Source organism: Ceratotherium simum, chromosome 4 (genome assembly GCF_057802395.1).
Source record: "Ceratotherium simum simum isolate JZ-2026a chromosome 4, ASM5780239v1, whole genome shotgun sequence".
Taxonomy (NCBI): domain Eukaryota; kingdom Metazoa; phylum Chordata; class Mammalia; order Perissodactyla; family Rhinocerotidae; genus Ceratotherium; species Ceratotherium simum.
The window spans coordinates 42,683,732-42,755,212 of record NC_141903.1 but is presented as its reverse complement, the minus strand read 5'-3'; the positions used below and the strand labels follow the sequence as shown (position 1 = coordinate 42,755,212).

General features: G+C 44.6%; 2 protein-coding genes across 4 annotated transcripts in view; both read left to right on the top strand.

Annotated features, from left to right (window-relative positions):
- Positions 1-748, top strand: part of PDLIM4 (PDZ and LIM domain 4) — a 15,103-nt gene extending 14,355 nt beyond the window's left edge. The window contains exons 6-7 of one of the 2 annotated variants that reach the window (XM_004420221.3): positions 172-289; positions 432-748. In XM_004420221.3, the coding sequence (XP_004420278.1) occupies positions 172-289; positions 432-636 (323 nt within the window). In that variant the 3' untranslated portion in view covers positions 637-748. The remainder of the gene's footprint in view (positions 1-171; positions 290-431) is intronic. The other variant, XM_004420222.3, reaches the window with a different exon arrangement.
- A 13,866-nt stretch (positions 749-14,614) lies between these two features.
- On the top strand, positions 14,615-71,217 carry SLC22A4 (solute carrier family 22 member 4). Of its 2 annotated transcripts, XM_004420220.3 has the most exons (10): positions 14,615-15,867; positions 30,885-30,988; positions 32,540-32,694; positions 44,034-44,205; positions 48,604-48,730; positions 52,026-52,126; positions 53,764-53,978; positions 54,878-55,060; positions 63,862-63,997; positions 66,182-71,217. In XM_004420220.3, exons 1-10 carry the CDS (start codon positions 15,475-15,477, stop codon positions 66,255-66,257), a joined length of 1,662 nt encoding a protein of 553 aa, XP_004420277.1. In that variant the 5' UTR covers positions 14,615-15,474; the 3' UTR covers positions 66,258-71,217. The 2 variants fall into 2 exon arrangements, with proteins under 2 accessions (XP_004420277.1, XP_087285957.1); XM_087429831.1 differs by lacking the exons at positions 32,540-32,694; positions 44,034-44,205 and having other exon boundaries at positions 14,751-15,867.
- The last annotated feature ends 264 nt before the right edge of the window (positions 71,218-71,481 follow it).

Here is a 71,481-nt window from a genome sequence, read left to right as displayed (position 1 = left end):
TCCCACTCCACCCCTGTTGCAGCCCCTTGCCTCATGTCCTCTAAAGCCCCTCCCTAGTCTCTGTACCAGTAGCCCGGGAAGCAGGGCCCAGCCCCACACTCCGCAGAAGTGAAGTTTTTCCCTTTTCTGACCTCCGCACCCGGCTCATGCCACCCGCGCTCCGGCTTACAGGGGAGCGGCCCGGGCCTGGCGGCCCCCGGAACCTCAAGCCCACGCCCAGCAAGCTGGGCGCTCCACTGAGCGGCCTGCAGGGGCTGCCCGAGTGCACGCGCTGCGGCCACGGCATCGTGTGAGTACCCTCCCCTGCCTTCCCCACCCTGACCCCAGCTCTCCCCTGACCTCGCCCGAGGCCCCCATCGAGGCCCAGGATGGGGGCGCGCTCGAGAATCTGTCAGTCTCCCGACGCTGTCCTCTCCTGGTCTCCCCATCAGGGGCACTATCGTCAAGGCACGGGACAAGCTCTACCATCCCGAGTGCTTCATGTGCAGCGACTGCGGCCTGAACCTGAAGCAGCGCGGTTACTTCTTTCTGGACGAGCGGCTCTATTGCGAGAGCCATGCCAAGGCGCGCGTCAAGCCGCCCGAGGGCTACGACGTGGTGGCAGTGTACCCCAATGCCAAGGTGGAACTCGTCTGAGCCACCCCCGGAACCTCCAGTCCTCTCCTCTGCTTTTCATGTGCCTGCGCGGCCTGTGTAAATATGTGTTTGTCCCCTGCCTCTCTAATAAACTCCCTGTGCTCTGCCTTGACTTTGTCAGCGCCCTGGTCTGCCTTTCTCCAGCGCAGGCTGTGGCTCCTGAGTGCTACATCTGTTCAGGTGCCAAGCATGTCCTAGGCACTGAGTGCAATGGTGAGCAAGACAGGTGCTGTGCTGTCCTCAAAGAGGCCACAGCTGGGGTGGATGGCAGACATGAATCACAAGGGCAGTTCTATTAATAGGCAAGGTCTGGGGTGCTCTAAAGCGACGTCTCGCCAATGGATCTGACCTAGGTGGAGTCAGGGAAGGTGTCAGCTGAGAACTAAGGGATGAGGAGGGAAGAACTCTACAAGGTGAGGCATTGTGTGTGCAAAGGTGTGGCAAAGGTGAGCACAGACAGGAAGGTGAGCACGAGTTCAGGTGGCCCCTAGCAGCCGCATGAGGGACTGCCCCGCAGGGGAATAGGACTAAGGGAGACCGCTGGACGCTGTGGGGGGTATACGCCTCTTGGCATTCTTGGCATTTTCTCTTCGGGTTTCTTCCTCTCTCTCCCCGCCCTTTCTCACCTGCCCACTTTATTCTTTCCACAACCGTATTTTCTTTCCCCTTCCCCTCTCTCCCCACCAAGGGGCGCACTGCATGCGTGTGTGAGAGGGAGAAGGGGAGAGGAGAGGGGGGAGAGAGATAGCTGGAGAGAGAAGGAAGATTTTAGAAAGAACACTTGCCTAGGGCCCCACCCTCCACGATGCTGCTATCTCCAAAGCCGAGGAGTAAACTCCACTCCTCAGAGGCCCCGTGGTCACAGCGTGATGGGGCTGCCTGGAGCCTTTCACCGATAGGTTGCACACGCCTGTACAGACTCACACTTTTTAAAAATATGGGTGGTATCAGAGTTGGTGAATTGTGGCTGTTCACACCGGACGACACGTCCTTGAACTCCGGGTCACGTGGATCTACCCTCTCGTTAGCTTGCTCTGGACAGGAAGCAGCTTCGTTTATTTAGTGAGCCCCGAGTAATGTACGTTTGTGCTATTTTCAGTTTTGTGCTATCAAAACCCACGAAAGACTTACTAATTAACACTCGCACCATCAGCACACGACAGTACCCATTTCCTTGAGCTCTTGCCAACACAAGGTATTGTCAATTTTCATTTTGCCAATCTGAGAAGTAAAATGCGATATGGAGTTGCTTTAATTTGCATTTTTGTGGTTACCGCTGATGAGCATTCATCCAACGGGTATTTATTGTGTTTGCTGATGGGCACTGAGTGAATGGCCTTCTCCCTCCAAGAGTTCCTGTGTGAATTGCCCTAAACCCTTAACTCATTTTTTGGTATATTTAACTTCTTAATGATAGGTAGAAACTTTTCGTATTTTTATAAGAATCTTTGTTACTGGACTCTATTCCACTGATCTATTTTCCTATTCTCGTGACAAATCACATTTATTTAATTAGTACCCTTTTAGAGTTTAATATCCCTGTCTCTCCAGCTTGTTCTTCCTTAACAAACCTGTCAAGGCTATCCTCCTACATCTCCAATTGTCAGAGGTTTAGACTGCATATGTAAGGCTCTGGAAAAACAGAAAATCTTTGTGAACCCTCACTTGGGTTGCCCTGAATCTACAGACTCGCTTGAGAGCTGGGGTAGAGTCCTTTCCTCCCAGAGAACACTGTGATCTGTGCTTACTCTGCGTTTATTCAGGTGTTTGTTGCGAATTCTTGTGCGTTTTTATTTCCATGTTCTTCTCCTGATCTTGTGTTCCTGCTTTAATTTGTTCCTAGGGATTCCTTCCTGCCGCCCCCTCCCCTCCCCTCCCTGAGGGAACACAGGCCAGGGCAGCGGGCAGGTGCCCCCTGAGAAGTGAGGCGAGAAGAGGGGGCTGGAGTCCTGGGCCCTGGTTCTGCGGGTGACCCCGGGCCCCGCCGGGCCCTTGTCCCCTTCTGTTCGGCGAGGGGTCAGACGGTGAGCAGCAAGGCCTGGAGCGGACGGAGTGCACCCGCCGCGGGGCCGCACGGGCACACACACACACACACACACACACACACACTCCCTCTCTCTCTCTCCCTCTCCCTCTCTCCCTCTCTCCCTCTCTCCCTCTCTCCCTCTCTCTCACGCCCCCAGCGGCCGCACCCACCTCAGTGGAAGAGTCTGCCCTGCCTTCCCCACCCAGCCTCGCCGGCAGACAAGGTTCTGGCCCCACCCGGTCATAGGCGGGAGCAGAGAGGATGACGGGCAGCCAGGGAAGCCACTAGGCGCAGGAGCGGGTGGAAAAATACCAGAACCACCGGCAAAAGCCCCCACCCCTCTCCCGTACTCATACCGGCAGAGACTCGGCTCCCCCACTCCCACCCGCCGCTGCAGATCCGCCAGCTGCGGGTGCTCGCTTTAATCCCGGGACACACCATCACCCCCTCCCCCCACAAGGACTACCCACGCAAACTGAGGGGTCTTTGAGCCGCCTTGGCACCATCGGCTCCCCCAAGACCAACAGCTCCACCCTTGTAGGGCTGTGGCAACCACAGCAGTGCCTGCCTAGGTAGGCATCCTAGTGGGGTTAGGAGGGACAGGAGCTAAGAGGAGTGGTGCCCAGAGCTGCCAGGCTGATTTGTCCTCTCCTTACTTCAAGGCCCAGTCTCTGCCCAGTCCCCCAGCCGCCTTCTCTGCCCAAGGGCCCTGACTGAGCCCAAATGTGAGGGATCATGAAAGTCTAAGACAGGGTCCCCATGGACAAGGTCTCTGTGGCCCAGGGTCCCAGTCCTGAGATAGCGGACAGCGGAGTCTCTCTCCAAGAGGAGGTACCAGATTCAGAATCCCCAATTCAGAGTCTCCTAGCCTGCCTAGCCCAGACCAAACTCATTATCATCCCCAAACCTGCCCCTCTCTCAGGTCCTCACTTCAGGGGCCTTCAAACCAGAGACTTGGACAGCATCCTCTACACCCTCACCCCAACCATCCCATCCTACCCATCACTGTGTCTGGGGTTCCGCCTGCTAAGCATTTCTGGGACCCATTTCAGTCAGCTGGAAGATTCTCTCACTCCCTTGCTTCATCGACCCCTCCATGGCCCCCAGGACCCTCAAGATGGAGTTCCTGATCTATCAACTGTAGGCCTAGCATTTAAAGCTTCTCTGACCTCAGGTTGCTGACTACTTGGTATCACTTCCTCTGCTACACTAGACAGTTCCCCATTCTCTGAGCCATTTTGCCTTTTCATACCCCTCAGATCTCTCAAGCTCAAAATGCTTTTATTCTTTCTTCTCCACCCAGCAAACTCCTACTCACTCTTCAAGCCCCAGCTCCACTGTCCCCTCCCCTAGAGCAAAGCTTTGCCTGCCCATCCCCAAGCAGAGTCAGTAGTTCCCATCCACATGCCCTCCACCCTACCGCTTCAATTCCTGCCCGGTGCTTCTGGCACAACCTGGTATCTCCTTTGTCAGAACCTAGCCCAGACCTGCCTCCATCCTGCCCAGACCCCAGGCCAGGCACAGAGAGGTGCAGGAGCCCTAGGGCCAGCACCCACCCTCACACACACACATATACACACACACACTGGGCCTCCCTGCCTCCCCACTTTCCTCCTCACATTGCTCTCCTGGTTTCTGTTGGCAAATGCCTAAGTCCTCAAGGGGAGTAGAGCCTGGAAGGCAACTGCCTCCCTCCTGCATCCTCAGCCTCAACTCATTCATTCAACTAATTATTGACTAAGAATCTAGTATGTTCCATGCATGGTACTCCATACCAGGAAAACATTTTGAGCAAACATATAAAATAGTACAGATTACAAGCAGTGCCCTAAAGGAAATAAATAGGATATTACAGTAGAGAATAGATGATCCCTTCATGTGAGGAATTTAGAAAGACCTCACAGGTAAGGAAAGAAAGACCTCACATTTGAGCAGAGACCTGAGGGTAAGGGAGCATCTGTGTGGGTATCTGGGGAAATTGCCTTCCAGGCAGAGGGAGCAGGAATCACAAAAGCCCTGGACGGGGCAGGAAGAGGAGGCATGTGCCTGCTAAGCTCTAAGAACAGTGAAGAAATGGCTGGAGTAGTGTAAGTGATGTGGCTCTGAGCGGTAGATGAGGTCAGAGAGATGTGGGGGCAGGAAGGCTGACCATGCTGACCTCGTAAGCCACAGGAAGGACTTTGGCTTTTACTCTGAGATGAGAAGCCAGAGGAGTGGTGTGACCTGGACTTTAATGTGTTAACCAGGATCACTCTGGCTGCTGTATAGAGAATAGACTGCAAGGGGCGAAGGTGGAAGCAGGGAGACCAGTTAGTAGGCATGACTGCATTCATCCCTAACTAGTCCCTAACTAGCCCACTTCCCCCTGCCTCCACAGCTCCAGCCCCAGTCCAGACCCCCGCTTTCTTCTGCCTGGCCTTCCTGCCTCTGTCTGGCCCTCAATCCTTTCTCCACACAACAGCAAAGGGAGCTTTTTAAAATGCAATTCTGATTATGTCAGTCCTGTCTATTAAAGCCTCTGTGGCTCTCCACTGCTCTTGGGACAAAGTCTAAACTCCCAATCTCATCCCACAAGGCCCCCTGAGGTGTAGCTGACCTCTGCTGACAGCCCTGATCTGTAAGTTCAGCTTCATCATGCTCTCCTCCAGACTCTTGCAGCCTTCCTTGACCCTCTAAGGAGCTTGAAATGAAAACTGAGTCCTTCCTTCTAGTTCTCTGGGTGACAAGCTTTGTTCCCCCACCTTCCTCCTTGAGAACCAAGGAAAGGGGTGAGGGTAGGAGAAATCGGATTCTGCTTCAGGCCAGCCCTCCCTTCCTAGCAAGGACCTAGCCCCTCTAGGGGGCACAGCAGCCCGGCTCTGGGCTCACAGCCCATGAACAGCTGAGTTGGGGGGGGGGTGTTGTGACCCGCACTGATGACCAGGCTATGGGCCTAAAGAGTCCCCCTGCCCACCTAGGGAGTGCCCTGCCCCCTCCTCCACTCTGGGTCTCCCTGCCCACCTTATCTGCACTCCAGCTCCATCCTGGACAGCTCATACTTACCCAGGGTAACAGCTTCTTGTCCTCAGGCCAACCTCTGACTTGCTCTTCTCAACTCTGGGTAATTTCCTGGTTGATTATTTTCCCACACAATATTCCTCAGCACCTCTGAAAGGAGGTAGAAGTCTGAAAAGGATTGAAGGTAGTAAAGGGATCTCTCTAAAAAGCAAGGACTGTCCTCCTGTGCCCCCTCTACCACGAGAGGCAAACTCTATTTGGGTCCCCAATGAAGCCAAATTTCGTCTTTGCTCCTGTCTGACATGGACCATTTGTGGTTGAAGGCAGAGGCTGGAAATCACAGGAGAGGCCGTCAGAGGCCTCACTTGTCCCTGCAGGGTCTGGGGTTGGCCCTAGCCAAGCGGGCTCATAAACCCAACTGACCAGCCCTGTGAGTGGGTCTGTCTCCCCAGTCAGACCCAGTTACCCAAGCTCAGAGACTGAAGCACCGCACCACACACCAGCTTCCTCACCGACAGAGGGAGCAGTAGGACACTCGGCCGCTCTTCAGGGCATTCTTGGCCTAAAGCCACATCTTCACGGGAAGCCAGAGCACAGCCACAGACTCAGAGGAAGGGGTGCAAGTTAATAATAACTATAACAGGAGCTAATGTGTTCCAAGCCTTCATCTCCAAGTCCTTAGTGAACTGATATTAGTCTTCTTTAATCCTCACGTCAACCCGAAAGAAAGAACAGTTATTATCCCCATTTCATGAATGAGCTCAGAAAGGTTGAGAAACTTGCCAAAGTCACATGCTGCCTAGCTAATCTTGACGGCAAGGGCACCCAGGACAACTGCAAGTACTCATCTTCCCTGGAGAACATCGCCTGCCCCGCCAATGGTCTGGTGACTCTGACCAGTCCTCTTCTGAAGAGAGCTAACCTGTCTCTGCTTGGCAAGGTCCCCAGAACAGCCCAGAGTGCAGGCTACAGACTCACCAACTCCTCACACAGGACTAGGCTCCCAACCCTCCATGGGGCATGAAATGGTGGAAGCTGGGCTCAGTCAAGGTGACCCTTGAAGCTTTGGATCTGAGTGTAGACAAGGCTGGTGCCCACAGCACCTGATCATAAACTCTGGCATGCATGAACCCACCCTTAGGTCTGCTTGACTTGTTTCTGAGGTCAGGTCATGATCCCTGCTAAATGGCTGTCCTGGCTTCTCACCAGCTTCTCAGTGGTTCCTGGAGCTGCTGAGAGAGCCTGGGATGGCCCCCTTTCAGCCCCCAGGGCTCTCTCTGATTGCTGGAGCTTGCCTCATCTCTCAGAGATTCCTGGGTGGGGGCAGTCTCTTACCCCTCAGCACTGTGTTTTCTCATGCTGTGCTTTCTCAGCCTGTGTTTCTGTCCCCTCTGCTACCTGTCCCCGAGGCAGAAGCGTCCTCAAGGCTCTGGCTCAGCTTTGGCTTTCCTCTCCAAACACTCATTCTCTAAAGTGGCTGAGGTTGTTTGGGCTATTTAATGGTTAGATCCCTTCCAAACTGTCTCTGCCCTCCTTTTGTAGTCTCACCCAGTCCCACTGGATGTGTCTGGGAGGACAGAGATCAGAGGCCCCTCTAGCCCATCCAAAGGGTGGTTCTTCCTCTACAGGCTCGATTTTAAGCAAACTGTCCTGCTAGGACTCCACTTTGGTTTGCCTACTTCTCAGCACCCAGAGCTACCTCCAAAGCAGATTTCTGCTTATCCCTGCTGGCTGTCCAGCTTTCCTATCAATTCTCTGAGCCTGCTTGCCACCAGGAACCCTGACTGGCTCTGCTTCCTGGTGACCTTGTCTATGTGCAAGGCCTCAAGAACTCTGCAGTCATGACTCCCAAATATATATCTCCAGCTCAGACCTCTGACTGACTGAACATCTCTCCCTGGATGTGCCAAAGACACTTCAAACCCACCTCATCATCTTCTCTCCAACCTACTCTTTTTCCTATGCTTTCATCTCAGACAAAGACACCATCATCCACCCATCCATTCAGTCCCCCAAATTAGGCATCTTCCCTGCCCCCTTCCCTTCCATCATACCCTCATCCAGTTGGTCTTCAAGACCTGTCCTTGCCACCTCCTAAACAGCTCTAGAATTCATCTCTTTCTTGGCCACCACCACCATCACCCTCTTGGATGCCTACAACAGTCTCCTCCCTGGTGTTGCTGCTTCCACCCTAGCTCCCTTCCTTGCATTCTCAACTTGGCCACCAGAGGGATCTTTCTAAAACACAAATCTCATCAGGTTTTGCTCTGACTCCTATTGGCCTCAGAATTAAATCTAAAGCCATGTAACAATTAAGAATTTTTAAGGTCAAGCATGGTCTAGCCTCTACCAACCTTTCCAACCTCATCCCTCTGCCTTCCCCCACCACTGGTTTAGTGCTCACATTGGCAAGTATCTGGGCTGGATCAGATTATTTGGGTGCCAGGAGATGGCTGACCGGCCTGCATTTGTTGACTAAGCCCTCGTGGCCAGAAAGAGCAGAGGTAGGAGTTCAACATAAAAATGAAGTTGCCAGAATCCTGCCTTCATCATGCTACTGGGCAGCACCCAGTGAGGGGCAGCACAGGCTGTAACCTCCCCAGTCCTACGAGCAGGATGATTGAGTATGACTCCTTGTGCTCATGGCTTCAGATCCTCCGGGCCTACTGTTTACTCCAGCCACTGATGTGGCAACCAGCTTCTCCGAGGTGTCCCAGTATCAATGGCACTGCTTACTTCTCACTTTCTGCTCCAGGAATCCTCTGACACTGAGGCATGGAACACATACAGAAATCTGCTCAACACACACATGTACCTCTGGAAGTGTAGGAGAGTTAACAACCAATGTGGCATGCTTGAACCAGTGAGGGATAGAAACCTATGGATAAATGTTGTCTACCTCTGAACCTTAGACAGACATTTCTGAGACACATTCCCCCAGTTTCCTACAACTGTAAGCAACCCTATGCTGTACCCTTTTATTTGCTTTTCTTCTCTGTTTCACTCTCCACAGTCTTTACTCCTGTTCGCTTAGATCCACTCCCAAATAGAAGACAGTCTAGAAGGCAGACTTGCAAGGAAGGGATTCTAGAAGTTGAACATTCACCTTTCAAACAGAGCTAAGGACTCCATTACTGTTAGTGAGTAGGATGGTAATAATCCCTGGAATGCAGTAGCATCATTTACCAGAGCTCTTACCCATGGTAGATTATAATGAGATGCAAGGAGAAAGTGAAACATTGGCTTGTATCAGTGTTTTTTAACAAGGGGCAATTTTACGCCCCGCTACCAGGGGACATTTAGCAATGTTTGGAGACATTTTTTATCACAACTAAGGGGAAGTGCTACTGGCATCTAGTAGGCAGAGGCCAGAGATTATGCTAAACATCCTAAAATGCATAGCATAGCCCCCCACAACAAAGAATTATCTGGCCCAAAACTTCAAGACTGCCAAGATTGAGAAACCTTCAGTTATGGTACTCAGAGTGTATGAAGACAGTGGTGATTGTAATGATCATGGAGTTGACTGGCTTTTGTTAAGTGCTTTAGAGGCCTTGAAAAAAGCAAATGATAGGCCCAGGTCAGCCAACTATAAACTCAAGGCACACTGTATAAGCCAGAAGCCCTCCATGGAAGCTTTTAAAGAGACCCTCATCTCCTACAGCCACAGAGTTATAATGGGTTGTGCTGGAAATCAAGCCTCGGATTTAATTGATTTAATTGTAAGGGTAGGAGAGCCACACACACAAAAAAGGCTGCATGCACAGCTTTGTTGGTTCTCCTATGACAACGTCATGGCCCTGATAGGAAATGTGTAGAACCCTGGAACACAGAATAGTGACATTTGGGTAGATTAATGTGAAAATTCCCCTAAACCTTCAACGCCAGCAGCAGCAGCTCTCCTCCCCTTGCTATAAGAGAGCAGCCTCTCCTTGCCTGGAGTCCCTGCCAAGACTCCTCCTGAGGCAAGTGGCTCCAAAGATGATGCTGATTCTCCTTAAGGTCCTCCCCTACCTCGCCTCATGGCCTCCAGACCAATAACTAGAGTTAGTTCTCAGCACAGCCTAAGTGGGGAAATTCAGTCCCTGATCCACAAGAAAATAGCATGCACATTGGAAAAATGACAGGCCTATGTTCTGGTAGGAACGGGGTAACGTGGGAATTTATTAACCTGAGAGCACTCTCTCATTATTCTGGGTTTAATATCCAAGCAAAGGTACATAAAACCATCTTCATATGCTTCTGGGATAGCTCTTTGAAGCTTGGATACAATTATGGTCTACAGAAATGAGGTGGAGATGCCAGAACTTTCTTGACAGAGTATCAAAGGAGTCAGAAGGCTCAGGAGATTGAGAATGTTAGGTGGTATTTATCATGCAAGACCAGAGAATCTATCACCAGATTACATTCCCAAGGCAAGTCCAGAAGACACTCCCTTCACTAAGGCAATACAAAATGCACAGGTGAGGATCCCTAGTGTCAATGAGGATGCTAGGATTCTAGAATAGCAGAGGCTGGATGGTGGTACTTAATCGACAGAGGCAGGGTAGATGTAATTACAAGACTAACATGGCAGCCAGAGTGCTTCCACTCATGGAGTCTGTGGTGATGGCTAATAGACCATGGTGTTCCTAGGAGTTAAATAAATGAGCGGATGACCAGGTGTTACTTAACTTGTATAATAACCTCATCTCCCAAATCAGGATCTGGTTAGCAGAAGGCTGTGACAGTTGCCACAATGGAAAATAGTATTTCCTCATAAATTTCCCAGATCCAGGCCAGTTCACAGGCTTGGAGCCTATTGATTGAAAAGGAGACCAAGTCTCCTTAAGGAAAAATCCTCCTATACTGCTGAAAGTATATATGATAATTATTTCCCCAATCTTTCCCCACAAGGGATCTGTGGCCAGTCTGCTCAGGCTACTATAACAAAATACCACACACTGGGTGGATTAAACAACAGAAATTTATTTCTCACAATTCTGGAGGCTGGGAAGTCCAAGATCAAAATGCTGGCCAATTCAGTTCCAGGTGAGAATCTTCTTCGTGGCTTGTAGATGGCCACCTTCTTGTGAGCTCTTTGATGTCCCTTTTAATAAGGGCACTAATCCCATCATGAGGGCCCCACCCTTATGATTTTATCTAAAACTATTTCCCAAAGGCCCCATCTCCAAGTACCATGACATTGAGGATATGGCTTCAGCATACGAATTTGGAAGAGACACAATTCAGTCCATAGCAGTGGCCTTTTACCAGAGTAAGTCCAGTCATGGGAAAGGGAACTACCCAGACCTTTCAAGGGCTGTTGGATTCAGAGTATGAGCTGGCATTGATGCCAAAGGATGGGAAACACCATCATGGTCCTCCAGTTAGATTGGAGGCTCAAGAAAGGCAGGTAGTAAAGGGAGTTCTCATGCAAGCAGGTCTAATGAGTCTAAAGATCCACACTCTAATTCCCTGGTCCTTAAATGCGTAACTGGGATAGATACACCTAAGCAGCAGGCAAGACCCTAACATTTACTCCCTGTACCCTACTTCCTGTCCTATTAAATAGAGCCATTATGGTAGGAAGAGCCAAATGGAAGCCTCTAACACTCCCACATTTTTGACCAATTTATGTAAAACCACATCCTGGGAGGAATTGCAGAGATTATCACCAACATCAAAGATTTTTCTTCTCAATTTCCTTCAGTAAGGAGGATCAAAAGCTGTTTGTTTTTATGTGGGATGAACAGCAGTACATTTTCACCTTCTTGCCCCTGGGCTACGTTAATTCTGCTTTCTGTAACACTATAGTATTTAATGACTTTGTTTTTGATATTTCATAGAATATCATGATGGTCCACTATGGTACAGTATTGATGACATAATGCTAATTTGACCTAGTGAGCAAGAATAAACAAGTACTCTAGACGTCATAGTAAGACATATGCATGCCAGAAGATGGGAGATAAAAGGTCTGAAGATTCAGGGGTCAGCCCGGTGGCGCAGCAGTTAAGTGCGCGCACTCTGCTTCGGCAGCCCGGGGTTCACAAGTTCAGATCCCGGGCGCGCACCAACGCACCGCTTGTCAAGCCACGATGTGGCACCGTCCCATATAAAGTAGAGGAAGATGGGCATGGATGTTAGCCCAGAGCCAATTTTCCTCAGCAAAAAGAGGAGGATTGGCATCAAATGTTAGTTCAGGGCTAGTCTTCCTCACACACACACAAAAAAAGTATGAAGATTCAGGGGCTGGCCGGGTGGTGTAGTGGTTAAGTTAGCATGCTCCGTTTCGGCGGCCCAGGGTTCACAGGTTCAGATCCTGGGTGCAGACACACCATTCGTCAAGCCATGCTGTGGTGCCATCCCACATACCAAATAGAGGAAGACTGGCACAGATGTTAGCTCAGGGACAATCTTCCTCAGCAAAACAAAAACAAAAACAAAAAGTATGAAGATTCAGGGCCTTCCATACTGGTGAAGCCTTTTTCTTACCTTTTTGTTGTGGAATGAGTTAAATGTATATAAAAGGAGATAAACTAGTAAAATGAACCTCTAGAACTACTATCATGGCCAATCTTTTTCCATTTATATCCTCACTTACTTCTTCTATCCCATATTATTTCAAGGCACATTGGTGAAGTTATTAGGGATCCAGTAGTCTGGAGCATACCAGTTCATCCTCTGTATAGTAAAGGTAAGTTGTTATACCCTGTACCCTCCACCGCTAATAAAAAGACATAGTGCTTGGTGGAAATACTACTCTGATCTGAAATGCTACTCTATTTATTGGATGCTTGGAAGGCTCCCAGTTTTGAGTGAAGCCCAGAGCAAAAGAGTGTCCAATGTGTCCAATTATAGTACTACAATGTGTCCAATTATAGTACAAGGTTCCCTGTGATATTATCCATATGACCCAGCAGAATCAATGGTGCTAGAGTTGTTCGTGGTGATAAGGATGCTGGGTAGTATCTCTGATAAGCCCTAATAAAACAGTTTCAGTACAGATCTCTAGAGTTCCAGAGCAAGGTCATGTCTTCTTCAGCAGAGAGCTGTTTGCCTTTTGAAAAGCAGCTATTTGGCCACAGTAAAAACTGAATGCCTGGCAAGGTTCTGTGCAACCAGAGATGTCTAGTATGAGCTGGGAATTGTCAGATTCTATCAAGTCATAAGATTAAGCCAGCACATCAGCAATCCATCATATAATAGAAATGGTAGAGGCAGGATCAGGACTGAGCAGGTCCATAGGACTCATGTAAGTTAATGAATAGGTGGCTCAGAGTCCTATGACGCCTACCTCAGCTATCCCGACACTTCTCCCTCAACTCAAACCTTTGGTCTTATGGGGGTGGTTTTCTATAACCAACTGATAGAGGGAGAAAAAAATATTCAGTCCTGACTCACAGATGACTTAGCTTGATAGTAGCCAAAAAATGGATTATTACTGCAACACAGCCCCACTTAGGCGTGGCCCTAAAGGACAATAGTGAAAGGAAATTCTCCCAATGGGTCTAACTATGAGCAGTGCACTTGGGCATTCATTTTGTATGGAGGGCAAAATAGTTTGAGCTGTGGAATTACATACACTCATAGGCAATGGCAAACAGTTTACTTGAGTGGCACCTGTTTGGCTGTCACACATGTGCAACCTGGAAGTGCAGGGCAGTTGACCAATGGAGCCAGAACTAGGAAACAAATGGCTCCTCAGTCTATATGGCTTTTTTAGAAGGTCCCAGTGGGATCAAATCCCAGTCACCTATAGCAACGAGGGCTGGGAAAAGGCTGAGGCAAGTGAAACAAGTGAGGCCCTTGCCTCAGGTGCAGAATTTAAGGGGGTGCCAAAAATTCAATAATCAAGATAAATAATATTTTAAAAAATCAAAATCGATATAAAAATCCACGATGAACAAAACATCAAAATTTTAAGTAAAGACAGGATCAGTATTACTAACTTTTTCCTTTGGCCTCAGGCTCCAATATGTCTCAGCACAGCACCATCATTGATCCTGGTCACTGTCAAAGACCAGCTCAATTATGCCATCTTGGTCAGCCTTACCTCCTTCCCTGTTCACTCTTCCTAATCCTTCACTCCTTTCCCTGGGATCACTCCTCAAAATAAACTATCTCCACATAAATTCTTATCTCAGGCTTTGCTTTTTTATTGGGGGAGGGGAGAAGGATCAAATCCATGCTAAGTAAGACAATGACCACATAAAATACTGTTCAAAGAAGGATACTTCCGAAAGTAAAGGGAAGTGCTATTAATAATTTCACTGGACTAGTCGGCTTAAATCAGACCTGTCCCAGCACATCAGGACATATGATCTTATTACAGACAAGGAAACTGAGGTTCCAAGGCGGTGGGAAGCCAGCCTAAGAAGAGGAGTCAGACCGGAGGCTACAAAAAATGGGGCAGAAATGTCCCTCAGCCTCTTACCAGGGCCTAGAGAAGCAAACACACTTGTACCAAATCTCCAGAGGTGGATCCTTCAGCCTCCCAGTCTCATCTGGCTCCCTCCTGAACCCCAGGACTCAGACAGCACCCCGGGCTAGCTCACACAGCGGCAGAGGGGACTTAGGCCTTGGCACTGAGCAGAATGTGGTCCCTGCTCTGGTTACCCTGACAGATCTGGGTGCCAGAATGGACCTTCTCCTCCTCCCTCCCTCGGTTCTTGGACTGGAGGCGGTTCCTTCTGCAACCCCGAGGCCCTCCTGTCCCAGAAGGCTCTGGCAGCCAGAAGAGCGTGGGGAGACTGACGAGATCAAAACCAGAACCCAGGAGTGGTAACAGCAGAGCCTCCATTACAGTGCCTTCACAAAGGACAGGGCTCCGTGTTGTAGTCTCCTCTAGAGGCCCCAGCAGGATTCTGGGACCACCCGGTAGCCCCTGCCTCCCACCTCCCTCCGTCTGAGCCTGTCTCTGACGCAGTGTGACCTTGCTTATCCCTTCCGGGCTCTGGGCTTGTTTCCCCCTTTTCAAGGTGAGGCTCCTGGCTGTCCCGAAGACGCTTCTCTGGGCGCCGCCCGCTGGAAACTGAATCCAGCCAGCCCTCCTAGGACCGCTGGGGAGGGAACGCCCTGTCAGCTGGTGCCGGCCACGTGCGCGCCGTGCGTGCCAGAGGAGAGGGCGCGCTCCGGTTACCCTGCGCGCGCAGAGGCTTCCCGGACCACCAACTCCACTGACGCGCTGCGCCCCGCCCGAGGCCACCCGAACTCAGACTCGGTTTGGAAGGGACAGCGGAGAGACCCCTGCCCCGGGCGAGACCTGGAGCGACACCAACAAAGAGGGCCAGGGCCAGCCTCTCAAAGACCTTGCTCTTCGGCCTCGGCTCCTCCCTTTTGCCGGCTCCCCCTCGTGGGGCCCAACACGGCGGCCCGGGTCTGGGAGCTCAGCGCTTCGGGGGCGCGGGAGACGCGGGCTGCGCGGGAGCGGAGCTTCCTCCCCCGCACGCAGGCTGCACTGCCCAGCTCCAAGCTCCTGCCCTGTCTACAGCCAGGTAGCAGGGGGCAGCAGGAGCGGAGCAAGAGGCCGAGCCGGCCAGGGAGCCCCACCCCGGCCCGCCCGGCCGCTTTCCCTTCCCCTGCCCCAGGAGGGATGGAGGTGTGGTCCCGAGTTTCTACGGTGGCTTCCAGCTTTGCGTCCACGGGAAAGTTCCAACCCCTGCAGCCTGTTTCCCGGGAACAGTCCCCGGCCGTGCAACCCAATTGCCCGTAGCCTGCCTGGTCTCCGAGAACATTCTGACACTCTCGGGAGGACGCCCTCAACCGCGCGACACTGTCCGAGGAACGCTCTTGTCATCGCTTGTTGCAAGCTAAGAGCAGTGGCGGGAAGCATGCGGGACTACGACGAGGTGACTGCCTTCCTGGGCGAGTGGGGGCTCTTCCAGCGCCTCATTTTTTTCATGCTCAGCGCCAGCATCATCCCCAACGGCTTCAATGGTATGTCAATCGTGTTCCTGGCAGGCACCCCGGAGCACCGCTGCCGGGTGCCGGACACCGCGAACCTGAGCAGCGCGTGGCGCAACCACAGTATCCCGCTGCGGCTGCAGGACGGCCTCGAGGTGCCGCACAGCTGCCACCGCTACCGGCTCGAGACGATCGCCAACTTCTCGGCGCTCGGGCTGGAGCCGGGGCGCGACGTGGACCTGGAGCAGCTGGAGCAGGAGAGCTGCCTGGATGGCTGGGAGTTCAGCCAGGACATCTACCTGTCCACCATCGTGACCGAGGTAGGTGTGTGAGCGATACTCCATCTGTGTCAGTCCCCCTCGAGACTTCCTGGCAGTGCCTGGGTCTGTGTCCCCCACTCTCGGTCAAACCTGGCTGGCACGCAACTAACTGGGTTACGCTTCCAACACAAGTGTGCAGCCCAAGAGAGCAGGACTCACTCCTGATGATTTCTGTCCAGTATGGAGGGGATGCGGAAGGGAGCGCTGTTACCAACTGTCTTTTCCTTTGCCAGTTTCACAACAAATGAAATTGTTTCCCAAGAGCCTAGATGCTGCCCAGATGTACAGCCTGAGTCATGTTCCTGCCACAGGCATGAGAAGGGGTCTGGTAGTCACTGGTGAGCCTAAGTGCGGACACAGAGAAGAGCCTTGCTGCTGGGCAGGGCATGGGCAGGTCTGGTCTGTTCCCTAGCCACAGACTTCTGGAAGCATCAGGGGGTTTCCTGCTCTGCCGTACACCTATGGTGATGCTTGGGGTCCTGTCCTGAGGCTCCAATTTCTCTGAAAAGGAGCAGAAGCCTCTTGATGCTGGCTGAGTGCAGGGAACCAGGCGAGGCATAACCCCAGCCTCAGGTACTCAAGAAGAGACAGACTCACAGAGATGCCTCTGAGCACAGGGCCCAGTGGTAGATAGGGGCTCCAGCTTATGCTATTAGCCCCTTAGCATCCTAAGTGGTTTCAGTAGCAAATTTTCCAAGTTTCAAGAGTCAGGCCGCGCACATACTACTTCACCCCCTGCATTTCCTGCTTCGCATCTGGTAAGGGCCAGGAGATGGTGGGTCAGGGCCTACCTCCTTCTGAGGGGGGTATCCTCACAGACTGGTTTCCTACTGTTGATCAGGCAGGTAGGATTTCCCAGCTTCTAGCTCTTCCTCTGCTCTCTGTTCCTCCCAAGAAAAACTTGAGGGTGGGCCTCTGCTGGTCCTTACTTCCCTTCCCTCAGCACAATGTGGTAGTCATCACACACCATGTCTGGCCTTATGCTGGGCACTAAGCTGTAGACATCTGGGGTGTGGGGCCTGCCCTCAAAGCTCAGATGCCCATTAGGCATACTGGCAGTGTTCCAGAGAGGGCTAACATCAACCTTAGTTAGTAATAGGGTTCTGGAGCCTGAATTCAAATCCTGGCTGGCTTGCTGTGTGACCTGGGGCAAATATATTACCCTCTCTGTGGGCATAACAGGGTGAGGAAATACTCTAAGAAGAGGTGATAAAATTTGAGCTGAGTCTGGAAATATGAGTAGGGTTTATCCAAGCAAAGAACATGGCAGCTTCTGTGGATGGAATTCCTGTAGATCAGGGTGACTGGAGCTCAGGGGATGGCAGGTGAGGCTAGAAATGCCTACAGGGCCAGTTCACAGTGGGCATTGTAGGCATGTTAAGAAGCTGACTTTATTGTGAAGACAGCGAGGAAATAGTAAGTGTTCTAAGCAAGGAGTCACATGGCCAGATTTGTGTTTTTAGAGCTCACTCTAGCTGCTATGAGAAGTGAGAAGACCAGTGAGGAAGCTGTGGGAGTTGCCTTGGCAAGAGACTGGTGGCAGCCAGGAGTGGTGGCTGCAGAATCTATAGGACCTGTGGAAAGTGGGCTCAGCTTATGGACCACCTCTGGATCCCACCAGCATTACCGCTATGTCTACCCTGGGCCCTGACTGTGCTTCTCTGGCTTTGATCCCTTAGCAGGGGCTCCTAGTGCTTGCCTACCTCCTGCCCACAGCCTGGTCCTGGGGCATCTAAGACTGGGAGTCAGCTCACCCCACCTCAATTCCTGGAAGAGCTGGCCCCACTAGCTGCAGCCCTCCCTGACAGCTGGGTTGACCTGTCTCTTTCTTCTTCCTCACTGGTTTCATTCACCTCAGGGTGTGAGGGGTGGGTAGCTGCTGGCCTCCAAGTCCACAGCTACCCCTTTGGGCCCTGCTCACAGGGGCCTGAGGGCACCTCTGGGGATGCACATCATCACACACTCATATGCATGCACCAGGATTTGCCTTTTTCAGCAGCCTTTCCCTTCTTTGCTTCCTTTTTGGGTAGTGGGAGTAAAATAAAAGGCAAGTGGGCATTGGTGGTTGGGAGGAAGGAGGGGAGAAGCACCGGAGTGAGTAGGGTGGGGTGGCTGTCCCCAGAGAAGTGGTGGCACATGGAGGAGTTCTGAAGTCAGACTGGAGGGCCAGTTCTGTCCCCAACCCTAACCACTTGGCTGACTTCAGCAGGTTACATCACTGCTCAAGGCCTCAGTTTCCTTATCTTTAAAAGGGGATACAAGCACATGAAAAGGTGCTCGACATCACTTATCATTAAGGAAATGTGAATCAAAACCATGATGAGATACCACCTCATACCCACTAGAATTGCCACTATCAAATATGCAGAAAATATCAAGTGTTGGCAAGGAAGTGAAGAAATTAGAATCCTTGTGCACTGTTGCTAGGAATGTAAATTGGTGCAGCCACTATGGAAAACAGTGTGGCATTTCCTCAAAAAGTTAAAAATAGAACTACTGTGTGATCCAGCAATATCACTTCTGAGTATGCATCCAAAAGAATTCAAAGCAGGGTCTCAAAGAAATATTTGTGCACCCCTGTTCAGAGCAGCATTATTCATAATAGCCAAAAAGTGAAAGCAACCCAAATGTCCGTCAACAAAATGAATGAATAAAGAAAATGTGATTTATACATACAATGGAATATTATTCAGCCTTGAAAAGGAAAGGAATTCTGACACATACTACAACACAGATGAACCTTGAGGACGTGGTGCTAAGTGAAATAAGCCAGTCACAAAAAGACAAAAACTGTATGATTTCATTTATATGAGATATGAAGAGTAGTCAAACTCATGGAAACAGAAAGCAGAATGGTAGTTGCCAGGGGCTGGCCGTGGGGTGGGAGATGGGGAGGGTAGGGAGAGGAATGGGGAGATGTTCAATGGGTCTAGAGTTTAGCTTTGCAAGATGAAAAGAGTTCTAGAGATTGTTTTTACAACAATGTGAATATATTTGACTCTACTGAATTGTACACTTAAAAATCGTTAAGACAGTAAATTTTAGGTTATTTATATTTTATTACAGTTTTTAAAAATGAGAATCATGGGGCTGGCCTGGTGGCGCAGCAGTTAAGTTCATGCATTCTGCTTCTGCGGCCCGGGATTCGCCCATTCAGATCCTGGGCGAGGACCTACTCACTGCTCATCAAGCCAAGCTGAGGTGGTGTCCCACATAGAGGAACTAGAAGGACCTACAACTAGGATATACAACTATGTATTGGGGCTTTGGGGAGAAAAAAGAAAAAAAAAAGAGGAAGATTGGCAACAGATGTTAGCTCAGGGCCAATCTTCCTCAGAAAAAAAAAATGAGGATGATAAGAGTGCCCAGCTTATCTGAGTTGTTGGGAGGACTCAGTGAGATCGTGAGCCTGTGCTACATCCCCTAGCACCAAATGGGCATCATAGATGGGTGGTGAGGAGAGGTAAGGGCAGGACTTCATCACCTCTAGCTTGGCACTGTGGGCATTGTGGGAGCTGTCCTAAGGTCTAGGTTGAAGCCAGTATAGTGAGTGATGAGACTTGCTGGAGGCTGAGCCCCTTTCCCCAAGGTGGAAGTTCCAGGGCCCAGAGAAAAGGGTAGAGGTCCAAACCCACACTGACTTGGCCAGTGCCAGTAGGAGAAATGGCCCCAGCTTTCCCACAGGGTCAAGCCCAGTGGCCCTGAGCAGGTTCTCTGCATCCTGGCTGGCACAATACAGGTAGAGGCACTGTCCTCAGGTTGTCTCTGCCTTACACCTCTGTGTGGGATCTCCCAGTGGGCATACCCTCTGGGACACCTGAACCAACACACTGACACCTCCACAAGGACAACAGGTCAGCCAGGAATCCAAAGATGGTGTGTTCTGCTGTGGAAATGCCTTTCATAGAATCCCAGGAGGCAGGAATCTGGTGTCTAAGTTGGGACTTGCATGAGTGCATCTGTCTGTGTATACATGTATAAGGTAGTTTCCTTCCTCAGGGGCTGTTTGTGAAGTCCAATTTTTTCAACCTGGGCAGTTACTAAGAATCACATTCTTTAAAGTTGTGAAAATAGTACAGAGATTTCACATATACCCTTCACCCAGCTTCCCCTAATGTTAATAATTTACATAACCATAATTCATTTGTCAAAGCCGGGAAATTAACGTTGCTTACAATATTATTAACTAAACTACAGACCTTGTTTGAATTTTGCCAGTTTTGCCACTAATGTCCTTTTTCTGTTTTCGGATCCAATCCAGAATCCCACATTTTATTTAGTTATCACGTCTCCTTAGTCTCCTCCCATCTGCAACAGTTCCTCAGTCTTTCCTTATCTTTCATGACGTTGACACTTTTTATGAGTCTATCAGTTATTTTGATGAATCCTTAAATTTGGGTTTGTGTGATTTCACTTGTGCTAAGATTGAGTTTGTGCACTCATTAGTAAGAATCCTTGTAGAAGCGATGTGTCCTCAGGGCATCATACCAGTGGTACATGATGTCAATATGGCTTATTATGGTGAAGTTAACCTTGATCTCTTGGTTAGGCTGATGTCTGCTGGGTTTCTCCACTGTAAAGTTACTATTCTTTTCCCTTCATAATTAATAAATATCTTGGGGAAGATACTTTGAGACTCTACAAATATCCCGTTTTTCCTCTGATTTTTACCCGTGATTGTAGCATCCATCACCAGACCCTGAGTGGAACAGCCATCACTGTGGTGTTTGCCTAGTGGTGACTTTGCATTTCCCACATTCCTTCTACATTCCTTTCAATTTATTAATTGGAATTCTTCTATAAAGAAGAGCTTCCCCTTCACTCCCATTTATTTATGTATGCAGTTATTACTTTACATAAGTATAGATTCATCCATATTTATTTTATTCCCTGAGTTATAATCGAATACTATCCTTATTTATTTTGTTGCTCCAGTTGTTCCAGTTTGAACCAAGTTGTTTTTCACTTTAAGGATAAAGAATGTAAAAATCCAGGGTAAGGTCCTTCATTTGTCTCTACAGTCAGGGCTGGAGGAGCCTGTGTTTGCCCCTAGGGATGCCAGGCTTGCCAGTCACTTCTCAGCTAGTTATCCATTGGTGGCAGCACAAGAACAGGAGCAGGGAGTGGTGGGATCTGGCCCAGTGGGTTGGGACTGAAGCTTCTGTTGGGGAAGGAAGGGACCCCAAGCATCCCAGACAGTCTGTCTGATGATAGAGTTCTTGTCACTGAGACCTACTGCAGTGGTGAGACCAGTCTCCATGGGCATGGCCCTCCATATAGCCCTTCAGAGCCATGGACCCCCACAGATCAAAGGCTCCATGTATGAGCAAGCTCAGAGGCCTCCTGCCCTGAGACTGCAGGAGCAAGAAGGGCAGCAAATGCCCTGCTCTCCACGGGGCCTGGATTTATCAGCAGGGCAAGCAGTAGGGGAGAGCCTGGCTCCTGGCCAGAGTCTAAGCATGGGCTGGCCTTGGCCTCAAACACGTCCTCTTTTCCCATGGAACATCATTAGGTAGACTTGACCCCCTTTAGTCCATGGGCTGGGAAAACTAGGCAGTCACCTCTGAGCTGAACACTGCTTCTCCTAGGACCCATGCTCCAGAGGCCCTGAGAGAGCCTTGTTTGGTAAGGACCAGCTTTCTGTGGCAGGCCTCTAGTGGCCTGAGGCAGGACTTCTATCCTCTCCTGCAGCTGGCTGCATCCTCTAGGAACCTGTGGGTGGAGTTGCTGGTGGCTATGCCCTTAAGCATGACAGAGCCTCCAGCAAAGGTCCTGGACCTCTGGAGGCACTAGCCTTGTGCTGTCTTTCCTGGAACTTGGGGTCAAGACATGGACAGCAGGACACACTGATTCTCTACTCACAGCCCAAAGATATGAGGTAGGAACACGGGGGCCTCAACTTCTGCTCACAGGGCGCTTATGGGAGGCATTGGGAGCAGCAAAGGAGGGAACGATGAGACAGAGCCTGGATCTGGCCGGCTACTACATGGGACTCCATGCAGCAGCTCATAGGGATGTGCCTCCTCTGGGGCCTGGGTGGGCTCTGGCAAAGGTGAAGACTTGGAGCAGTAGGCAGGTTTAGGCTGTTTTCTTTCCATCAAGCCTGCAAGCTGCCCTGGGATACTGCTGGCTAGTGTGGGGACTGGCAGCTTGGCTATCAGGACAGCCTGAATATTAACCAAATTCATACTCAGACCTGCCCTCTGGCAGATTCCAAAGGGAATAAGGTGTGGGGACCTCTGCCTCCAGCCAACACCAGTGAGACTTTTATTTCCAGTCAACGCTTCAGAAAGATCTTGCCACAGAACCAATAAAAGAGACTCAGGGGCTTTCCCTAGCTTTGGCCTGAATATACTTTCCTGTTTGTTTATCAGCTGCCTCACCACAGACAGTTTGCCTGTTGCCTCTCAGCTGTGTTCCTCTGACAATGAGCATCGGGATCTCAGAATGTGCCTTTGTTTAGCGGCTGCCTCACCCACACCTCCTGCCAAGTTGCTGGATATACAGACTTTGTCCGTCCCTCCAGTAGGCAGCAGAACCCTCACACAGAGTCCAAAAGGTAGGGTGGTATGTTAACAAAAACAAGGCTGTGGCAGGGCTGGTCAGAGGAGCTGCAGGTACCTCAGGCCTCTGAAAGGACTGTAATTTCTCCCTTGTGAAATTCGATTTATATTCAAGGCTAATGCAGGCCTGCCTTGTTATCTGAAACCTTGGTGTAGTTTGAAGCATATATCTGGAGCTTAAAAGAACGGCAAGGATTCCCATTTGGAGCAGAGATGGTGCAGAGAGAATGAAGGCTCTGGGGAAAGGCCGGGTTAACTCACATGCTCTAGCAATTGGTACAGACAACCCAAGGCTGGCAGCTCCTGCTCTGTGTTTGCAGGACTGGAGGGCAGGTTCACAGTGGCACCTTCCAGAGAGTCTCCTTGGTGCTAGGTGGCTGGCATCTAGCTTACGTTCCTAGAGTGGAGCCTGGTAGAGCTGTGGTGGATCCAATGCCAGGATGCAAGGGGGAAAGCCAGGTCCCTAAGTGCCGCTTCTCCTTCCCTCAGGCCCCTCCACTCCCATCCCCACCATCCCACTCAAACTCCTTGAGTCTTTTGCTTTGGTTCAGCCTCTGATGACCACAGAACTCTTCACTGAGGCCTCTCCACCTGTGGTTGCTTTTTCTTTTCCTCTAATATGAAGAAATAAAGATACTGAGAACGTTCTAAGGTTTAGCCCTGTTCCATACCCTGAGCTCCAAGTTGCAGAGGCTTAATTCCTGGTGAGTTCAGCTAGGAGATTGGGGGATCCCATCCTCCACTTAGCCCCTACTCATATGGTGGCAGCTCTACCCCAGGTTCCACACGCTGAGAATATTAGAGCCCTGGTTGCCCTTGTCCTAGCTTGTTTGTAGGGTGGAGATTCCATGCCAGGAGAGGTGAGCCAAGAAGACAGAGGCTACCACTCCCATCTAGCATCCAACTCATAAAGCAGGAATGTCACTCTGAGGGTTGCTTTCCCTGCCCCCAGCTCTGGAGCTGGGGCTCAGAGATTTTTCTCAGGGGGAGAAGTAGTCTATAATAACAGAGAGCTCTGAAGCCATCCCCACAGGAAATATCTTCATTTGAAATAGAGTGTGCAGCAGTTGAAGCCTAAGAGTGCTCTTGAAAACAATGGAAATTTTGGTGGTAAACAATTAAGAGGAGACTGGAAGCTCCCTGTAGGTTAGACAACAAGCTAACCTGCAGGGCAGCTAGTTTACCAGAGAGAACCAGAAAAAGAGACAGTACAGAGCAGCCCTCCTGGAGTCAGAACAAACCTCAACGGCTTGCCTCAAAAACTACTTCTGCAAAGCAGCTTGAATTTAATTGAACTAGACTGTGGGATGATTTATGCCCCAGGACATTGTTGAAAACAATAAAGCAATCAGCCAGCAATTAGTGGAGCCTAACAGCTGGGTGTGATATTGGCAAAGGCCGACAGCTTAATAGAAGAATCAGGGAAAGAGACAGTCAAAGAGACCCCTGCAAAAACTGTTGTCATCACAGGGTGACTGTGTGTGTGCCCAAGACTGTGCACTCTGAAGAGCAACATGAGAGGCTTCATACAGCAGAGGAAATAGACTTCACTAAGAGTCCAGCCAAGGCACTAAACAACCAAACAAAAACAAAAACAAGCCTCTTCAGGTGGGGGGTTGCGATGCTCAGAGTTTGCACAGTATATTTCCTAAAATGTCCAGTTTTTAACAAAAGATTAAAAGACATGCAAAGAAACAGGAAAAGATGATTCTTATGCAGGGGAAAAAGCAGGCAACAGAAACTGCCTGAAAGGACCCAGATGTCAGATTTCACAAAGACTTCAAGGCAGCCATTGTAAATATGTTTGAAGAACTAAAGGAAGCCATGCTTAAAAAAGTAAAAGAAGGTATGATGACAATGTCTCATCAAATACAGAATACCAATTAAGAGATAAAAGTTAAAGTTATATAAAGATGAATCACATAGAAGTTCTTGGGTTGTAATGTATAGTAACTGAAATAGAAAATTCACTAGAGAGCCTTAATAGTAGATTTGAACAGGCAGAAGAAAGAATCAGCAAACTTGAAGATAGAGCAATAGAAATTATGCAACCCAAAAAACAGAGAGAAAAAAGGAATGAAGAAAAATGAACAGGGCCTTAAAGAAAAGTGGAACACCATTAAGCACACCCACATATGCATAATGGGAATAGTAGAAGGAGGGGAGAGAAAGGAGCAGAAAAAATAATCAAAGAAATAATGTCTGAAAACTTTCCAAATTTGATGAAAAACATTAATCTACACAGCTCAAAAGCTCAATGAGCTCCAAATAGAAGAAACAAAAGGAGTTCCACACACAGACACGTCATGGTAAACTGCTAAAAGACAAAGGGAAAATTTTGGAAACAGCAAGAAAAATATGACTTGTCACATACACGGGAACCTCAATAAGATTTACATTTGACTTCTCATCAGAAACAATGGAGGCCAGAAGGCAGTGGGATAAGATAGTCAAAGTGCTAAAAGAAAAAAGATGTCAACCAAGAATCTTATATCTAGCAAAACTATCTTTCAAAAATGAAATAAAGGGCCAGCCTGGTAGTGTAGTGGTTAAGTTTGCATGCTCTGCTTCGGTGGCCCAGGGTTCACAGGTTCGGATCCCGGGCTTGGACCTACGCACTGCTTATCAAGCCGTGGTGTGGTGGCGTCTCATATAAAGTAGAGGAAGGTGGGCACGGATGTTAGCCCAGGGCCAATCTTCCTCAACAAAAAAGAGGAAAATTAGCAGCAGATGTTAGTTCAGGGCTATTCTTCCTCACAAAAATAAAATAAAATGAAATAAAGACATTCCCAGATACAAAAAAAACTGAGAGAATTTTTTGCTAGCAGTGCTGCCTTACAGGAAATACTAAAAGAAGCTCTTCAGGAATAAACTTTTTAAAATATATAAATTATGCTCTGAAAACTACAAAACATCACTGAAAGAAATTAAAGAAGACCTAAATAAAGGGAAAGATATCTCCTGTACTGTTCATGAAACAGAAGACTTAATATAGTTAAGATGGCAGCATTTCCCAAATTGATCTACAGATTCAACTCAAAAGATGTTCAATATTATTAGTCATTAGGGAAATGCAAATCAAAACCACAATGAGATACTTCTTAACACCCACTTGGATGGTTAAAATTAAAAAGACATACAATAACAAGTGTTGGTAGGAATATGGAGAAATTGAAACCCTTGTTCATTGCTGTTAAGATTGTAAAATGGTGCAGCCACTTTAGAAAACAGTTTGGGAGTTCCTCAAAAGATTAAGCATAGATTTACCATATGCCTCAGTAATTCCACTCCTACATATATACCCAAGAGAAATGAAAACATATGTGCAGGCAAAATCTTGTACACAAAATTTCGTAGCAGCATTATTCATAATAGCCAAAAAGTGGAAACAACCCATATGTCTGTCAACTGATGAATGCTAAGTAAAATGTGGTATACCCCTATAATGGTATATTATTCAACCATAAAAAGGAATGAAGTATCGATACTTGCTACAACAACATGGATGAACCTTGAAGACATTATGCTAAGTAAAAAAAGCTGGTCACAAAAGACTACACATTGTATAATTCCACTTATATTAAATGTCCAGAATAGGCAAATACATAGAGACAGAAAGTATATTAGTGGTTGAGAGGTGCTGTGAGAAGAGAATGGTAAGTGACTACTAATGGGTATGGGGTTTCTTTCAGGGGTGATGAAAATGTTCTAAAATTAGGTAGTGTTGATTGCACAATGCTGTGAATATACTAAAAACCACTGAATTGTACACATTAAAAGAGTGTATTTTATGGCATGTAAATTATATCTCAATAAGGCTGTTATAAACAAAAAGAATTAAATATCCAGTCCCCCCTCCATTTGTCAGGAATTTCCAGCTGTAAGTCATAACTAAATTATAAAGAAGAAATTGGGGTGGATGAATATTCTATTATTAATGGACTACTACTTCCTATTTTTCTCGCCAGAATGAAAAATAACTATAAGAGCACACAATAGAAATCCATTTTTATTCTTAAGTGGATTATTGCTAATTTTTTGTTCACAGTCATCTCTGAGATTGAAGTCCATTTATAAAGGGATTTTATACCTTGTGGTAAAAGCTTTTCTAGTTTTTAATCATTGAATAGAAAGTTTTTATTTCTAAGAATCTCTTTTGTCTAGTCAGGTTTAAGTGTAACCGGCTTTGCTTATTCATTCGTGCTGTTTGTTCTAAGTCACTGTTTTGCTTAGGACAAAGGCATGAGGTCAGTAGAAAGGGAACTCCCATTTAATGAGGCCTGTGATTGTCAGACACTGTGTCAGACACTCTACTTACACTTCCCGTCCAAGGCTCTCAACCCCAGAAGGAAGTATTATTGTTACCTCTTTGAAGATGAAAAGCAGGCTGATGGAGGTGAATGAGTGGCCCAAAGTCACACAGCCAGAAATGGCAGAACCCAAGAGAGCCTGTGCTCTTTGCTCAACATCGGGCCACTTTCTGGAGTTCTCAGTTCTATGCAGGTCAGAGGGGTACACTTATATTTATGGTCCTTTATGGCTTTGGGAAAGGCTAAAACTGCTAGACTTTGGCTACTTGAGAGTTCAAGGTTGAGGGTGAATCTCAAAGGACAGTGTGTAATACCACACATTTTCCAAACTCATTTTCCATTACTCCTAATTGTTGAATGTTCAATCATCAACAATTTGTAGACATCCACCACGTGCCTAGCCTTGTGCAAGCATTAGTTATCTAAAATGATTGTACGAATGAATTCAGATTTTAGAACTCTGTCCATCTGGAGGAGGATGAGAAGGGGCCTCTTTTCCTCTCTAGCCAGAGAGCAAGAGCACAGTGGCCCAGAACAGAGCCCGCCCTGCCCAGGACTGCTGGGCTCATGCATGCACATGTACACACGTGACCTGTCCCGTAAAGTGTGCTTGACCTCGGGCTTTGTGGGGGCAGCGACCACATCTGAGTCTGGCCCAGAGCAGGTGCCAGGTGGCCCCACACAGAGTCTGGCCCAGAGCAGGTGCTCAATGATGGCTGAATAAATGATTAAGCAATTCCTTTTATCAATCCACTAGAATTTGGACTGGTCACTTCATTGCTCTGTGCCTTCATTTCCTGATTTGTAAAATAGGGATAAAGAGACTACCCATTTTATATGGCAACTTTGAGATCCCAGGAGATATTACAAGGCACACGCTCAGCACCCAGTACACGCTCAGCACCCAGTACACTGTAGTTGTCACTCCTATTGTTATTACTGTTGGGAGGGATGAGAGGCACATCCTTGTATGCGGAGAGTGACCTCCCATCCCCTTTTACCTTGTGACCTGGGTTTTTGTTTCTTAAAGCAGAGAAAGGCTTTTCTGGCTTTAAGCCTTTTCTTAAAGCTGAAGGCTAGATGGTCCAGCTACATGGAGCTCACTCTGCTCTGTTAGGGAACATTGGTCTAAGACGCTGAGGATGGGCTCCCGAGTGGGGCTCTAAGACTTACTCCTCAAACCCGAAGGGGCTGGAGGGAGGCAGGACCCAGCCTCCCCAAGAATAGCCCTGTGGAGAAAAAGGCCTCCCTTCAGGCTGGCTACTGATTTACTATACTCCAAACCCATGAGCCCCAGCTGGAACATTGTCTGCCAATCCTATTGTCCCATTACCAGGCCCCTGCAGCTTTCCAAGAAGACTCTTTGGACACAGTAACTTCCCAAGAGAGGGCCTAGCCCTGGAGCCAACCACAGGTAGCCGTGAGATCCAGCTGCCTTCCCCTGCTGGATGTGAGCAGGATCTCCCAAGGCAGATGGCAGCCTGCATGGCCACTGTGTGCACATGGCCTCCTCCTGTGTTGCATGATGCTGACAGGGCTTCTTGGCCTCTCTTCAGGGAGGGAAGGGGGACCTAGAGCCATGGCTGGACGACCTCCAGTAGGAGAGTGATGAGGAGCTGGCCCTCACCTCACTCTTCCCAGCACCCCAATTCAGGACTCCTTTTCCTGCTTCATTCCCCAAAGAGACCAGGCTTGACCCACTACCAGGACCAGCTTCATGGGCATACAACCTGTGCAATCACACAGGGCCCACGCTTGGTTTTAATGCTCTGGTGTTGACATCTTGAAATTCTTGAATAATTTTTGAACAAGGGGTCCTGCGTTTTTAGTTTACACTGGGCTTACAAATTAGATAGCCAATCCTGCCCACTATCTTCACTCATGAAATGCCTGGCTCCACATCTGACAGCCTTCCTCTTTCCTTTCTGTCTCTAAGTCCTATCTATCCTCCCCTAAGGCAAAGTCCTGAAAGAAAGATATTTTAAAAACCACAAAGGAGAGCAAATTATCTTTGGAAGAGCTTTTCTGCTCCGCTGCAGATGGAATGGTGATGGTTGATAATGGACACGTTAATACCCCTACCAAGCTTGAGATTTTCTTGGCTTTGTCCAAAGCTAAAGGCTGTGGTGGAGGCCTTCTCTCCCTAGTCCTGGTGTCAGATTCCTTAAGAAGTGTAGGGGATGATATTTAATAAGCTCCTTTTGTCTGGCCTTTGGAGTTCATGTCCAAAGCTGGACATGGGTACAAGGTTGAGTTCTGAGGCCTGAGATGGTATCTAGCATGTCCATTTACTTGCTATGACTTCAGACAAACTCGTCTCAGAGCCTCAGTTTACTCTTCTGCAAAATGGGTCACACTGCACGTCATGAGGCTTTGGGACCTCAATCACTAATCTCTTTGTGTGTTGGGGCAGATCCCAAGCTCTCTTCTGACACTTTAGCTAGTGATTTTTGGAAGTGGGTAGCCATTGATTCAGGCGCATGTCCTGTCTACCCCTTCCAACTCATGGGCTGGCGGGGCACATGGATCTGGCCATAAAGGTTTGGAGGGTTTGTGCCCTTTCCCCTGAAGCCCCTTCAGGGACCCCCAGGTGAAGCAACCTCCTCTGGATATGGGCTCATATTTATCCTTGGATTGTGCTTAAGGGGTAGAGAGCTGAGTTCCCAGCTCGCGTTGTTTTTCTTTGACAGAGCCGTGCTTGGATGTCCCGCCTGTGGCCAGCCTTGTGGGCGTGGTGAGAGGCAGCCTCGTAAACCTTGCTGTTGTCTCTAGGACAGGGGTGTTCTCAAGAACATCATCCTTGACATCACGGAGTGACCCCTTTGTGGAAGGAAGTATACAGAAGAGACTTCTCTCAGGTCTCAGTACTCAGAAGCACTGTGCTTCCGCAGAATGAGTTATCACTTTGCATACTGTGATCCTAAGAGCTGAATTGCTGGGATGCTCAAAGCCAGATTTCAAGCCCTCTCTGGCAAGCAGGCCCCAGCTTACCCCTGGCTTGGTTATTTTGCAACAGTTCTCCTCCCCTGTGCTTTCTATTGGCCCCGATTCCCTTAGCTCTTTGTTTTACACTTTTCTCTCATGTGTGTCCTTATAAACACCTCTCTGCTGCAGAATGAGGTGTGATATAAATATGTGAATTCATTGTTAAATCTATTTCAGGGTAATTGTGAGGATTAAGAGCTGCATTGCTTTGTGAAAGTCATGTAAGCAGCAGCACCACCAGTGGAGCTGGCACTGGGTGGGAGACGGGGGCGGGTGGTCTGTCTTCTAGACTGAATCATCTTCTCACACACAGCAACCCCTGACCCACGGCCCTGAAATACTTATTAGCACCTGCTTATTTCTTAAATAAATGAAAATTCATTGAACACACTTTGAAATTTTTACAACCTCCCTTGAGATTTTGCTGAATTGACTAAGTCAAGAGCTGGGAACTGAAAATGAAACTCATTTTATGGATTTACCAGCAGGAACTTGTTAGGCCCACAACAGCCCACGGGCCCTGGGTAATGGGAGGGACCACACTTCTGAGAAGGCTGGGTGGAGGAGTGTACAGGGAAGATAAACAGCACTGGAGAGGGTTGGCTAACCCCCACCCCCACCCCCGCACAGCGGGGCCCTGGATCAGGCCCCAAGCATGACCTATACAATGAGTGGACCAAGGAGCACAGGGTTCTTTGGGAGTCTACTTAGAAAATATAATCACAGACCCCCTGGGACCACTTGTACTTTTCAACAAGGTAGAGGAAACTTTATGCCTGGATCAAGTGACCATGCCCCCTGTCCTGCCCTGCAGGGCAAACACCTTTCAAACACCTCTCCATGGTGGGACGCCTTCTGAAGCAGAAATGCCCCTTTGCCTCATACCGCTTTGCCCCATTCTTGCTATGTGATGTAAGCATCACCCTCCCTTTCAGAAGAGGAAGGTGAGTCTCAGGGAGGACAGTGACTTGCCCCAGTAAATGATAGAGTCAGGAGTCAACCTCAGAGCTGTGAGGCCTATGCCCTTTGCACAAAGGTCACAGCCTGGCACAGAGTAGGAGAGCCTGCCTGGCTGCCATGCTGATATTCTCTTTGAGCTGGGCTGGGGCTGGGCCTGCTGGAGGGTTGGACTCACACTTCATGTTGTCTTCCGTGGCAGTGGAGTCTGGTGTGTGACAATGACTGGAAGACGCCCCTTACCACCTCCCTGTTCTTCGTAGGCGTGCTTCTCGGCTCCTTCCTGTGTGGACAGCTATCAGACAGGTAAGGATGCTGGGAGGGAGGATAGGGGGGATAGGGCACCTTGTCAATTCATTTGTCTGTCTTGGGGTTGGACTGAACTCAGGGTATTTCCATCCAGAGAAAGGGAGGCCCTCAGGCCACCGAGTCAGTGATAGAGAAGAGCCGTGGTGTTACCTCTTCTCCCTGCCCTCAGCCCCTTGCTGGGACCCACTGGAAAGTGGAGTCCTTATATCATCAGACCTCTCAAAAAAAGACACTACTGCGGTTACCACTTACTCTGTCCACAAACAGCCATCAGTCAGAGTCAGGGCCAAAGAATGAGCACCCAGTTGCTAACTGTGCACCCACCTCTGCAGTGGGTCGGGCCCCTGGCCAGGCACTGGGGCCACAGAGCTGATCTAGCCTGGTTTTGGGCCTCTTGGAATTCACAGTCTGGAGGAGACAGCATCACAGCTCTGGAAGAGTTGCCCCACTGACCCCTGAATGTTCTGTGGGGACCCGAACAGGAAGGTGGGAGTGCTAAATGGCAGTGTTGGGGAAGGCTTCCCAGAGGAGAGGCTATACTTCCCCAGGTACAAAGCCCAATGGGACCCCAAACCCAGCAGCCTGAGACCTGAGTTTCCAAAGTGGAGTAGGAGACTGTTCTGCTTGCACTTGTGCTCCATTTTACCCATTGGACACTATCAGAATGTGAAATTAAGACTTAAGCCAACTACAGTGTTGCTAATGGGCATTGCTGGAAGCTACACTTCCATAGAGCAGTGGTTCGCAATTTTGGCTGTGCATTAGACACCTGGGAAATTTTTTTAAATTCCAATACCCAAACTGCATCCCAGACATTAAGAATCTCGGGAGGGGCCGGCCCCGTGGCTTGGTGGTTAAGTGCGCGCGCTCCGATGCTGGTGGCCCGGGTTCGGATCCCGGGCGCGCACCGAGGCACCACTTCTCCATCCATCCTGAGGCCGAGTCCCACATACAGCAACTAGAAGGATGTGCAGCTATGACATACAATTATCTACTGGGGCTTTGGGGGGAAAAAAATAAATAAATAAAATCTAAAAAAAAAAAAAAAGAAGACTCTCGGGAGGCAGGGTGTTGACGCCAATATTTTTTGAAGCTCTCCAGGTGATTCCAAGTGCAGCCAAGGTTGAAGACCAGTGCCATAGAGGGATTCTCGGTTCTGGATTTACAGAATTCCCATGTTGCTGATATTAGATGTATCTGTAATCTGTACTGTACCCACTTTCCAGAAATGTGGTGGCAGCTTCTAATTTTGGCTCATTCTAAAGAGCAGATTTCCACATGGTCCTTGCATGAGCTGATCTGTGCTTTTGAGATACAATGCCTCCGAAGGAGGCTTAGAGTCTCTAAAGGTCTCTGCAGGGCAGATGGATGCCTGAGGTCTCACCAAAGGGGAACCTGGGAGGATGTGACAGGGAGAAAAGTCTGTCACAGCCCTGAAAAAAACAAAATCTGCAGTGATGCCTGACCTCAGGACTTGCCACACGCCCTGGGTTACAGGGCTGTTGCAACCTGCACAGGCCGTGTTTTGTGCTGTGCTGTACTCTACAGGTTTGGAAGGAAGACCACCCTTTTCGCAACCATGGCTGTGCAGACTGGCTTCAGCTTCCTGCAGATTTTCTCCATCAACTGGGAAATGTTCACTGTGTTATTCGTCATCGTTGGCATGGGCCAGATCTCCAACTATGTGGTGGCCTTCATACTAGGTAGGAAGGGCTTCTGACCCCCAGGGCTTCTCCTTCCAACCCTGTGAGAGGCCAAGGAAGAGGGGGGCACAGGGAGTGCTCTTACTTAGCACAGAAGGAAGCACCTCAACCCATGGTCTGTGCTTCCAAAACGTGATCAGCCTCATATATATGTGTGTTGGGGAGGGGGCTGTAGCCACAGGTTGTTTGATCTTGTCACGGGCAAGGCAGGCACTCACCTAGAGCTATCTCTGTGCTGGGCCCTGAAATGTGGTGGTGAATACGAGCTGGAGCTGGTGGGAACCAGCCACACAATTACTGAGACACATTTCAGGAGCACAGGGCTTGGGAGAGGCACAGGGGAAGGTCTTGGGGGGAGGGACAGCCTAGGGATGTCTTTGATCTGAGCTGTGAAAGCTCGAGACTTCTGCCTTGGCCAGGGCAAAAGGGTATTCCTGGAAGCTGTGCATGGCCCATGGAGGGACTTAGGGTAGTTGGTGTGGCCGGTATACAGGTGGAGGAGGCCCGGGCCAGACTGGAGTTCAGTGCCAGCCCACAATCGTTGGGCAGATCTGGTCTCACCCTGAGTCAGAGTCCACCCCCAGAGCATATCAGCAGTGTGCAGTAGTCCTGTCTCCTAACAGCAGCCTTGCTTCTGGACTATCAGACTTCATGAGGGGGACTCACAAGCTAAAGGTCATGAGGAGGCCCCAGGGTCCTCACTGGCTTTTCCTGGGAGGAAGTGAGGTGAGCTCCAGGCAGGTTGATCAGGGTCTTCCACAGGGGTGAGAGTCCCCAACTGCTCTCTGAGCCTACCTGCTCTCTCTGAGCATGTGGGAGAAGGGGAGATGAGGGACACCTCTGGAACAATAGCTACCAATGCCCATAATCGCTAATGTGATAATATATCCTTGTTGGCTGTCCCAGTTTATCCCTATTGTCACAGTGTAATTATTAATAGTGCCCCTTTAATGTTAGGTCTAATGATTCTTCTTGTCTCAAAAGTCTGAATCTGATAATTCTGATCACTTTTAAGAGTCTAGATGACTCATTGGCTTTGGAGATGCTGTGTTCTCTGGGTTGAGGATGTGTACACCCTCTGTCAAGTTGCCAAGATAGAATTGTTCAAATTCCACTCCTTTAATCATTTGTGAAGAGCCCTTGCCACAGGCCCAGCCTCTGTGTCTACAGAGAGGAGGAGGGGAGAGCGTGCTGAAGCCACATGGTCCCAGCAGAGAGCACCCTCCTCAGCAGTTCCCAGCAGGAGGGGGGCCTCTCTCCTCCCCGCATGGGGAAGGAGGGGAGCAAAATTTTCTTAAAGGTCATTTGCGTAGAAGATACAGAGAGCTTCAGGCTAGTGGTGCTGGAAACTGTAGATTAGAGGAATTTAGGACAAAATTTCAATCTCCTAATGCCCAATGCCCCCAAGGACACAAGGCTCTTGGGCATAACAAAGCCTATCGTTGTCATGTTCTAAATCCCCTGGAATCCATCTTCCTTGTGGTGACCCTCCCTATACCTGAAAAGCCCAACGTGTGACTCTGCTTGGGCCAGACACCGTACCAGAGACTAAAGAGGCCTCCTCAAAACAGAGGACTCTGCCCAAGGCCAGCAGACCCCTTTATGAACCTAAAGGACCATCTGAAATGGAAGGGCAGGGAGTCACGATGAAGCCAGAGAAGCCCTATCATTGGGATTGGGAGCCAGGTGGGGTCTGTGCCAGGCGTAGAATCCCCCAGGTTCTGCTGAATGGCCAGGATGGAGACCTGCCTTTCCAGTGGCAGTGGAGGCTCCCTGTGTGAGTGGATGAGGCCAGGAGAGCCCACCCCAGGCCTCCTGCAGGAAAGGCCCACTCGGCTGGCCCTAACAATACAACTTACTCACCTCCTTACTCTCCATGCTGAGAAGAGTGAGAGGGCCTGGGGGAAAGTAAGATCATGTAAGATCAGTCAGAGCTTAGATGCATCAAGCCGGTCATCAGTGAGCAGGACATTGGGTGCAGCGGGCTCCCCATCAGCCAGCCTGGGTCCAGGGCTGTTGTCGGATGCTCTGGGAACCTCCCTGGCTGTAGTTTACTCCACTGTGCTCTGTGGGAAATTGCTGACTTTTGTGTTCTGATATGAGACTCTTTGTGTTGGGCTCTCGGGTCTGAACATTTAAGAGTGTCATTGAACACCAACCTGCCCCCTGAGCAGCCAGACTCCCTCGTTGGCGCCTGGGGTGGGGGTGGGAGGGACAGTGCAAGGGCGTGGCAGCAGCTGGCTTCCCTCGCAGCACAGCAGCGCTCTCTGGTGTTTCAGGGCTAAAATAGTGACTAAAAGAAACTTAGCTTGGGATCTGGGCTGAGAAGTTCGATCTGGGCTGAGAAGTTCTGTCTGGGCCTTCACTTTTGCCCTCTGGCTCTAGAGAAGGGTGGGCAAGACTCGGCAATGATAGTCTCCAGTTTTAAAAGTCTTCACATTAATTCAGGAAGCTGAATTACTCCCACTCTCAAAGCAGTGCAGAAATGGATCCTCTCCTTGCTCTGCTTTTTAAAAATTATAAAGCCTGCCAGAGTCATAGGAGACAAGAAAAGGGAAGGAAGGAACAGTGCTACCCAAAGAAACATAAAGTGGATACACCTGAAAATGAAGGCGCTGCCAGACGATGCTGGTTTAGGAAGAAAGGACCACTCAAGCCCAAGGACACTGACCCTACCCGCACTCCAGCTCCTCCTCACTGTTTCCCAGAAATAACGCCTTCAGCCTGTCCACAGCCTTCTGGGTAAAATGCCAGCGGCATCCTCCTTTATAACTCTTAACAAGCTGCTTGAATTTATTTTGCACAGTTAACTGCCTCCTGTCTTGACTGATCCATTAATTTAGTACTTTTCCAGTACTCCTAACATCAACCTCTTATGCAATATTTGTTTCAACATATTGGACTGTTTAAAGCTCTGCTTTCTCTCTTGTCTAGATGTGTTCTTCCTTTTCATAAGTGTGTAACGGATGGCATCTTCATTTATAACTTTGGCTACCAGGAAGCTCAGGCAAAATTGAAATTTAACTATATCAATTATGTAGCCTTTATCGGCCACATATTTTTTAATTGAGATATAATTTTCATGCCATAATACTCACTTTTTAAAAATGTATACTTTAGTGGTTATTAGTATAGTCACAAAGTTGTACAACCATCAACTCTAACTCCAGAACATATTCATCACCCCCAAAAGAAACCCTGTACTCATGAGCATCCCCTCCCCACTCCCCTCTTTCCCCAGCCCCTGGCAGCTAATCTACTTTGTCTGTATGGATTAGTCTATTCTGAACATTTCAGATGAATGGGATCATACAGTATGTGGCCTTTGTGACTGGCTTCCTTCACTTACTGTTTTCAAGGTTGATCCATGTTGCGGCATGAATCAGTATTCCATTGTATGGGTATACCACATCTTGTTCATCCATTCATCAGTCAACAGACATCTGGGTTGTTTCCACTTTATGACTATTATGAATAATGATGCTATGAACATTTGAGTACAAGTTTTTTATGGATATAGTTTTCAGTTCTCTTGGGTATGTACCTAGGAGTGGAATTGCTGAGTCACGTGGTAATTCTACGTCTAGCCGTTTGAGGAACTGCCAGACTGTTTTCCAAAGTGATCAGCTGCATATTTTTGTTCTTTTCTCCAAGGCCTAACTTTTTACTTTTCTTTGTATTTTACTTTAATGTTACCATTATTTTACTGTATTCAAATTATAAAGCTGCCTCAAAATCTTTAAGGGATGAGATAGGGTATAAATACATAAAAAAAGATGCAGAAATTTGCTGGCACCGCTTGTCTGCGCTGCACCACGTGAGGGAAGAACTGAGGGGACCCAGGGAGGAGCAAGGTCTCGCTCCTGTCTGTTCTCAGGGAGCTCACATCTGGCTGGGAGAGGCAGCCAAGGGGTTGTTACTGGAGACATGGGTCACAGGTAAAGTGGGAGGGGGGAGGGGGCAGATAACTTTTCTGGGTATATGCAGAGATAGGAAAGGTTACTTTTGACTAGAATGATCTGTGAAGGTTTATAGAGGGGAGAGAAGAAGCCCTGTGCAGGGACACATCTGTTAATTTGAAGAGAATTCTGAGTATTTTCCAGGGAGCAAAGAGAGGTTCTGCTGTCTTTCTTTGGGTTTCTTGGTCAAAGGCACTGTATTTTCCATCATTCCCTCGACATCTAGCACATTTCAACTGTGTGACCAGGATAAAGGAATTAACTATTCCTGAGCACCTACTACATGCCAGATACTCTCCTAGGCACTTTATATACGTTATCTCAGTCCTCATAATAATAAGTCCATGAAATAGGACTTATCAAAGTCACTGTAATAGCAAATTAGCATCAAAGAGCCCAGGCTTTCTGCACATGCCTGACGGAGGGCACTCCCAGCCCAGGGTCCCCTGGGTCCTACCGTATATCCTGCCAACTGTACCACAGTCTTGGGTTTTTTTTTGTGAGGAAGATCAGCCCTGAGCTAACATCCATTGCCAATCCTCCTCTTTTTCCTGAGGAAGATTGGCCCTGGGCTAACATCCGTGCCCATCTTCCTCTACTTTATATGGGATGCCGCCACAACATGGCTTGACAAGCGGTGCGTTGGTGTGTGCCCGGGATCTGAACCCGTGAACCACGGGCTGCCAAAGCAGAGCATGCGCACTTAATCGCTATGCCACCAGGCTGGCCTCCCACAGTCTTGTTTCTTGAGCTGGGGTCTGCTGCAGTCTTCTGTTGGTCATTCATGAGGGGCAGGTCCTGCCTCCATGTGGAATAGATCCAGTGGTTCCTGGGCTGACTACCATAGAAGGGCCCTGATGGATGTGGAAGTGAGCCTAGCTCTCTCTGCGTCACTCCCTCTTGGAGAGAGTGCTCAGATTCAGGTGGTAATGACAGGCAGTGGGAACACATGCCTGGCCAGGACATGTCCGTTTGGCTTAGATGTCAGAGTTTCACTCCCAAAAGACACTCAGAAGCCCAACCAGACCAATACCAACTGCGGTTTGCCCTAGGAGCCAAAACCTAGGGGGTAGAGGAGGGCAGCACAGGGGTCCCCAGTCAACAGAGCCAGAAGTCACCACTGTCACCTGTCTCACTGCCAGCTGAGCACATGGAAAGTTTATGGCAGCTCCAGACCATGAAAGGTCTACAGGAATCAGGACTCCTCTCCTAATGTTCCTCAGAGGGGACTGGTTGCCCTCCACTTGGTTCAAAGACCAGCCCAGGCAGGGAAAATGCAAATCCTCACTTCTAAGAGGGAGGTGTGGCCTCATCTATCTCCCACGCATGTCTCCGCTAGAATCTCAGTTGAAGGACTGCTTGATAGGGCCAAGTCTTTGCCCCAAGGTGATCTTTTTCTAGACGCAGCCATAGGTCAAACAGATCAGGCTTAAATCCTGGCTGCCCCCACTTATAACATATGTGTGAATTTAGGGAATTTGCTTCAACTCTTTACATTTCAGCTAATTTCATAGAAAATAGAAGTAATGTTAGTTCTTATATAATTATTGTGAAGATTCCAAGAGATAATGTATGTAAACAGTCTGGAACCTGGCTCAAAGTGCCTACTCAAAAAAAATGCTAGCTATGAAGTTGATGATGATGATGATAATGTTTAAGGAAGGATGATTATTTAAAAGTCAGAGAACAGGAAGTCATGCTAACAAGGAACTATTCAGGTTCTTGCCATCTATGTTGCTCCACAGAAAGGCAGAGAGGTAGATTAACAAAGTTTCTGTCCTCTGTAGCGGAGGAAGAAATTTTCCCCTACCCTTCTAGGTTCTTCTGGTTGGTTTAAGAATTAAATTGACACAGATTAATAGAAGAAAATCAAATTTAATTGCATACTTACGGGAACCCCACATACACGAGAGGGTCAGAGACAAAAAGGTAAAATGAGGTGTATACGCCATCTTGAGCTAAAGAATGGGATAGGGGCCTGAGGCTTCAGAGGGAAGAAGGGTAATTCACAGGACGATAAAAAAAGCACATCCGGCCGGCCCGGTGGCTTAGCGGTTAAGTGTGCGCGCTCCGCTACTGGCGGCCCAGGTTCGGATCCCGGGTGTGCACCAACGCACTGCTTCTCCAGCCATACTGAGGCCACGTCCCACATACAGCAACTAGAAGGATGTGCAACTGTGACATACAACTATCTACTGGGGCTTTGGGGAAGAATAAAAGGAGGAGGATTGGCAATAGATGTTAGCTTAGAGCCGATCTTCCTCAGCATAAAGGGGAGGATTAGCACAGATGTTAGCTCAGGGCTGATCTCCCTCACAAAAAAAAAAAAGAAGAAAAGAAAAGCAGATATTCAGTAATTAGAGGTTTGCCCTGTCATAGGGAAAACTGAAATTTCATGAGAAGTTTTGCATTCCAGAAATTGAGTTGGTTGATTGCTCCCTCTCATTGAACTAGTCTCTCAGTTTAGAGAATAGGTCAGTCCAAGTAAACAGTTGTGTCCAGTTTCAGGAGGCAGTGATACAGGTGGGCTCCTAATGTTAGGCCCATGGTGCAAGCAATCAGGTATTTAATAAGAGGCATTTCTATGGAAAGGAAAGAAAAACAATGGTTAATTATTGGAGCAGACTATAATCCCAGTTTCTGAGTTCTGAATCAGGCAGTCAGTTGAGATTTTTAGATGTTCAGCTCGAGGTATTTTCAGATGGAGTGAGAGCAGGCAGTGACAACCTGACAGATTTTCCTAGTTTGCAGTTTGAATGTCTCTTATGATCTTTCTGAGTGGTCCATACAGCAAGAGGTATAAAGATGGTCCATATGTAAGCTGTTGTGGTGATTTCTATGAAATTTATATCAAGTTGTTCAACTTAAGTTTGCAGGGATTCAGGGGAAAAAAGGGCAGTTTTAGTTTTCAGTGATTCTAAGCCAAAATGTGGGAGAAAATTGGATACATTAGTTTGGAGGGCTGTAGCCAGATATTGGAGCAAACTAGAAGAATTCAGGATCCGATCCAGTTTCCTGGTAGTAAACAATACCTTAAAAGACAATGAATAGCACTAGAATCTAATATCTACAAGTTGTATTCTAGTTTCTATTGAAACATAATTTTTTTCTCTAAAATCACCCCATTTCTATCAAAGATAATCAAAATAAAACTAATTTATTTGTAAAATAAGTCTAGTTTCAAGAAACTTGGCCTGTTATTTTTATAAGTGCAGCAAGAATAGTAATTGATCATATAGACTCTTTTGAATCTGCCTTGCTGGAAACTTTCATAAGGAATCTCCACACTGAAATTTTTTTTTTTTTTTTTTTTTTGCTGAGGAAGACTGGCCCTGGGCTAACATCTGTGCCCGTCTTCCTCCACTTTATATGGGATGCCACCACAGCATGGCCTGACAAGCGGTGCCTCGGTGTGCACCCAGGATCCGAACCCAGGCCGCCAGCAGCGTAGCACACACACTTAACTGCTATGCCACGGGGCTGGCCCCCACACTGAACTTTTAAAGGCTTCTTGAGGCCAGGAAACCAAGACAAGGTCTTGCCATCAGATTCAACTGCAATACCTATAGATTTTGGTGAATTTCTCTCTTCTCGACATTCCTAAGATATCCTGAGGTTCCTGCACTTGCCAGAGAGTGACCTTCCTTACTCACCTGGTAAGGCTGCTGGGAACCCTATAAGCAAGGTACCATGCTGATATTTCCAAGTGGCTTTATTGGCTCTATAAAGTCAATCTTGGTTCCTTAAAGCTGTCTGATCATATCTGAGTCTATGCACATTCTTTCTTAAATATGACGTTCCAGTCAAAGCCTTGGTAATATAACCAGTTTCCAATTGTGTCCCATTATAAGGAGAACAGATTCTTATTGAACTTGTGCAAATAACTATATTGCCATGAAAATAAGAATACTCACTAAATTTCTGAATTCTGGAGGGCTCAGGTAGGGAGAAAAAGGTAAGTATTTCAATTCTGCTTATAAAGGTGTAATTTACCAATTGCTGTAGTCATAGTTAGCTTAGGAGAAAAAAAATTCCTTATATATGGAAAACAAAGAATTAAAAAAACAATGATATTTCAGACAAAAAGTCATAAAAATTATAATCATATTTATCATTCAGTCCTATGTAATTATCTTGTTCTGCTTGAATCCAGTTTTTCCATTAGTTCTCTCTACTTTGTTTGATGATTGAGGGTGATAGGAACAGTGATCATTCCAATAAGTGTGCAAGGTTTTCGTTAAGGCTCATATGATTTTCCCAGTGAAGTGGGTGCCTTGATCATTGGAGATTGTGGAAGGTATACCCCCAAGTGGGAAACACATTTTCTAACTATTTTCTTTGCTGTGAGGACATAGCTTTGTGGCAAAGGAGGGCTTTAACCCTTCCAGAAACCATACATACAATAACAAGAACATATTGATAACGCACCCTAAGCAGCAATTGAATGAAGTCCAGCTGCAGGTGTTCAAAGGACCAGAGGAAGGAGTTCTGAGTCTTCTGGGGACAGAAATAGTTTTTCCTATAGTGGGCATGGCCAGACAGAGAGACTCAGAACCCTAATCTATTCCACTGGCCACCAGATGCACCCTGGTAAATGCACCTTCTGGACTGGTGGAGCCCAGAGAATTTTCTCACTGGTCAAGAAGCCAAGCTCTCAGGACATATAACAAGATGGAAGGAAAAACCTTATACCATGAGCTTGCTCAAACAGGGAAACCCTTCCATACGGCAATAGCTGTGAGCCAACTTTGCCTATGGAATTTCCTTTTTATGACAAATGACACAATGGAATAAAAACAGTAACCATCTCTGGGAGGAAATGGATCAATAAAGCCAAGAAAACTCTACCAAATTCCCCAGAGTTGCTTAAGTTCAAGAAACTAGTTTCACAAATATTTTCTTCTGCTAATCTAAATTTAGGAAAGAGAAAAAAAGACTCTTACTACTCTCTCTTCCAATAGACTCTGCAGTAGGCAGAGATCCAGGAGTCTGATGGGGCAAGAACTCTTACTTTCTGCTGGTGCTTGTGAGATGTCCCAGGATCTCTCAGCTGCAGCAGCCTTGGAGGGAGCAGAGTCCAGCTAGGGAAGTTTATCCTGCTGACTATGCCAACTATGGAGGAGGAAGAAATCTTCCTCTACCTTCTAGGTTCTTCTGGTTGGTCTAAGAATTAAAAATTGACACAGATTAATAGAAGAAAAGCAAATTTAATTGCATACATACAGGAACTCCACATACATGAGAAGTTCAGAGACAAAAAGGTAAAATGAGGTATATATACCATCTTGAGCTAAGGAATAATATAGAGGCCTAAGGCTTCAGAGGGGAGGAGGGTAATTCACAGGACAATAAGAAAAGCAGATATTCAGTAATTAGACATTTGCCCTGCCATACAGGTAGCTCATAAAAATTTATTTCTGGTAATAACTCTTATTATGGGCAGAACCCCCAATTTAAATTCTTTAAGGGAGAAGTAAAAGTTTCTCTTGAGCCTGCAGGGTCTCAATTGTCTTTAGCTCAAAATATTCCACATGCCAAAGTAGCACATCCTGGGGAGGCCTGTTCTGAACCCCTTCACCCCCATGGGTACTCTGCAAAGTTATAACAACTCTGTTTTGGTCTAAGACCCAAGCTCAGAGAGGGAGATTTTCCAGGAATCCGGTGGTGTAACTTCTCTCTCTTCTCTTATCAGGGTCATGGAAGTATGAGGGAGCTCCCTTGGCCTCATGATTCTACAAGATTCTTCCTTGGTCCTGTGTACTTTCTCTTTTCCACAATCCAATCCTCTGCTGCTTCACTTCTGAATCTCTGCTTAGGAATAAAGCACCCCCTATTCATTCCCATTTCATGATAATCACAGCCAAAGTGTTTAGAAACCATGGCATGGTGAGTCTTCCTATGGAGTGGTAGGAAGGTCATTAATGAGGTAAGAAAAGATCTGGAAATAACACTTCATGATCCTCAAAAAAGTCAGGCCCTATCCTTAGAAATGAGTTTAGAGGCTGAGAAATGCCTTGGGTGGTTAGGGTTATTGTCTGAAGGCTGGGATGCGAGAGGCACACAGTACTGGTCATTTCTATTAGTCTGGCTTTTAGAAATGACTGTTTAAGAGGGAACCACTGAGGCACATCTCTCAGTTATGCTAAGTGAAGAAGTGGATGGGGATAGGAACAGGTAGCTGGTAAGAATGGGAAACCAGCCAAAGTAGTGATTTTATTGTTTCTCTGGAATTAGCCCTTAATTCCTTAGCCTGTGCTCAGAGCACTTACACACAATTGAGAAAATCTCCTTGAAAGCCAAGTCTAAACAACCTTTAAATGGTCTGTTTTGTATTTTCTGAGCTACCTCTCTGTAGTGGGCAGATCTCAAACAAAAGGCAGAGCTGTTGCCATTGGCCAGATCTCCACCCCTGGGGCAGAGGACCAAGAGTGGACTCTGGAAAGGGCCAGGAGTCCTGTGATAACAGAAGGAGCTTGTTCTTGGACTCCCCCATCTGAAACCAAGAGCTCCAAGGGGCAAGCAACGTCCTTGGAAGAACTGATGCCAAGTGATGCACTGTGGTTCTGAACAGGGCAGGAGCCTACAGCCACCTGCGTGTCCTTCCCAAAACAGGGCCCAGTCTTGGGCTTTTATGGTGTTCTAGGAAAGCTCTGTGGAGTTCCTTGGGTGTGTGCCAGCTCCAGAGCTGCCACCTGCCAGGCCAGCAGAACAGCTCCTTCTTTTCTTTCTTTGGTCTGAATGGACTGTGTCTGCCTGGGGCTGATCTCTGGGCACAATGTGGCTGCGGGGGAACTCAGCCCTGGGCGCTGCGGGCCTGCTCTGTGCTCCTCCAGACCAGATGGATCCTATTTATCATTTCTTAGGGCCCAAGGGTGGCTGAGGGTGTCCTAACACCACTCAGTAACTGTGAACTCTCCACTGTTTCTTGAGAAGCCAATCTTATTTATAGTGGAGAATTGTGGGAAAGGCTAAATGCACCGTGATCCCACATAGCCCCTTGGACGAGCCCTCATCTTCTCCGGGAACACCCTCTCTGCTCCTCACCCCAGGGCCCTTATTTTGGAAATGTGGCATTCTCAGAAGAGATTACCTCTTGGGGCTGGGCATGATATTTCCATGTCATGAGATGGCCTTTGGAAATATAAATCTAAGACTCCTTTAAAATATCATGAAGACTCAACCTTCTATAAGTTTTGGGTGATAAGTCTTGGATCACTTCCCACCTTCTTCCACTCTGACCACTCTTGCTCTGGGCCATGAGGCGAACACCTTTTCCCTTCTCTAAGTGGTTATGTTTGAACTCTAACTACCAGGTATTGATGTAAAAAGTAAATATTAAAGTGAGTTAAAATGCTAACACTCCTCCCTTGTTTTGAACAGGAACAGAAATTCTTGGCAAGTCAGTTCGTATTATATTCTCTACATTAGGAGTGTGCACATTTTTTGCACTTGGCTACATGGTGCTGCCACTGTTTGCTTACTTCATCAGAGACTGGCGGATGCTGCTGCTGGCGCTGACGGTGCCGGGGGTGCTGTGCTTCCCGCTGTGGTGGTGAGTGTGGCTCGGTCCCAGACAGCCCCCTGCTGCAGGCCAGCATGCCTGGAGCCGAGAGCCTGGCGCTGACTCCAGTGTGGCTTGCATGATCTCACTGGAGCTGGCTGAGCCCGGGGCCTTGAAGCCCAGAGAGTGTTTGCCGCGCTATGGGTGGGCTTGTGTGCTGGGGTTTGATTCTCCACTGTCCCACAAAGCCCAGTTCTCAGGAAATCCAGTCCCTGCCTAGGTTCTCCTCACTCTTATGTAGTGGTGGTTTGCAGAGATGGTACTATTGGGATTTGTTGTTTTTAACTCTACCGCCTGCTCTTTTGACACTTTTCTCTCTCTTGGAAATCTTTCTCCTTATGGATTCAACTAATGTAGTTTCCTCAAGCTTCCCCATCACATGATAATTAGCACCTAAGGTGTGCGTGTGTATCTGCTTTGTCTGGAAGGGTGCAAGAATTACTTTTGTTTAATGAGTTGTTCGAGAAATGTTCTCCTCTCTCCTCCCACAACCCTCCAACCCAATTTTGATACATCAGAAGGGGAACAAAGATACTGGCCCCATTAGATACCCTGGAGATACTGGCCCCAGTTTCACCCAACATGATTACGTGGGAGATTTCAGGTGAGAGAAGAGATTAAGAATAACAGAATTAAGTCTCAGCCATGCCCTCTATTTGGGATTTCCCATGTCTTTGGTTTTTCATATTTAAGCAAGGGTAAGGGAGATTTCTTCCACTGTCAGGCCTGGCTCTGTCTCTTTCTCATTAATTCTTCTTGGTTTGGTTACATGATATCAAAATCAAATCTGCTAGCAGTGACTGGTTTTACTGAACTGCTGATCTCTACCTGCTTACACACAATGGAAGTTTCTTTGATCATTTTTTGGAACTCACAGTTTAGACTAGCCCTCATGGCTACCCTGTCCTTTGGACACTGCCTAGGAAGTTGCCTAGATGGTCCTTCATCTTGCTGCAACTGTTAGACAGCCGGAAAGGCTGACAGGTAGCACATCTTGGCCTCATTGGAACAGATGGCTCAGATTGGACCCTCCAAGCTACTGTCTTTTTATGACCTCTAAGACTGCTATGGTTTACCAGTGTAAATTCTGAGCATGGCTATGCATGGGGGGAGAGAGGACTTTTTTTTCTTACTTCCTTGGAATTTGAGAGACAGTGTGTTTAAGGTTAGATACTATTCTGACTTGGAGGTTTCCTCTGGAACCCAGTCTGAGGGTCAGGAAAGCTTCTGGTAAGTAAGGGCAGGCCATTATCTACACAGCCCTGCCTCTAAGGAAAGCACTCCAGATTTACAAGAGCAGGGCAAGTTTCTGGAATGAGAGTTGTCGTCATTATCATCATCACACCCTCTATCCCTCTCTCCACAATCCCCTGCTAACTGAATTTATTGTAAAAGATGTTGGTGGCCAGAGGTTCTCTCAAGACACAAGATAAGATGATTCAAAGTTTATTTTCTGCCTCTTCAGATGAATGATTCTGATAATCTGTGTTCCCTGGCTCTAGTCATTTTGGCATGAGACACCAGTACTTTTAAAATAAGTTATAATCGACTTATTACTGTATCATTCTATCAGAGAGAGAGAGAGAATAAAAATGGAAGGGCACTGATTGACCATAAGAGATTAGTGGGGATTTTAATTTGTGGGGCTTGGATCTCTGTCTCAGGACCAAATATCACAACAAGGAACAGCTCTGATAGGCAGCCTCTTGAGTTTCCAGCAGAGAAGGCCCATCCCATGAGGAGCTGCCTCACTCTTGCCCTAAGGAGAATTCTTTCTTCTGTTGCCCACAGGCTGGTCTGTGAATGCTCCTGGCTGTGGGCACACCGTACCAGGGATAGGACTGCCCCAGATGGAGGGCAGTCCAGGGCCAGCACTAACAAGCTGAGAGCTTGTCCTGAAAGTTTAACAACAACAATCTTATCATTTTCCCATAAAAACAAAATAGCTTTTCTTTTGACCATCTTGTCCTTGAGGATGGGATTTCCTGAAGCAATGCTGATCAGTCCTGGTGGGCTGGGATGAGGTGGGGAATGCTTCAGGCTGCTGTACTCCCTGCTGCCTGCTCAGTATGTGATACAGATTCTCTGGCAACATCCTTCGCCTGTTCAATTTGCATGAAATCTACAGAGAGGCTCTAGTGTACAATCTCATTTGGCATTCCACTAACTTTTGAAATGATCAGCTAGACTTGATTCTTCATGCACCAAAAAACCATGGCAATTCAAAAGTAGAGACTGCAGCAGCCCTGAGTACAGTGGGCTGGAACTGGGAGGGGAACCTACTCAGAGCCACTGCTAGTGGTTTGGGGATTTCTTATGTTCCAAGTTCTCTTTAAAAAGCTTGGCAGTAATTGATCACAAGTATGAATGGAGTACATGTCTAGGGGGTGGGGAAGGAGCCCATAGATGCAACATGGGGAAAGCACTGCAGTATCCAGCTAAGGAACCTGAGGCCAATGATGGCCCTCAGAGCCTGCTAAGAACAACCTAGTTGGGGAAAGATACTGCTCAGAAGTAGGAGTGCCCATGAAGTATACAGTGGCTGTGTAGTAAGACCTCTAATCTGCACTAATACAGTAGCCACTAGCCACATGCAGCTATTTAAATTAAAATTAATTAATAGTTAATAAATTTCCTCAGTCACATTAGTCACACTAACCATAGTAGCCACATGTGGTTGATGGCTACTGTATTGAACAGCACAGATACAGAACACTGCAGAAAGTTCTGGTGGACAGCACAGCTCTAATTACTGGAGGTCAGTGACCTGACGTCATCACAGTTGCCACAGGGACCAAATAAGGGCATATTCCCAAAAATGCAAACTGGGTTCATTTTTCAACCCATGTGCTAGTAAACTGGGGAGGTGAGCTGGGGTTGGCCATTTGATTTCTTTGTGTTTTGCTCTAAGATAATTCCTATTGAGGCTTTGGAGGGGCACTTTAATTTTAGGAGGTCTCTGTATCTTCTACATGTCATTTATTTTCTAGGATAACTAAGTACTGATAAATAAGTAAGGAAAACAAGAGCTGGCAGAAGAATGGCTAAGAGATTCTGAGAAATAAAAATTAGGAAGGAATAGAAAATATAAATAAATATAGGTATAATAAAAATAAGTAGAAAAAATAGAAAAATTAGGAATGACTAGAAGTCAACTGTGTTTGAGCATCAGTTAAAAATGTGAATAGATTATGTAATAAAAAAAAATTAAGGGGGTGGCTCTGTGGCGTAGTGGTTAAGTTCGTGTGCTCTGCTTCAGCAGCCCGAGGTTAGCGGGTTTGGATCCCGGGCACGGACCTACACACCGCTCATCAAGCCATGCTGTGGTGGCATCCCACACACAAAATAGAGGAAGATTGGCACAGATGTTAGCTCAGGGACAATCTTTCTCACCAACAAAAAAAAAAAAAAAAGAAAGAAAATGAAAGCCAAGTGAAGTGAAGATATATTTTCTAAATAAACATATTTTTAAAAAATTAAGGGGCCGGCCCCATGGCTTGGCGGTTAAGTGCGCACGCTCTGCTACTGGCGGCCTGGGTTTGGATCCCGGGCGCGCACCGACACACTGCTTCTCCGGCCATGCTGAGGCCACGTACCACATACAGCAACTAGAAGGATGTGCAACTATGACATACAACTATCTACTGGGGCTTTGGGGAGAAAAAGGAGGAGGATTGGCAATAGATATTAGCTCAGAGGCGGTCTTCCTCAGCAAAAAGAGGAGAATTAGCATGGATGTTAGCTCAGGGCTGATCTTCCTCACACACACACACACAAAAATTAAGTTTCTAGACATTAAAAAAAAAAAAAAAAAAGACAGTGTTGGCCGTCTCCCAAAAACTGTTTTGAGTACTCACTGACTTGGGAGTCTGTTGAAACTGACAGAGATAGCCCACAGGAGGGTGTCAGTGCACTCACCTTCTCCTCTGTCTACAAGAAAATCCCGAGGAGCACAGATGCCCTGGCCATCCTTTACCCAATAAATTTGTGAGCATCACCAGCTGAGGCACCAGGAATCCTCCTAGGGATGGACACTTTGAAAAGAAACTAGCCTGTGTTTCTTTTATGAGCCACACTGGCTATTAAGTTTTGGATGGTCTCCAGCTGCCCTGGTAAACACATCCATGGTTAATATTACCCCTTCTGGTCTGGTCCTGGCTTCAAGTACAACTGATGATTGGTCTTGTGATTTGATCAGAACTTTGAAACTTGAAGGTGTTTTTATTTATTCTTATCATTAATGGAAATCATATGAGACCTCCCTCCTGATTGTCTTTGAAAAGATAAAATAGAATTTTACAAATAAAAATTATTTGGGAGCAACTTACAGTTAATAGTATCAAATACTGCTATTGTGAAAAATTATAAACCATTAAAAATGAATTCTAGGTTTATTCCTGAATCTCCCCGGTGGCTGATATCCCAGAGAAGATTTAGAGAGGCTGAAGATATCATCCAAAAAGCTGCAAAAATAAACAACGTAGCGGCCCCAGGGGTGGTTTTTGATCCTGTGGAGGTAAGCATTTGTGGATGTCTCCTCTTGGGATCAGCTATGCAGTCTTGATTTTCTGGCATTTAATTTAATTCAGTATGTTTTGAGTGCCCACTCTGTACCAGGCTCTGTACAAAGCCTTAGAGACACAATGATGATTAAGTTCTGAGACAAAACCTACCTCAAAGGGCTGTGTATGAATTAAGTGAAATAATATATGTAAACTGCTTAGCATAGAGCAAGTGTTGATTAAATATTAGTTCCCTTCCCTTTTGCAAGTTTATCTCCAACTCTTTATCGGTATTGCTCCATACCATTGACGCAGCTACCTACTGGTGGTTTTCGAATGTCCAAATTAAGTGGAAAAAATGTGTTTGAAAGGTATTCCAACCATGAGTTCCCCCACTGTACCTTGAATCTTACCAAAGCCTGCTGAGGAAGCTGTACATGTCTTTAGTCTTGCTATGTTGTGTCTAGAAGCTTAAGACCTGAGAGCACAGGCTGGAGGATTCACCCCTGGAGGCACAAGGAAAAGCTGATGTTCTGTGGAGCAGCCGCACTTCCTTAAAGTCATGAGGACTTGTGGTGTTCTCGGCAATGCCCTTTGCCGGCTCCCGGAGAAAACAGGAAAAACTAGACACAGTTCCTATGCTTAAGGAGCATAGAATGTAACTAAGAGTGTCAAGAGGATTCGATGAAAGATAAATGATAACTTGAGAAAGGAAATAGCTATGTACCCAAGGAGTGGACACTGTGGGTCAGCAGAGAAAGAGAGCAAAGTGACTTGGGGCTGAAGAGGTGGGTCCAAACCAGGGAGGACACTTCAATAAGTGGGGAGCCTGGGGTAGGGCATTCCTGGCTAGGAGAAGGGTAGGGGACTGCTCAGGACACCCCAAGAAGACTAGCGTGGCTGCAGCGACAGTATGCATAGCCCACACTCAAGTCTGCACTACTGGCTACCCTAGAAGGCAGGGCTGTGTGGAGGGTGGTGGGTATGCCAGTGCTCCACCCCCAGGGCTTCCGCCATCCCTGGCCTCTGGGACCTTTGACAGAAGCAGAAACTATGACGATGGCTGGAGGATTAATTACAGTGGCTGTGAAGCCAAGCTCTCAGAGGGCTGCCAGGACAAACATCTCTTAATCTTTTACTCTTCAGATCAAGAATTCCATTCCCAGCCTTAGTCAATTTAACTGAATGCAAAAATAACATTGGGAGTATCTAACACTTCTGCATTTTGGGGCTTTTCTGGATGTTTATTGATATTTATTGGATATGTGGTCTGATTCCTATCTTTGAGGAATTTACAGCCTTCTAGCAGAGATTAGACCTACGTGGATGAAAGAAATCATAAAACATATCAGAGATATATTGATATGGACAAATAAGAATGAAGTCCAGTGTCAAAACACATGCTTCTGACAGCACCTTGTTCCTTCCTGCCATGAGCACATGGAGCCTGTCCTGGACAAGCCCGCCGAGGGAAAGGGAGCTCCTTCTTTCCCAAGGCCCAGTCATCTCCCCTGCTCACCTCTCAAATAGGGTCCTCTTTGTGAGGATCTGCAGAGTCCTGTGTCAGCAAATGCAGCCTGCTGAGAATGATAATGGAGAGCCTACCAGATGCCAGCCACAGCGTTCAGCTCACTTGATGCTCATGCTAGCCTTAGCTAGTAGGTACTACGGTAGGCCCATTTTTCAGGAGAGGAAACTGAGGTACAGAGAAGTTAAGTCATTTGCCCAGGATCACACAACTAAAAGTGTCACTAGGTCTCTCTGGTGCCAAAGTGCATGCTCTTAACAACTGCGCTTTCTTACCTCATGTTTGGGCAGTGGCATTAACGTGGACAGGAAAAAATATAGAGTAGTATCATCTTGGAAACTGGTCTTGGGCTTCTCTGGCTTCCCTTCTGAAGCACCTTCAACCTGCTTGTGGTACCTGGTCCAAAGACATTTTGGCAGTTCCACATGGGCCAGGGACAAGCACTATACAAGAATATTCTTGTCCTCAGGTTTCCAAACCTGGCTGCTTATCACAGTCATCCAAGGAGCTTTAAAAATACAGACTCCCAGGTCACTGGGCCCCAGGAAAGATTCAGAGTAAGCGAGCCCAGGGTGGGACCTGGCAATCTGCATGTTCACGAGGGCCCTGTGGAAGCACCAAGTGTTAGCACAGGCCCGATCCGCAGGTCCTGTCTGTGCATGGCACCACTCCCAGACCCTCCAGGAGGATATCTAGTTCCCACTAGTTTATGCCGGGGCTTTGCTTTGTCATAATAATAGAGTTATAGAGATCGGGGCATGTTTTAGAGCTGTACAGTCCAAATAGTGTAGAAGAAAAAAGGTAGTATGGCTGTGAGCTGCGTGAGGAGGTGTCTGATTATTCTTAGTAAGGATACTAATATCTGAGGAGCACCTGCTACAAAGGCAGGTCTGGCACTCCCACTTCCTTCATAATAGAATCTGCTTCCTCAGCCTCTTATTGCACACACACTGTAGGGCCACAAAGTCCTTGTACTTGATCCCAAAGAGATTCCTCACCTCAGAGCTTTGTAACTTTCTAGTTTCAATTCTAATAAGTGTGGTTATCTAGATTCCTAATGCATGGCAAGTTAACTTCAGTAAATTAAAAGTAAAGGAGGGAAGCCCATTGACAGCAGTATGAAATTGCCACTAACCCCTGACAGCTGGTGGCTCCTCCTCAATGGTGCAGGGATAATAATAATAGTTAAAATGCATTGTGCATTTACCATGGTTCAAGTACTATGCTAAGCTTTATATATATGATCTCATTTAATCTTTGCAACTCCCAGTTATTGTACCTGTTTTACAGAGAAGTAAACTAAGCCTCAGAGAGGATAAATAGCAACTTGCCCTAGGTCCCCCAGTTAACCCAAGTCTGTTCTGACACTGAGACAACAACAAGAAAAGTATAAAAAGCAGACATGGACCTCAAGGCAGTTTGGGGGTATATGGCCCTACCCACTCAACAGGCCCGAAGGATCATAGCTCAGTGTGATTAAGGTCACCCATAGTGATGACCATGAGTCAGGAAAGGCTATGTTAGCAGTCAGGTTTTATATAAAGAGACAGTGGAGCCAATGTTATATATTTAAAAGGTCTCTGTCTAAAATGAGTCACAAACATTTTAAAGTGTTAGAATAAGCATCATATGTGTAGATGCCCTTATTCCCTGCAAATTCTAGACTTCTAAACATATTCAAGGTGAAGTGAGAGTTACATGCATAAGTTTTTCCCATGCTGTCAAGGCTGAGGATACTTCCTCACTATCTCTTAATCTCATGGTCATTTGCATTATTTTAGCTACTGGAGCTAACATCCCTGAAGCAGCAGAAAGTCTTTATTCTGGACCTGTTTAGGACTCGGAATATTGCCACAATAACCATTATGTCTTTGCTGCTATGGTAAGTAATAAGTGATCTGGAGATGCGACATGCAGCACATAAGTATACAACTGATTTTCTTTAATTCAAGGGAACATCAGGGCAAGGCCTGGGTCTTCCTGAGACAAATAAAAATTACAGAATTCTGAGTTATTTGGAAATGCGTCAATTCAACTCATGGAATTGGATACTGAAAAAAAGCTCATGGGAACGATAGTTAAGTCTGCAGTACTGTGGCCCATGGAGAAAGAGTCTCTCCTGTCCTAAAGTTATTGAGATTAAGACTAATGATGTCCCTGGTGCCTGAAGCCGAGCTGCTGATTCAGCTCCTGCTTCCTGAAGCTGTACTGGCAGTTGATCAGTGAGGTTAGAATAACCTGAATCCCCACTGCTTGGATTGGAGTTTTGACAAGCTTTTTACACTTGCTAATAGCAAACTACCGAGTGATTTTAAGGCATAAAAATAATTAATTCACTTTGTAGACTATGTTTAATAATGTGTCTGCCAGGAAATGAGGAAGAAGAAAAAAGGAACATGCTTACTGTATGATGGTGGCACAAAAAAAATGATAATCAGAACTAGTAGGTTCAGACTGCAGCTTGTCTATTTTTAGGGCCACCCTGTTTTGCAATTAGAAGAAATCAATGAGAGAGTTTATGCCTCTGAATTAAGCAAGTGTGTCCTAGGCACATAGCTTTCCTCGCTGTAGACCTCCTTTGTTCTTACATGTCATTGATGCACACGAATCTTGAGCAGTAGCACGACTGAGCCGGTAATAAACCGGTCACCAGTTTATGTCAGCTGCGCTTACTACCAAATGTGAAAATCACTAAGATCCCTAGAGCAATAAAGTTTCATTTTTCATTTTGTTTTGGATTAGCCCTTGTGCTACCTAATCTAGTAGAGTCTGTATAAAAAGATTCAACAGTGTTCCTTAAAACATTTTTCAGATATCCTCTGCTTTCCACTCCTGTTAATAATAAGCAAATTTCTACGCAGGGGCGTCTGCATAGTGCACTCGTTTTTCCACAGAGAGGCTTTTACATGGAAGTTAACCGTAATGACAGAATGGGCAGTGCGCACTCTGTGAGACATTGAAGCATTACAGGACTTGCATTCTTTTCCCCAAAGTGAGTTTTACTAAATCAATTAGAATTTACTGTAAGTGGATCACAGTATTAAATATATATCTTTTTTTTTTTTTTTGGTAAGAATGAAATCTGGATTTTATGGTCACTGACTGACATTCTTTCTTCAAATAATAGCTGTAAGGGAATGAGGACATACAAACCGTTCAGGAAATATCGAAATTTGAAATTCACTAGACTAGGAGAAGTATTGTTGCATATTGGCATATCTGCACTAGTGCTCTCCAATAAAACTTTCTGCAGTGATGAAAATGTTTTATATCTGTGTTGTCCGTTATAGTAGCCACTAGGCACATATGGCTATTAAGCAATTGAAGGGTGGCTAGTGCAACTGAGCAACTGAATTTTTAATTTTATTTAATTTTAATTTATTTACTTTTAAGTAGCCGTGTGTGGCTAGTGGCTACTTGTAGGACAGCAAGATCTAGACAATTTCTTGACCATCATGAAATTTTAGAGTGATTCAGGCCATCCTTCTGTCATTCCTTTTTTTTTCTTTTGTTTTTCAGGATGCTAACCTCAGTGGGTTACTTTGCTCTATCTCTCAACACTCCTAATTTACATGGAGATGCCTACCTGAACTGTTTCCTCTCTGCCCTGATTGAAGTTCCAGCTTACATTACAGCCTGGCTGCTCCTGCGAACCCTGCCCAGGCGTTTTATCATAGCTGGAGTACTGTTCTTGGGAGGAGGTGTGCTTCTCTTATTTCAAGTGGTGCCTGCAGGTAAGAAGTAAACCAACATTAACAGCTTACCAGGAAAGATTCACATCTTGACTAGGCTAATTATTAGTCATGCTCCCTGTTTATGTGGCCTTTACATCATAAGCCATTCATAAGTCAGTTAGACAAATGATAGCTAACTATGTAGTTTCCTGTGTTCAGAACAACTCCCTTCAAACAGAAGAGTCGGCCTTGGAGAATAGGAAATCACTACCTGAAGAGGAAGAGTCATGCTCTCAGTCATCCCCTTTGTAGAAATATTCACCTAAACCCTTAAACCTCTTTCTTTCAGTCACAACCCTGATTCCCATTTCTTGCTACTTTCAAACCTTTTCCCTGAGGTATATATTCAAGTATTAGAGTTGGTAGTACATGCCAGTTCCAGTATAAAGTCAGTGATTTTTATGGTCTGTAATGTTTAAGTCAATAAAAAGCACACAAAGGGACAAATGCTTCCCTTTTCCCCTTATGTCTAATTTTCTCATATTATTAAAATGTTAATTCAATAGATTGTTGAGATGTAGTATTATACATAGAAATATAATTTCTTAATAATAGTAAACAGGATAGAAAGGATTGATCCTTCTCTTTGAAGATTAACCTTAACTGTATTAACATGCTAACAACTTACCAGGAAATTGTTGTAACAAGTAAAAATGGACAAAGGTCACTGGGTGCATCAATGATCTAGAATAACAGTAGAGCAAAGCACAAAGCAACCCCTCACTCTCCATCTTTGTCCATCTCCGATTTTTACGGCATTTGAAGAGAAAGTGTTAGTTGGGGAATATCTTTATATTATAAAAACATTCCCTTACAAGCAAAAAGGACACTAAAAGCAACTGAGTTATGAAAGTATCACTTCTCGAAGCACCTGAGTTTACACTGGGTCTCTTTTCCAGATTACAACTTCTTGTCCATTGGTCTGGTGATGTTAGGAAAATTCGGGATCACCTCTGCTTTCTCCATGCTGTATGTCTTCACTGCAGAGCTCTACCCAACACTCGTTAGGAACATGGCTGTGGGGGTCACATCCATGGCCTCCAGAGTGGGCAGCATCATTGCTCCCTACTTTGTTTACCTCGGTGAGATGCATTTTATCAGTTTGTTCTTTTTTTAAATATAAGTAATAGCTTTTCATTGTGAAAAATTCAAACAGCATAGGAAGTACTGGAAAAAGTACATGTTCACCTCTCCTCTCTTGGCTCCCCATATCACAGCCCTAGAAGTAACTAATATTAACAGTTTGGTGAGTAGCCCTTCAGACATTTTATTTTGCACAACATAAATATATATTTTCTTAAACACACAAACAAAATTGTATTATATATATTGTTTTACAGCTTTTTAAAAACTTAACATTGTATCAGAATAGCTTTCCATATTGGTATATATAGCTCTTTTACCTTCTTTCTAGTTAGTGTATAGTCTTCCAATGTATGTACATACATAATTTATTTAACTGGGCTCAACAGATGGACATTTAAGCCATTCCCAGGTTTTTGTTATTACAAATAACACTGCAATAAACATTCTCCTACTCCCTACACCCTTTATTAGTTTGTTTATGTATATTTGGATTCATGGATAGAGTCTTAGAAGTAAAATTGTTGGAGCAACTTAAAAATTTCATAGATATTGCCAAATTGAACTCTAAATACTGTGCAAAATTTACAGTCTAGATATCAGTATATGAGACTGCCTGTTTCCCTATATCCCCACCAACAATGGGGATTATCTGATTTTTTAATCATTGATAATCTCTTATGTGACAACTGGATATAATTGTTGCTTTCATTTCCATTTCTTTAATTATGAATTAGGTTGAGCATTTTTTCATATATTTATTGACATTCTATTTATTTTTCAGTGACCTGACTGTTCATATCTTTTGCCCATCTTTCTAATGGTTTATTCAACTTTTCATTTTTGATTTGTGAGAGCTCTTTGTAATTGAAAGAAATTAGCCCTCTGTATATATGTTGTAAATATTTTTCCTAGTTTATCATTTACATTGTGACTTTATGATATTTTTGCAATGCAGGAAATTTTAGTTTTTATCTAATCAAATTTATCAATCTGGAATAACATCACAGAGGGGCTTCAGTGGGATGTTCAGTGGGTATAAGATCTGGCACTCCAAGCCCAATCCTCATTAAGGACTCTACTGGTGAGAGATGTAGACACACTTCCTTAGTCTTCTGAGTTATCCATTGGTTACCTACTGGTTCAAACACATACATACACATATATCCCCAAAGACATATGAATTCTCAGAAAAGGTACACTCTAAATCCTTATAGAGAAAGAGAAAAATTTTCCTGTCTTAAACATACTCTGCACTGCTGCCCTGAACAACACAGGAGAAAGCCCATTATTAATGTAGAGTGATGTCATTTCCCCTTGTTCTTCCCTGTACTTTCAAACCATCCTCATATGGTCTAATAGTGGCCCATTGGTACATAAGAAATGGAGGAGTCTGAGACAGAGTTTTCTATTCCACAATAGCTATTCCTACTAGTGACACAGAGGCCTCAGAGAAGCTTCAAGATTAATGTTCTTTGTCAAGTAAAATCCTTGGGTGTATTGTTCCTCTGTAATCTCCATATGCAGAAGGGAAGCAAGATGAGGATCTATTATTCTCCTGTTGTAACGGCGGGCCCTCCAGGACCAGTTCAACTGACCCCATCTTATCAACAGAGTAATTATTTTTCAGAAAATTTGCAAAATCATGTAGCCAGAGCGTGTGCAGAAGAAGAAATCTTGACCTTAAATGACCATGGAACTAAAGATTCTCCTCCCTACGGAGCCAAAGGACTGAGACATAAAGTCAGACTCTTTTTTTTTTTGGTGAGGAACATCAGCCCTGAGCTAACATCCATGTCAGTCTTCCTCTTTTTGCTGAGGAAGATTGGCCCTGGGCTAACATCTGCGCCTATCTTCCTCCACTTTATATGGGACGCCGCCACACCATGGCCTGACAAGCGGTGCATCGGTGCGCGCCTGGGATCCGAACCCAGGCCGCTAGCAGCGGAGCGCGCGCACTTAACCGCTATGGCATGGGGCGGGCCCCTAAAGTCAGATTCTTATCAGAAGTGAGGGGTCCATCATTCAGGAAGATCTGGTGTTAAAATTCCTTCCCCACCTTATCATAAATGTTTAGAACCTCATCATAAATATTTACAACCTTACCATAAGTGTTTAGAACCTTACTATAAATGCTTGAAGCCCACCAATCAAAACCTGTCCTGCCAGTGTTTCCACATGCCAGCCTGTTCTCCCTAACCTCTTAAATTTCACGCCAAATCCTTAATCAGAGAGACAGATCTGAGGGCACATGCCTCCTGTATCCCTGCAGATTAATCTCACAGAATAAAGCTGATTTCTTTTCTCAAAAGCTGATGCCATAATTAATTGGTTTTTTAATGTGCATCAGTCAAGAGAACTCCAATTTTGTGCAGTAACAAATTTTGTTGACCACAAAGGGACAAGGTCCTGTAACCACCCACCCAAGGCTCTGGAGCCCCTGGTGGAGTGCGGGGTCTTTTCACTGGCTTTAAGTGGCTGCCTAGACATTTTTGTCTGGAGGCTTGGCTGATTGGATTCCCATTTCCCGCCATGGTGCCCCAGGTCACCTTGGCACTCTTTTTCCTTTTGAGAGAAGACACAGCTCTAGGATCCAACGTCTTTTGGGTGAGTGACCTCGTTAAAACACACCTGTGCCTAAAATTGTCTAATATTTCATAGAATTGTGGGTTAAGAGTCCCCACTGGGGAGATTTTGGTGGATTAAAGTCCCAAGGCTAGAATAGTGGGTTCAAAAGAGACAAGATAAGAGGGTTTCAGCTGCTGGGGCACTCAACGGATTGGGTTAGAGTCCCAAACTCTGGAGTAGGATCCCAGAGTACCCTAGGTTAGAGTCCCAGAGTATTGGATTTCTGTGTCTGTTCATATTTGTCTATGCTTGACTATTTTATTTGTTAAAATTGTCTGTTTGGGGACTGAGTTTCTCCATGACTGTAACAAACTCTCTTGAGAAATTACCTTATTTGTTGTGGCCACCTTGGAAAGAGCTCCCTAAAATGGAAATAACTGTAAACAGCTGGCAAGATAACCCAGGATAATTTAAAATTATAGTGGCCACTGTGGGCTCCTTTTGAGCTTTTGAACCAAAAAACTAAGAAATCTTTAAAGAGTCAAGTGCGCCACCTTCCAGCACAATTATTCAAAACCTAAAGGTTCTAGAAGCTATAAATGTTTACAAAGAACTGCAGAACCTTACCAAGCTTGTTTAGTGTCCTAAGGGCTTGGCTTAATACTTGTCAGGTGGAGGTCCCAAAAATACGATTGGACAAAAATGCAGTTGCACCCCATTTTCTGGTCTAAGATGGTCGGACAGAAATGTGGGTTGTACTCCCTTTTGAGGCGAAAAGTCGTACCAAACTGCCATCAGCCTAAGAGGAATTTCATTGGCCATTAGAAGGAACGTTCTGATTAGGTAAAATCATTTAAAAGTACACTTAAAAGTAAAAACTTCAAAATTCCAAAATAACCTTATTGAAAGTTTTGTTGCAAAAAGCTAATAGAAAATTAAGTTATAAAAGGTACCTAAAAGAAAAGCCTATTAGGTCACAGCTTTATGGACATCCCATACTCTACCTTCAAAGGAGGGCCTAAAATGAGCCCCTCCCAGAGTTAAAGAGACTCAGAGATTTTCTGGGAAACTGCTACCTTAAAGATTACTGGAATTGTTCAATACTGCCAAGTATAATTGCTGCTCTTCTTGGCTGAAACCTGACAAGATATTTGAAAGGATTTAGCAACTTAAAATCAGAAATTCAGCCAAACTGGAAGCTGATATTCAGAGCCTGATAGGAATTTTCTTTCCAGGCCTTTGTCCCTAAGTTAAAAATAAAACTAAGCACCCAGAGGGAAAGAAGCAAATCAGGGATGATGCAGTTGGAGAGGCAGAGCAACCTATAATGTCGTTTAAGTTACAACCCAATTTCTAAGGAATGAAGAGCAACTGTCCTTAAAAAAAAAAATCCTTGCAAGACTGGAAATGAAGCTCTGGAGGCAGTTTGGGTTCCGCCCATTTCCCTTATCTCAAAAGGCTTGCAAACTCTCTGAGAACTATCTAGCCCATTACCAATTCCTAAGACTAAAGAAAAGAAAAGGGAAAAAGGAAAAAAAACAGCCATAAGAGCACCCTTGCCCAAAATCTAGCATCTTGGGTGTCTTTTCCACAAATAGTAAAAAAACTTAAAACAAAATTTGGATTCAGTTATTCTTTCAAAACTAGTGAGCCTTATATTACTGTGCCTGATTCATGGAAGTAATTTTAAAACAATAGCTATGGAGACTCTCTGTATGTGTGTGTATATCTATGTTATATATATGTGATATTTTACCTCTGGATGGTATAATTTCTAAAGAGCTCTATTCAATTGGCTTAAAGTAAGCACTTATATAAATTATTTCTAAATGTAATAGAAATTAACCCAAATGTCTTTCAAGTTAACATGACATAAATTAATCTTTGGTAAATGAAAGCTTATTTAAGATTGTTGGTTTGATTAAAATGGACATGTCCTGACAGTTATCAGCACTGTATATGATGCAGACACACAGCCTTTACTCTATGTTTAGTGGTCAAATAAGCTGATCTTATCTCTGTTATAAAACTGGTTAGCAAAAATAATAACTTAAAATGATAGCTAATCTTGCCTAATGTCTCATGAAGTTTTGTAGGCAATCTAAATAATTATTGGGAATGAGAAAACTAAATAGATGTGAAAAAGATAAAAGTGTTGGGTGAAATTTTTAACAATAATTATGTGTTATGGCATGTGTATTTAAAATAAATCCAAAAATCTCTTTGGTAACTTGAAACTTCGAAGTTTTTCTAGGAGAAATTAAATGATAAAAAATTCATTGAATATCTTGGTCATTTTCAAATAAGATAAAATACTGAAACTTTCTTGCTAAACGTGTCTAAGTTTATCTACTTTTGGCTTCTTATTACAGAGAAACTAAAAGATGTTTGGGTCTATTAGTACATGTGTCTTGTATTTTATTAAAAATTGTACTATGAAGTAGCATGTTTTTAGAAATTATGAAAAGTGTTTATAAACTTGCCAAACTACAGAATGCTAATGTAAAAGACAGTTCATAATTGCTCACTTCTTAGTTTTCACTAAAAATAAAGGTCAGTAAGGGTTGAGAATTCTAATTAATATATGTGATTAAAGCTACTAAAAATTAATAAGGAAAACATCTTTGTAGTCAAGGAAAGTAAAAGGTATGCTTTCAGTAAAGAAGGTGTAAAGAATGAAAATATTTTTATTTGTTTTGTTAAGAAAGATAAATTTGTCCTAGAGAAAGAAAGAAGGCATGGTACAAATTCAGAATGTAAAAAGAAAGTTATAGAAGATTTGTTGAAGAGGAACCCTGAGGAAAAAATTTTGCTCGTGGTCAAGTTGGCTAAGATCAAAATTAATTTAATTAAGTAAATAAGTTTTAATATAAAAAGAAAGCTGGTACAAAAATTAAAATTTGGTTTTCTTTCTCTTAAAAGGATAATTTTCTTAAACTTTTAGTCTGTTCTTGATAAAGAGATTATGAAAGGTATTTTTCTTTGAGTAGTCTACCAGAAGGGTAGGGATTTTATGTTTTATCAAAATTAGTTTCCTGTATTATTTTTATCAGGTCCTTAATCACAGGTGCTAAGGTTTTTCTTATAGCTATTTAATTTTCTGCATTCACCTGAAAATCTTTAATTGTCACCATGGTTAAATGGATAACTAAGCATTGTTTCATAGGGACTTACAACATTATGTTGGTAAATGTTATTGATATAAGTGTTTTAAAAATTATATAACATTCCTAAAATTCTGATCTGTCCTGGTTGTCAGCTATAATTCTAGTTATCTTAGAGTGTTGTATGTCACAGAAATAACCAAGTTTCTTTGTCAATTGCCATTTTTAAGTCTTTTGTCATTTACAGACAGTTTTGTTTTACTCTGCTTTTGCAAATGTTTCATCTTCAGAGAGACTCAAGGAAAGGACTTTGACACTTACTCTAGATTACAGGTTTCTGATAAACTTTCAGATTATAAAACTGAGCTGGGTAGGAAATTACAGAAGTCTAATGGAGAAACTGATGGCCTCATAAAACTGCTAACAGAGGATTAAGATCCAGAATAGATTACACAGGACTGAATGAACTGATTAGGATGATTTCAATTTTTATGACATTTTGTTTGAGATATTGCTGATTTTCAATGTTTTGTTTTTTCAGATTTAAGGAAACATTTTTCTTTTTTCTCTTAAGCTAACTATGACTTATAGTAATTTGGTAAATTATACCTTTGTAGGCAGAATTGAAACATTTATCTTTTTCTCCCTACCTGATCCCTCCAGAATTTGCAAACTCTTGATGAGTGAGCATTCTTATGTTCATGGCAATATAGTTATTTGCATAAGTTCAATAAGAATCTGATCTCCTTATAGCAAGACACAATTGGAAATATTGGTTATATTACCAAGGCCTTAACCGGAATGTCATATTTGAGAAAGACATGCATAGCTTCAGATATGACCAGCCAGCTTTTGAAGAACAAAGATTCACTTTGTGAAATAAAGCCACTTAGAAATCTTGGCCTGGTACCTTGCTTACAGGTTCCCAGCAACCTTACCAGGTGAGTAAAGAAGGTCACTACCCTAGCAGGTGCAAAAAACCTCAGGATGTTTTGAGGAACTTCAAGAAAAGAGAGGAATTCACCCAATTCTATAGGTATTGCAGGCAGTCTGATGACAAGTCCTTGGCTTGGTTTTCCTGGCCTCGAGAGGCCTTTAAAGTTCAATTTGAGATTCCTTATGAAAAGTTCCAGCAAAGCAAATTTAAAAGAGCCTATATGATCAATTGCTATTCTTGCTGTACTTATGTAAATAATTGGACCAAGTTTATTGAAGCTAGACTTATTTTGCCAGCCAATTAGTCCTAATTTGGATATCTTTGGTAAAATGAGGGTGATTTTAGAGAGAAAAATTATGTTTCATTAGAAACTATAGTACACATTCATGGATATTAGATTCTAGTTCTGATCATTGTCTTTGAGGTTTTTGTTGTATATCTGTAACTTGGACTGGATCCTGAATTCTTCTAGTCTCCTGAAATATCTGGCTATAAATCTCAAAACTAACACTTTCAATTTTTTCTATCATTTTCATTTGGAATCATTGAGAACTGAAATGACCCTTTTTCTTGAAGCCCTGAAAACTGAAGCTGGACATCTTTATATAAACTTAAGAGAGATTCATGTCTCTCAGAAAGATACCTGAACACTTGATGACATCATCAGAGACATTTCAGACTGCAAAAGATGCTTTGACCCTGCCATCTAGAAATCTTTTGACTGGCTGCCCCCTGGGCTCAGAAACTGGTTTATGATTTGCTCCAACCATTAACCTTGTTTTTCTTTTTGTTTCTCTAGAAATGCTTCTTATTAAATACCTAGTTACTTGCTTACAGAATATAGGCCTAACTTTGGGAGCCCACTTCCATCACCTTCTTACTAAGAGACTGGTTCAGTGAGATGGAACAACCTACACCCCTTATCAACAGGAAGAAGCTAGAGCAGTCATCGCCCTATATCTCTCAAGAATGAGGAATGGACAACAAAAAGCGGGGATTTGTAACCACGGGCCCTCCAGGACCAGTTCAACTGACCCCATCTTAAAAACAGAGTAATTGAGAAATTGTCTTTCAGAAAATTTGCAAAGTCATGTAGCCAGAGCATGTACAGAAGAAGACATCTTGACCTGAAATGACCATGGAACCAAAGGACTGGGACATGACTGGAACTTCAAAGTCAGACTCTTATCAAAAGCAAGGGGTCCATCATTCAGGAAGATATGGTGTTAAAATTCCTTCCCCACCTTACCATAAATGTTTAGAACCTCATCATAAGACCTCATCATTTAGAACCTTACCATAAATGCTTGAAGGCCACCAATCAAAACCTGTCCCACCAGCATTTCCACATGCCATCCTGTTCTCCCTAACCTCTTAAATTTTGCCCCAAATACTGAATTGGGGAGATAGATCTGAGGGCATATGCCCCCTGTCTCCCTGCAGATGAATCTCACAGAATAAAGCTGATTTCTTTTTCCAAGAGCTAATGCCATAATTAATTTTTTTATGTGAATCAGGCAAGAGAACCCCAATTTTGTGCAGTAACACTGTGTGAGTAACACCAGATAAAGAAGAAGTGGAGTGGTTCTTCCAATTACTTGTAAAACCAAGACATATAAATGCTACAAAAAGAAACCAAAGCCAGGCACAGTGCTTTCACAGTGCCTGACATTTATTGATTTAAACTACATCGAAAATATTACTTAGATTTTTTTTAAAAAGTCTCATGGATCTGTGGACCTAGCTTTCCACTACAGCCTACTGATTTGGGCAAAAGCAAAGATCACACCAGTCAAAAGAGCCAGTACCAGTCCTTGAAACATCCTGGTCAACCTCTTTCCCCTTGATATCCTCCTGTCACCCATCTCCACTTACCTCCACCTTAAGAGGAGAACTTTGGTAGGCCAAGATTTCTATCAAAGGAACATGTGTCACACATGATTAAGTACTAGCTTAAAGAATACCAGTTGACATGAAAGACCTTAGGAAAATTCAAAATCAAGTAGGCACATGATCTGCCAAAGGCAATGGCATCTGCCAAAAAGAAACTGTGATCTTTTGCATACTTTATTTCTCCTGAAAATGTTCAGATTTAAAACTTCTTTCAAATACTGTTTGCTATCTTTACAAAATGCTTCTCAAGAGCATATGGAGAATCCCTGTATCTAACTGATGTCCTCATGCCTTACAGGTGCTTACAACAGAGTTCTGCCCTACATCCTCATGGGCACCCTGACTGTCCTGAACGGAATCATCACCCTTTTATTCCCTGAAAGTTTTGGAATGGCTCTGCCAGAGACCTTAGAGCAGATGCAGAAAGTGAAAGGGTAAGTGGAACTTAAAAAAAATGAAACCAAAATTTCTTGGAAAGAATAAACATGCAAGCATAGCTAGGAAGGTTCTGAAGAAGAAGAAAAAGTGGAGATTAGCTCTATCAGATAATAAAGCGTATTACTAGGGAATGGTAATTAAAACAGTGTGATAATACTATAGGAATAGAAATCAATGCAATGATTAGAATAATCAGAATTAAACTCAAGAAAATATGAGAATTCAGTGCATGATAAAAAGTAGCAATTCAGAATCAGTGGGGAAAGTTAGATTATTCGGTAAAAGGTGTTAGAACATTCAGCTAGCCTTTTTGGATAAATAAAAAACTTGAATCCTAGTTCAAAATACATTAAGACAAATTCCAGAAAGATTAAAAACGTAGGCCTAAAAATGTAAAATCATAAATGTACCAGAAGAAAACATAAATATTTTTATAACCTTCCAGAATGCCTGAGTATGAGATGAAAAGCAAAGAGCCATGATGGAAAAGACTGATATATCTGATTATGTAATTTTAGAATTGTTGGCACAGGAAAAAAGAACCCATAAATAAAGACAAAGGTCAACCAGCCAGGGGAGAAATATTTGCAACACACAATATAGACACAGGATTAACATACCTAATACACAGGAAACTCTTAGCATTTAATGAGAAAAAGACAAACAGCTCAGTAGGAAAATTGACAAAGGACATGAACAAGCAGTTTACGGAAAAGGAAATTTCAGTGGCAGATAAATACATGAAAAATAAATATTTATCCATATTAATAAATAAATACAAAATAAAACAATTCAATATCATTTTTTTGGCCTATGAGTTTATGAGGATTTTTCCTCCTGACACCAACCAATTCTAACACCAACTGAGTATCCTATAATTCAATTCAATTCTAACACTAACTACCTGGAGTTTGCATCAGACTCCACAGGTTTAAGGGCTCAGTCCCACAAGACTGCCCTCACTTCAGATGCCAGTTTCAAGTATCAGGTCCCCACACTTCTGTCCATCTTGGCTTTAAAATTGGGTGTTTCCACAACACCCCTCTTCAAGTTCAGTAATTTGCTAGAACGACTCACAGTACTCAGGAAAACACTTTCCTTACTATTACCAGTTTGTTATAAAGGTTACAAACGAACAACCAGATGAAGAGGTACACAGGATGAGGTCCAGAAAAGTCCAGATTGCAGGAGATTCTGTCCCTGTGGTGTTGGGGAGCGTCACCATCCTGGCACATGGATGTGTTTGCCAATTCAGAAGCTCTTCAAACCCCAGTGTTTAGGGGGTTTTATGGAGGTTTCATCACATAGGCATGATCGGTTATTAATTCTTCAGTCTCCAGCCCCTCTCCCCTCCCTGGAGGTTGGGGGGTGGGGCTGAAAGTTCCAGGCTTCTAATCAAGGCTTGGCTTTTCTGGTCACCAGCCCCCATCTGCAGCTATGTAGGGGCCCTGCCAAGAGTCTCCTCAAGTGAATAAAAGACAAGACACTCCTGTTACCCCATCACTCAGGAAATTACAATGGATTTAGGAACTCTGTCAGGAATGGGGACAAAAACCAAATATCTTTCTGTATCATATATTGGCAAACATTTAAAAGATTAGTGGTATGGTAGGGGAAGTTTAGATTCTAGAGTGAAACTGCCTGGCTTCAAATCCCGGAACTATTGCATAAATTTGGGCAAATTACTTAATTTTCACTAAACCTCAGTATGCCTATCTATTATAGGGGAGTAATTCATGCGGCTATTGTGAGGTTATATAAGATAATGTGTTTTTAGTGCCCGGCAATGATAAAGATAAGTCTATATGTGAATGAATTCTGATCCCTGACAGAACATGAACAGCAAAAGGTGCCCATTTTTGATAAGTTGTTTTCTTCTAATGATATAATTACTTCAATATCAACTCTAACTTGCCAAGAACTTCATGCTTACCCCTCTATCCTTTCCTCAGGGAAACTGTAAAAGAGTGTAAATTCTGGGTTTTGTTTACATTTAATTAAGAAAATGGCTCCAAATATTCAAAATCATAAAATACTAGTTCTAGACTCATGAGGTTCTTATTAGAGTTAAAATAATTATTTGTTCATTAACTGGAGAAATGTTTTTCAGTGTCAGTTTGGCATTTTGAGGAAGAGAATCTTGAATATTTAATTTTCTTTAGCACCTATCTTATTTTCAGGTTCAGATCTGGGAAAAAAACAAAAGATTCCGTGGACAAAGAAGAAAATCCCAAAGTTCTAATAACTTCATTCTGATAAAATTTCTACCCCATTTGGGTAACTGAAAAACAGATACATAAGACTCTGTGAAGAAACCAAAGCTTTTCCTGATGAAATGGACTGACTATAATGATTAACACTAAAACAGACCTTGCTGTTGAGAAATGCTTGTCATAGAGCAAACTCTGGACCGCTCTTCAGATAATCTCCTTATTTCTCAAAACAAACCATTTCTAGAGGGTTCTCCTTGCTAATTAATTCGATGAAATGGGTTTGTAAGATTTTTTGAAAATGTGTTGGTCAAAGATTGGTAAATCCATATGAAGATTAACACTTATTTCCAAACATATAAATATTATACAAAGAAAAAGAATGTCATTGTATTAACACAATTATCAGGTGACAACTGTGTGTGTGTGTATAACTGAAACAGCACATTAAAAATTGTAGTAGTTTTTGAAGTGAACTCATATGCCGCTGTAACCAAATGATTATATGCAGTATTCCTATCCAGAAAATGTTATACGCTCGTTTGAGAGGAATTGATGGCAGATATTAATAGTGTTTCACAAGTGAAATGCAGCAAGAGATCAAGTAGCCTGGCTCATGGCCTATTGGCCTTTAAGAGGGGAACCAAGGCGGTTCCTAGCTATAATTTCAACAGCTACAGCTCACAGCCTATTGAATGGTGCACATTTGTTGTGCTCTCTTTGAGCATGTGACTAAGCCTTCTGTTTCCTAAGACTGTTTATTTCACTGGTAAACAGAGACTCAGGAAAACTGCACAAACCAGTTAGATTGGTAGAGATGGTCTCTATGCCCCACAGCCTAGAAGGGTCAGCACCCAGGAAGAAGGCTGTCCACGCCAACAATCTGGAGAGCTTTTAAAACAGTTCTTTCCATCAATACATACCTTCCTAAGCACGGTATGCAGCTGTATTCTCTCCAACCAGTCAGCAATAGCAGAACCTCAGTTCCACGAATGAGCAGCGTAAAAGATAAAAGCCGCTAACAGGATAACGTGTTACCATAAGCTCAGAAAATAAATGTCAGCTCTGTGTCTCACCATGGTTTAGGCATGCTGAGATGTTAACAAAGCAAGAAGTGAGTCCTGGAGACTCCGGGCACATGCTTTCATTGAAAGTGGCTTCTCTGAGAGCAGCACGGTGACAAGCTACTGACCCTTTAACATATCCAGTGCCATGGTGCACTTGTAGGAATAGGCAGCCACTGGTTTTTGATGCTGCTTGGTGGCATCATCTCCTAAAACTAACTATCCCCCAATGCAAATTTTCACTATCTAAATATTTTTCAAAGGAACCTTTGATATAACATCTTGATCAACTGTCCTTATTATTTCAAGATCCTTATCTTTAACTTTTCTGATTAACTCAGAAATTTTTCTCTATATTGCCATATTTCTTACACATGTTTTATATCTGAAGCACTGACACACTGATCCTACTTTTTGATTGTTACTTTAAAATCCACTAGAATATCTTAGAATAGTTTATGCTTTGTCATTGGGAATGCAGGTGTGCAGCTGCATCCACCCAGCGCTTTTTTCTCCCCCATTGACGAAGCCTGTGTGGATCACCCTTCCACCTACCCCACAGGGCACTGGGCTGCCTGTCTCTCAGCGAGTGGGTCATGCTGCTTCCCTAAAAGCTCTCCTTGAACTTCCTTCCCACCAACAGTGACTGTTCACTCCTCTGTGCTCTCGTGTACTTGTTACCCTCATTCACTTGGGCTCCTGTCTTGTTGCTAGGGACTTTCTCTTGCTTATCTTTCTATCCTGCATAGTGCTGCTTAGTATAGTGCTTTCTTTCATGTAACAGGCATTTGATAAATATTCATTTTAATTAAAATACTTTGTAACTCTAGCTTGGTGAAAATGTTATGTTTGATACATAGACATCTGAATTTTTAAATACCTAAATATTAAATGCTCTTAAAGCTTTTTCTAAATATAAAAAGTAGGGATTGATAATTAACTTTTATTACTGTTTGTACAGGTGCTTTATATTTTGTGGTAGTAAGAGATGACTTTTTTAAAAATCTGTTTATAAAGAGGCAATAAGTACACAAATGATTATCTCTTTGGTAGTTCAAAGACAAAGTAGATCAATACATGTCAAAATAGTATTTTATTAAATTCAAGATATATTCCTGATTTTTAAAAACGACTTTTAAAGTTAGTTCTACAAGGCAGCTTCTGGAGCAATCTCAGACTGACAGCCAATATTACACTGCATGTTAGAATGAAACACTAGAGGCATCCCATTAACAGAAATTATATGGATACATGATTTAGCACCTTTTATTTTCAACATTTTGGGGTACATTTTAGTAACTATAGTCATAGTACAAAATATAAATAAGAAGTAAAACCTTAGAAAATAGACAAAATTATCAATATTATGAGGAGCATATAATATTTTTTATTTATTTTTAAAATCCAAGAGAATTAACTGAAAATTCTTTCATTTAAAAGGTTCAGTTTATGTGGAGGTATATAAGAAGTGTCCATAAATCAGCAAATTTTTATGTACTAGAAATAACCACCTAGAAAATATACTGGAAAAAAACAGGATCCATTCATAACAGTCATAAAATACCTAGAAATAATCTTAATAAATGTATAAAATCTAAGTGAAGAAATTATTCCATTTAAGACTTAAATGGAGACATGCCATGTTCCTGAATGGGTAGAATGAACACTGTGAACCTGCCATTCTTACCAAATTAATTTACTACTGTAACATAATTAAAATTAATATTTCAATAAAATAGTTTAGGAACTTAAAAAAGAATTCTAAAGGGCATTTGAAACAATAAGACTGTCTACAAAGTTTTTGGGAAAAAAAAGAGTGGTAAGGTGAAATATTCCCTCACAGATCTAAAAAAACAGAGAAAGATAAATCAGTGAAATGGGACAGGTAGCCCAAAAATAGACCTAAATGTTTATAAAATTGTAACATATGATAAAGATATATTGCAAATTATCAAGAAAATGATAAATTATTCAAAACTAGTGCTGGGACAATTGATAAGCTGGAAAACTGGTAAAAATTGAAAAAACTGAAAAAAATATAGCATCACCATAAAACATCAGATTAATTCTTAATGGATTAGAGAGTCAAAACAAAAAATTAAACAAATAAATGAAATCTAAGAATAGATAGGGAATTAAATTAAAGGTAAAAATAAATAGATTTTGCTCTAAATTTTCAAAAAGTCCTGTACATCAAAAATCTTAAAATTAACACAAGTTGGAAAAATATTAACAAAAATAAATTGGACAGTTGTTGTCCTTTCTATTTATGCATCGATTTTAAAAGTACCACTAATACTCAAGTTAAAGCAGATAGCAAGAAGGTTAAGTGCACAGCCTTTGGAGACCAGTGTTCCTGGGCTTGATGCTGGCTGTCACTTATCAGCTATGTGGCCTTGAGCAAGTTATAGTTATCCTAAACCTCAGCTTCTTAATTTGTAAAAAGAGGCTAATAGTAGTTCCATGGGGTGGTTGTGGGGATTACATGAGATAATGCATATATTTAGCCAATGCCTGGCAGGCTTAGATGTTTTCTCTCTCTCATCTCACTAAATTCCATAGTTAATTATTATAATCAACTTCATTGCCCCTTTCTTAATCTGCCTTACTCTTTGGGGCAAACTACAATGCTGGTTAAATCCAACCCTCAACCAACTTCACCTGCACAGCTAAATGTAGCTGGAAAAAAATATGCAAATATGCTGACTGGTCTCACTTTAAATTAATCATCAGCCATTTCAAGAAGAGCCTTGTTGCTGACTGACAGTCATGCTCCATTGCCCTGCTCCATTCTCTATCCTCAGTGACCTTTCTCTTCAGAACTCCAACATCTCCTCCCCGTGCTCACCCTCAGCTGTGTCTTTGCTTCCTATCTCACCTAGAAATAGAAGTAATGGGAAAGAACTTCCACAGATTCTAACCACTGTAATCCACCAACCTAACTGCATCTGTACCCACACAATCTGTCTTTTCTCCTGTTACTTGAGATAAACTGTCTCTGCTCCTAGCACAGGCTTTGTCCTCTCTCTCTGTCTCTTTCTCTCTCTCTCTCTCTCAAGCTCTCTCTGTCCTCTCTCTCTCTCTCTCTATCTCAAGCTCTCTCTGTCCTTATGCACTTGGTGCCCCTGCCCCCTTACCTACTCAAGGACATTGCTCCAGCAATTCTCCTAACTCTCTCCCCCATCATCAGTCTTTTCCTTTTCTACCGAATCTTTCTCATTCACCATGCAAACATGCTGTTATTTTTACAATGATGAAAAGGCTCTCTCTTGACCCCACTTCTGCCTTTGACTACTGCCCCATTTCACCTTGTCCCTTTATAGCAAAACTCCTCAAAAGATGGCTCTATACTTGCTGCTTCCAGTTTTCTCTCGAATCCACTGCAATTAAGCTTTAGTCCCCACCTCTGCACCAGAACAGCTTTTATCAAGGTCCCCAATGATCTGCATGTTTTTTGATTCAATGGTCAATTCATAGTCCTCATCTTACCTGCCTTCTCAAGGCATCAGATAAACTGAGTTCTCTTTCTTTGAAATGCTTTCCAGGACACCACATTTGCTTGGTTTTCCTCTTACTTTTTTGGTTGCTCCTTCACAGTCTCCTTTGCTGGTTCTTCCTCATCTCCTCTACTGCTTACCATTGGAACGTCCAGAACTTAGTCTTTGATCCTCTTCCTTTTTTGAAAAATCCAATCACATGATTTTAAATACCATCTGTACATTAACAACTACCAAATACATAGAGAGCTTAACTCCAGGCTCACACACCAACTGCCTACTCAATATCCTCACTTGGAAATCTAATGAGTATCTCAAACCTAACATGTCCAAATTTAGTATGTGCTCTTGATTCCTCTCCAAATCTGCTCTTCCTGAAGTCTTCCCTGTCTCAGTCAGTGGCAACTCCATTTTTCCGATTGCTCTTTCTCTCATATCCCATATCCAATATGTCAATAAAGTCTTTGGCCATAATTTCACCATACCTAGAATTTAATTTCTTGACTGGATTCTGTTAGCTTCCTAACTGGTCCCTCCTCTTTAATTCTGCTCCTGCCCTCCTTCAGTCTATTCTCAGCATAGCAGTCTGAGTTATCTAAACGAGATCATGTCACTTCTGCTCAAAACCTTCCAATAGCTTTCCATCTCAGTCAGATTTTTTAAAAGCCAGTCTTTATAATAGTGCATAAGTCAGATGATCACATGTCCC

What these genes read in the sequence shown, in the direction of transcription:
- SLC22A4 (XM_004420220.3), top strand. Translation starts at nt 15,475, where the DNA reads ATGCGGGACTACGACGAGGTGACTGCCTTCCTGGGCGAGTGGGGGCTC. An exon ending in TGTGGACAGCTATCAGACAG is followed by an intron (nt 30,989 to 32,539) that starts GTAAGGATGCTG and finishes TGTACTCTACAG; the next exon opens with GTTTGGAAGGAAGACCACCC. An exon ending in TCCCTACTTTGTTTACCTCG is followed by an intron (nt 55,061 to 63,861) that starts GTGAGATGCATT and finishes CATGCCTTACAG; the next exon opens with GTGCTTACAACAGAGTTCTG.